Below are 60,948 nucleotides of genomic sequence, written 5' to 3'. Positions count from 1 at the left end.
GCTAGGAACCCAAGGGGACATAGGAGCACAGTTTCTCCTCTGGTTTCCTTTCTCGTTTCCTTTGCATGGAGTGAGAGTCTGCAGGCAGGCTCTATAGTGTGACAAGTTTTTGCTGACTTTGCCCTTCTCATTTGAGATATAGTATTTTAAATCTAAAGCTTATTTAGAAATTAGGGTTATATTAGAAATAGTTACATCATTTTCATTTAGCATAGTAATTTTTTCCAAAACCTGAGTTTTAATAGCTCATGAGTTTCATATATGGCTTGATTTTTGGCTGGGCTTCAGTTCAGTTCAGTTCAGTCACTCAGTCGTGTCTGACTCTTTGAGACCCCATGGACTACAGCATGCCAAGCTTCCTTGTCCCTCACTAACTCCCAGAGCTTACTCAAACTCATGTCTGTCGCGTCGGTGATGCCATCCAACCATCTCATCCTCTGTCATCTCCTTCTCCTCCTGCCTTCAATCTTTCCCAGCATCAGGGTCTTTTCAAATGAGTTAGTTCTTCGCATCAAGTGGCCAAAGTATTGGAGTTTCAGCTTCAGCATCAGTCCTTCCAATGAGTATTCAGGACTGATTTCCTTTAGGATGGACTGGTTGGATCTCCTTGGCTTAGGGTGTTTTTAATTCAGAAGTGTTTATTGAGCAGCTCTTATGTGCTAAAGTATTGTTTTGGTAGTGAACAAGTCAGAATAGACCTTTTATGCCAGTCAGGAAGGTAGATGATAGAGATAAGTAAATTTCGGCTTGTGATGGGTGCTGTGTGAACCACAAAACAGTAAGAAAGATAATATGGGGTCAGAGTGTGAACAATAGATGTGACCACCACCCTTGGCTTCAACTGATTGGTCCAGGGAAAGACACAGGATAGAAACTGGGCCAATAGGAATCCTTCCTTGGGTCAAGAGAGCGGTCCTGGCAGTCTCTCTGAGAGCAGCGTTTGCAAGATGCAAAATTCAAGCTTTGATGGTGGTTGTGTTTGTCACTATGTGAAGAAATAAGTGGTGAGAGAGAATAAAGACATCATGCAAATAAAAGTGGTGATAAGGTCTTGGAGGCATTTTAATTCCTGCATTCTGATGTTCTTGATTCTGCAACCCTCCAATTTCCCTGCCTTTTCAATTTGGGTATTCAGCCCTTACTTACATCCCATGAGGCCATAACTTATATTTTTGCTTGAGCTGTTTGATTGTTTCTATCATGATAACCTGGAGCCCTGGCTAATATTAAATGGAAACATAATAGAGAAGAGCTTCCCTGGTGGCTCAGGTGGTAAAGTGTCTGCCTGCAATGCGGGAGACCCGGGTTCAATCCCTGGGTTGGGAAGATCTCCTGGAGAGGGAAATGGCAACCCACTCCAGTATTCTTGCCTGGAGAATCCCATGAACGGAGGAGCCTGGTAGGCTACAGTCCATGGGGTCACAGAGTCGGACATGACTGAGTGACTTCACTTTCACTTTTAATAGAGAAAATAACTTAAAATAGCTATCCATACCCAGGCCCATTGAGCATCCACTCTTTCTACCACCATGTGCTAAAGATAACTTATCTTCATCTCTGTAAATGTTTCTACTTTTCCCCACACGATTATTCATGCAAATGGATCCCTAGTGTCAGAGAAAAGAGTGTTTTTTATTTGTTTTAAGAAATCTTTTTCAAAGACTTCAATTTAGTTTTCAGAGGAACAACGATTCTACTTCTTTTCCTGGTTACAAGTCACATGGTGAACATGTACATGATATAAACATGTTGACGACAAGCACACATACTCTTGCTAGACACTCTGCTGCTGTAGCATAGCCTCTTGGCCTCTGGGCTTCAGCATGCCATGGGCATCAGTGAGAATGCTTTATAGAGTAAAGTCAGCCAGGGAGAGGATGGTTAAAAGAGCTTCAGCTATATCTGACCCTGGCCTAGATTTCCCATTGCTGTGCTGTTCTTGTGATTTCTAGATTTGTGATGGTGATAACTCTGGGGACCCCGCCATCAGACTTCCTGCCTTCTTGACCTCTCCTGAGAGGCCTCTGGTCATTTCCTCATCTTTCTCATCTTCATTTCTGGTTTCATGTTCTCTGAGTGATGTTGGTGACCTGAGGGCAGAGCCTACTCTCTCTGGACCAGTCATCTACTAGGGCAGCTGCAGGAGGGGGCCCAGGGTAAGGATACCATCCCCTGTCTCCCCACATCTTCATCAAAATCCACTGGTCCTTGCATGACTTGTTTTTGACTTGGTGCAAAGAGAGGAAGAAACAGAGCCATATCTGATTTTAACGCTATGTGAAGGAAATGGGTGTGGACAGAAGATGTAGGTAGTAGGTTGATTCATAAACTGAATTAACCAGTAGAAGCGGGGGCTTAGAGCGTAAGAAATCCATTAGAGTACTGGGGTAAACAAAGAACTTTTTACAAGTACAAAATGGGGCCTGAAGACCTCTCCTGTAGAGCTTGAGAGGCATGGAAACCCCCCAGAATACCTGATTACATAGTATAAACTCAATTTCTTTTCAAAGTACATTCTTTTTCCCTGATATCATCCTTTTAACTCAGGCCTGGAGGCTTTAATCAGACAATAATCTGAATTGTGGTCCATCTTATCATTTACCCTCAAAATTATTGTGTCTTTTCTCTCTGGTTAACTAAAGAATAACAACCCATTGAGAATCAAACTGCAATCAGCAACAATGTAGTTAGGATCAAATTGCATTAATAGCTTTCTTTTTCTTTATTAGTTCTTCAGTGTCCACAAAATTGCCCCCACCAGCACATGCTGGCTTGAAGCACTCATATTTGGATCAGCATGCTGGGCATGTTTGCAGTTCGTGACCAGCCTGTGCTCAGTTCTTTAACATCACCTTTCAGTCCTGGCTGGAAGAGTGGGCCTTCTGGCCATGTCTAAACCAGATAGCCTTGATTTCCCAACCTGATTGGACGAATCATTTATAATCATCAATTATACACACTTGCCTAATGTTGAGAGAATCAGATTCTTTCTCTCAAACACTAACTGTGAAACTCTGAAATAGCTCAAGAAGTGGTGATCACTGGAATGGAAGGTCTTAGAGGTTCAGGGCCCTAGACAGCCATGACACTGCTCTCAGGAGCATCTGTGTGGGTGAGAGGGGAGCAGTGGAATTTTATAGGAAGAGGCATTATCTTCTCAGAATGAGGGAGGCAGTAAAGTCAAGAATCAATTAAGTGAGCAAGTACAGTATAAATTAAAAACATGCCCTTCTTAGGAGGCAAGCATGTGGATAAAGCTGTTGTTTCTAACAATAGAGGGTAAAAAATGACATTTGACTATTTTGAGGTTTAGGTACCACATTAAAATAAACTTTAAACAATGTCTTGTATGTAGACAGTAGATTCACAAAGTTAAGGAGTATTTAGCACAGAGATCATCTGGTACTTCACTCATGGCTCAGCTGATAAGGAGTCTGCCCGCCATGCAGGAGACCTGGGTTCGATCCCCGGATTGGGAAGATCCCTGGAGAAGGAAATGATAACCCACTCCAATATTCTTGCCTGGAAAATCCCATGGATAGAGGAGCCTGGCAGGCTACAGTTCATGGGGTAGCAAAGAGTCAGACATGACTGAGTGACTTTACTTCTCTCTTCTCATTTGGTGCTACAAAGGCCTACCACTTACAGTTAGACTCTGTAGTATGGCCTCATAAGCTTCTGTCACTGGGACCAAATCTCCCAGCCTCACCACTCATGCCCGCTTTGTGGGCAATCTGTACTCTGCTCACACTGGGACCTGCCATTTCTTGAATATGCTGTGTATTTTGTCCTAGGTCTTAGAAGTTGAATCTCAGCAGAAATGGTAACATGGGTAATGAGAAAATGTACTCTGAGTTGGTCTAAGTCAAAAGCTAAAAACTCAACCCTATAGTGGGCTTCACTGAAAGACAGAAGTGATTAGCTGAATAAGCAGATCCGAGTTTCAAGGAACGATTCTAGGCTAAAACCACAAGTGTGCCCCTGTGAACCTTAAGACACTTCTACTCAGAGAACGGCACAGACATCTCATTTTCTACATATTATCTGCCTAACACAGACACGACATGTCTTGAAAAATCCATAAGAACAATCATAAGTGCTGCTAACTAAATGCTTGCTTTGATGGGACAAAATTGAAATATCTATCATTCTCTTCTCTGTGGGTTCTCCCAGGTCATTTTTGTCAGTTGTCTGATCCTCTACACCAGCTTGACCTTCATTTCTTCTTGGGATGCTGATGTTAATTACTACTCTGAGCTTACTAGATAGTTCTAAATAGCCTCTTTCCAATAGCTCCTCCCACTCCTGTCCTGCTGTGAAATTGCCCAGCTCTGTAGCTCTTCAGTTTCCTCTTTTATTTAAGTAGATCTCCACAGACATTTGAAAAGGACACACAGTCCTTTTAGAGCTGTATATCCAGTTTCTAATTTACTACTTAAGAGCTGTACTCTCTGGGTGAATGTGACAAGCTGAGTTCTCAGCCCTTAACAAATCATTTCAGTATTGAAACAGCGCTCCCTACCCTAGGGATTAATAAGTGTGCTTCCTGTTTCTAAGTAATCATTTATTTGTAAATATCAATGTTTGTAGTGTTTTGGCCAGTGAATTTTTTTTTTGTTCCAGAAATATATTTAAAATATCTGTGTAGTGTAATATTGAGATGCATTTGAAAATGAACACATTTCTTTTTGACGAGAGATGAGGCTCAAAGAAAATGATTTACTCCAGAATTCACTGAAACCATAGTTAATTATGTACCTCCTTGTGACAATTCTATTGTTTATTTCTTTGTTATTTCATCTGTTCATTCATTCATTCAGTATCTACCTGTTGCCATCTGAGCATTAGACATATCTCTGGACCCATGGTTGTAATAGCAACAACAACAATAGCAATGATAGCAACATAATAAGAGAGTGTTCACTGAGTTCTTAATATGTGCCACACACTACACTAATTATTTTAGAAGCACTATAGCAATTTAACCAAAAAACCCCATATCACAGACAGGGAAGCACCATTGCCTGATTTGAGATGAAGTAATGGCACCCCACTCCAGTACTTTTGCCTGGAGAATCCCATGGACAGAGGAGCCTGGGAGGCTGCAGTCCATGGGGTCACTAGGAGTAGGACACGACTGAGCGACTTCACTTTCACTTTTCACTTTCATGCATTGGAGAAGGAAATGGCAACCCACTCCAGTGTTTTTGCCTGGAGAATCCCAGGGACGGGGAAGCCTGGTGGGCTGCCCTCTATGGGGTTGCACAGAGTTGGACACGACTGAAGTGACTTAGCAGCAGCAGCAGCAATGTACTCTTGCCTGGAAAATCCCATGGACAGAAGAGCCTGGTAGGCTGCAGTCCACAGGGTCGCGAAGAGTCGGACACGACTGAGCGACTTCACTTTCACTTTTCACTTTCATGCATTGGAGAAGGAAATGGCAACCCACTCCAGTGTTCTTGCCTGGGGAATCCCAGGGATGGGGGAGCCTGGTGGGCTGCTGTCTATGGGGTTGCAAAGAGTCGGACACGACTGAAGCGACTTAGCAGCAGCAGCAATGAGACTCAAGGTCACATGGTTAGGACATGGGAGAGCTGGTGCCTGCTCCAGAGCTCTTAGCTTCCACCAGCATACCCATCCGGAGAGGGCCAGCTCTTGGCCTGAAACCAGCCCGAGTCCAGCTGTTGGCCTGAAATAAGCCCGAGTCCCTTTCACACGGACCTGACTGGGTCTCAGCCATCAGGCTCAGCAGCAGGTTACTTCCTCTGGCACCTGTGAAGGTCCAGGGTGAGGGTGTACATCTGGGTCTTAGTTTCTTCTGTCTTGCTCCCTGCTGTGTATTTTGGGGTCATTAGACCCTCTATTCCAATGCTGATGCTGTACTCAAAAATATTTGCTGATTTGACTGCTTTTGTGAAAATTTGCAGATGAGGTTCATTCATTTTCTGAGCTCCACCTTTTTTCTTATCCTGCATATTTACCATCTGAAGGTGGGAACTATCAGGATCCTGAAAGAGCACTGGGCTGCTCACTGTCGGGATAATTTCCAGTGTCTATTAAAATTCTCACCTTCCTTAGTTCATTGAGTCTGGAGACAATGATGAAGTCAGTGTATCAGGGTGAAGGATCATCAACTAATATTGAATCTGTGGCTAATTTTCCATATTTTGAGCCAGATTTCATCATTCTTTTCTCTCCTCCTCAAAGTTAATGAAGCATTTCTCCTCTTTCATTTCTTCCTTAAAAACCTTTTATACTTAGAAAAAAAGATAATGAGTCATGAGTAAATGCTTATACCCAAAAGATGCTTAAAACTAGGCCTAGTTGGGAAAGGTATGTTGATTTGGTGAGGGAGCATCTCTGAGAAGACGGAATCTATTCCTAGTAAACCATGAATGAAATACCAAGTGATTCTTGATGGACTGTGTAATTTTATTTAGGAAAGCAGAGGAAAGCCTACATTTAAATTTGGAATCAAGAGAATCGAACATTTAGGGTGTCTTGCTGTGATAAAATACCAACCCTCCCAAACCACCTCCCCCAAAAAAAGAACACCCCACCATAGAATAGGTGGCTTGTAAACCCAACAAAAATTTATTTCTCACAGTTCCAGAGGCTGGGGAGGCCAAGGTGCTGACAGTCTGAGGCAAAGAGTATTGAGAAGATTGGCAAGGCAACTCCTAAAGAGAGAGACTTGAAGATCTCCACTTATTTAGTTTCTGTGGGGCTCAGCTATGCGTTATCCATCCCCTCTATTACTGTTGTTGCTGCTATTACCAGTTAGCCTTTATTAAGTAATTACTATGTTCCAAGCACGAGGCTAATCTCTTGATGTGCGTTTGATAGTCTCGAGAGCCGTATGATCCGGGCACTCTTATTATCTCCATTTTATATGTGAGGAAACTGAAGCTCTGAGGCGGCAGGTGAGTTACTTCAGAACACCAGGTAGTAAATGATGTGAAAACTTGGGGTGGGCTGAACGCTTCTCAAACGGGCCCATCGTATTACTCCACATCCTTAAAGTGTCCTTGTAAAATATTCACTTTGTCGGGTGCCTGTTCCTTACAGCTGGCAGATACCTTAGGAAGCAGGTTAACAGCTCAGATTGGAGGCAGCAGGATAACGTAGTCCTCTCCTTTCTATTATTATATAAAACTGCAGGCATTTTCGGAGAAGGCGATGGCACCCCACTCCAGTACTCTTGCCTGGAAAATCCCATGGACAGAGGAGCCTGGTAGGCTCCAGTCCATGGGGTCACGAAGAGTCAGACACGACTGAACGACTTCACTTTCACTTTTCACTTTCATGTACTGGAGAAGGAAATGGCAACCCACTCCAGTGTTCTTGCCTGGAGAATCCCAGGGACAGGGGAGCCTGGTGGGCTGCCATCTCTGGGGTTGCACAGAGTCAGACATGACTGAAGCGACTTAGCAGCAGCAGCAGGCATTTTGGGCTTCCCTGGTGGCTCACCTGGTAAAGAACCTGCCTACCGATGAAGGAGATACAAGAGATGTGGGCTTGATTCCTGGGTTGGGAAGATCTCCTGGAGAAGGAAATGGCAATCCACTCTGGTATTTTTGCTTGGCAAAATTTAAATAGAATCATAGCAAAATAAGGCATTTCTTGAAAATGTCCAAAGTTAAGCATGCATGAAAGTGTTTTGGTTTGAATATTCATTTCTTGAGTTGTATGACTGAAATGAGGCATCCATGCTTCATAAGCATCTGAGCTCTGGCCAGAGAAGCAGGAATGGGTGGGGCTGGTACAGAGTTAATACAAAGAGTGCACAAATACACAAGCATACCAAGCACTGTCTGAAAATTCAGTAAATCCTATACTCTGTGCACACACGGACCATGTGTTCTAAATATAGGCAGAGATATTTAATATCAACAAAAGAAAAATTCATTTAAAGTAGTTACTGAATTCATTCTAGCTTTTTGTCATATATTTTCTACATCAGCAGACACTCTGGGATTGTGTCTTTCCTTTTTGTAAAATTTAAGTAGATCCCTCATAATCAAAGGTTGAGAATCATTGTAAATTATGCCAAAAGAGTAAACGAATGTTTATGATAGGAAGGGGTAAGCAGCTGGCAGTCACACGTCCTATACACACGGCAGCAGCTCTTACTATTCAGAGCATTCTTTGTGGGTGATTCTGATATAGCCTCACACCCTCATTAGAGTGACCGAGAAGACACTACCAACCTTTTGGAGTTCGTCTGTGAAATATTGCCATTTTTCTGTTCAGAGAACGAGGAGCTCACATTCAGTGACCATCATGGTCTATTTCCTCGGGTTCAGAAAGAGCATTGAGGATCAGGAAGATGGTGTGACCGCATGTGTCTTGTTTACTTGGCTACTTGTCAGTGCTCTTGAGTTAGCAAACCTGGGCCTTACTCATTGCAGCCATCAAGTGGGTAAAACAAAACTCAGCTCTGTATATGGCATTAATAAACTAACATTGTTGAGCTTCTGTGGAGAGCGGGTGGCTGAGGAGTAAATGTTATGGCATAATTGAAATGATAAGTTTTTGAACTCCCAGAGCAAGAGAAATCCAGTCCCTCCTCCCTGCATTCAATTTTTGGATTATTAGTCTCATCCCATTTAAAAACAGCATAGACTGTGGCAAGATGGCGGGGGAAAAGTTCTCTGGAGCTTTAATCACAAATGACCTCCTCTTCAAATGGTCAGTGATAATAAACAAGAAGTAAGGATTTCCAAGGGGGCAGAGCATTAATAAGGTAAGATTTTAAAATTAATTTTTCAAGTTAATTAAAATGTCCAAAAGCACAATAAAAGTGCAGAAAATCTGGCAGGGGAATGGCAGCAGGCCTGATTAATGCAAGTCAACCGTCTTCTGAGGGTAATAGTAATAATGATGAGATTATGGATGTGGAAGAACCTGCTAAAGAGAAATGTGATGTATGTGGAATACAAACTGCATCCCAGTTACTATTTTATGGTGCACAATGGGTCTTATTAAGGAGAAATAGCTGCAAGAATTACCACTGAATTGCTCAATAAAAGTATTGTGTAATTAACATGCCATAGCAGCTGGAGCAATGCCTCCCATTGATATTCCATACTCTTCATTCATTTCCAGTTTGCTAAGGGGGTGAGTTGTAACTAAGACTGCCTATTTATCCAATCACTTAGCAAACACTTTGAGCAGGGTGCTATGCTGGGAGATACAAAGGGCATGATGATACATCAGACACTGCTTTTGCCCTCAGGGGGCTTCTGGTCAAACATGGGAGTTAAGATATGAATGCAACAAACTCTACTACAATGCAGATTGTCTCAAAATCTTCCACGAGAGGTCAAAAGAGAGGGAAAGTCTTGACCTTTCTAGGGTGGCAAGCTTGTCCTGGTGTGGCCAGGATTTATCCCCCTCACTTTTTTGGGGCGTGGATAGGCCTACCTTCGGGTAAACCCCTCAGTCCTGGGCAGACCAGGATGTTGGTCCCCCTCCCTCGCACCCGTCTCCCTTCTGAGCCTGCCTCTGTGTTGCCGCGTGCATGACACTGTGTCCTCTCTCTTAGACTGGGGGCTTCACGGAGAGAGGTGCTCTGTCTAGTTCAACTTTATTTCTCCTCATGTGGTGCCGGTAGGTGCCCCATAAGTATTTATTGAGCTTGAATCACTGCTCAAGGCTTAGATGCTGGATAAATAGTTTTGCTCCCAATTGCAGTCTCAGGAATGGACTAGGAACTGATTTTGGTACGTTTCTACCTAGGAATTTGTGCTGTGGGTCCCTCAATATACCACATCTCTGATGGCTCCCTGCTTTATTCCTGACAAGGAAAACTGGGAAATCCAAACTTTAAAATGACTGTGTGGGTCTTATAGTCTAGAATCACTACTTGTGGTAGATAAACTCTTATTATTTAAATAAAACAAAAAATGAATTTTTTCCTAAATGTTTATTGTAGACAACTGGAAAACACAAAGAAGAACTTGCAGTGACCCACAAATCCATTTTTGGAGAAAATTGCTGTTGTCTAATGTATCTCCTTTACAAAACAAGAATTAAATCATAATTTTTTAGCATGTTTTCTTATTATTTTCTAAGAAAAAAATGAACATCTTGTCGTATGTTGTAGTCCATTCAGCCTTCTGTAACAAAAATTCCATAGACTGGGTGGCTTAATTAACAAAAATGTATTCCTCATAGTTCTGAAGTTTGGGAAATCCAAGATCAAGGTGCCTGCAGACTTCGTGTCCAGTGAGGACCCACTTCCCAATCCAAAGATATTCATCTTCTCTTCGTGTCCTCATGTGGTAGAAGGGGCAAGGGAACTCTCTGGAGTCGATTTTACAAGGACACCAATCCCACCATGGGGCTCCACCTTCATGATCTAATCACCCAAAGGCCTAACTTCCAGGTACCAGCCTAATGGAGACGAGGTTTCAATATATGAATATTTTTGAAGGGACATTAACATTCAATATATAGGATCTTGTCAATAGCACTCTTCTATCACATAATTAAAAGCATATTTAAAAATTTCAATAAAAACAGAAGTGTCATAGGTTTACATTGGTATGTTTTTAGTATTCTGAACAGTTTAATCATAAAATGTATAAAGTAAACATATGCTGATTTTTAAAAAGTCAAAACTATTCCAAAAGGGAGAGAAGAAATCCCACTCCCCAGAGATAATCATTGTTAACATTTTGATGTCTATATTTTCAGACACTTATGTGCACACAAACACATTATCAGCAAGACCCAACATCTCTTTATATGCTTGCTTACTGGTCATTTGAATTGTTCATTTCCAAAGCATTTGTTCATTCAATTTGCATTTTTTTCTGTTTGGGTTTCAATTTTTCATATGAATTCATATGATTATTTTAGCATATTAGTGCTATTAAACATTTTTGTTTTTACAATCTTAGCAGTATCTCCCTCAGAGTTTAATTTCTTTCAGCCATTTTTTTTTTTTTTTTGCTCTTTAGAACTTTAAATTTTAATGGCATCTAATATACCAATATTATCTTTTTAGTTTCTGTCTTACATTTTGGCTTAATGTAAGAAAGGCCTTGGCCACCTCTAAGCTATTAAAAAAATCTATGGTTAAGTATAAATTCCCTTTTTATATTTTAATTTTTAATCCATCTGGAATTCATCTGGCATAAGGAATTATGCAGTAAGTATCCAAGTTTACTTTTTCCCCCCCAGAAGGCTAGCTAATTGTTCCAACATCTTTTTCCCTTTAATAAGAAATGCCAGCTCAAATGGTTAGATGTGGTGTTCTCATTGTTGTTACTCTCCAAAATATTCTACAATTGCAGTTTTGATTTTTTTCCCCTTTAACCAGTGAAATTTAGAACTGTCTCATCCCTCCTGAGTGGGCTTCATTTGTTGTTTTTATGCTGTTAGCTTATTTACAAGTGGTCTTCTGCTGTGGTTAGTGAATGGTCTGAACTAGTTGGAATTTATTAAAGGTTTCTCTCTAATGCAATATGGTTCAATTTTTGTCAATATTCTACTTTGTGAATGTTGACTTGATAAGAGGACAACAGATAGTAGGGACCTCCGTCCTCTCTCTCTCCCCATGTGTGTAATTTTCATCACTGTTAAGTGTGTGTTTGTATTTTTTCAAAAGAGTTTTGAGATTTGAACTTGGTTTATTGGGAAGGAGACTCTTTTGACTTTTAGATTAAGTAGCTGCCTAATTTACTAGGATGTTCCTCTCCCCCTAGTTTTACTGAGATGTAACTGACATATAGCACCACGTAAGTGTAAGGTGTCCAGCATAGTGACTTGACATCCATAAATACTATTACTATAAAATGATTATACCAAAATAAGTTTAGTTAACATCCATCACCTCTTACAGTTACAAAAACTTTGCTTTTCCTTATAATGAGTACTTTTAGGACTTACTGTCTTAGCAATTTTCAAATATACCACACAGCAGCATTAGCTATAGCTATTGTGATTATTTTGCTAGAGAGTTCTGAACAAGATTTTGGGCTCAAATTTTGAAAAAATAGTAACTTGCTATTTTGCTGCAGCTGACGAGGAGACCTGGGAGCCAGAAACACATGTCTGCTGTGGTAAGCCAGGTCTGGGTTGTACATTAGCAGCATTGCCCTTCCCTTTCCCCTCCCATTCTTTAAATCTATTTTCTTCCTTTCTTTGCTTCCATCCATTCATCACTAAAAAGCCATTATTAGGCCAGAATGAAGCAGACATCCCAAGGGCTTGTGTGCAGGGTGGGGACAGGGGCTGTGTGGGGTTAAGAGATTGGCCACAGATGAGGGATTAAGAACTATGTTGACAGTAATGGGAATCAAGTATCTTACTACTGGAAAAAGAGAGGACATAGATGGAATGGAGACAGCTAGAATTAGGGTTGCCAGATTTAGCTAATAAAAATTCAGGGTACCACTTGGGATGTATTTATACTAAAACTTTTTTGCTCCCCTTGGTTCACCTGAAATTCAAATTTAACTGGGCATCCTGTATTTTATCTGTCAACTCTAGAATAAGCACCAGAGTGTTAGATTGGAATTCAAGGAATCAGCATAAACTCGGGGCTTTTAATATACAGAGATAAATATAGATGTAAATGTGATGTGTGTGTGTGTATATATGTGTATGATGTATATTTAGCTCTGTTCACTCAAAGGGCTTTGGGACAATGACACCCTAGTAGCTATAAGCATCCAGATCTTGGTTCCAAATATTACTTTACCAGGGCTCTGGGGAAAAATGGCTTATTCCAGGGCTAGGGCATGGGAAGGACAAGGTGAGCCTGGAACACTTTGTACCAGGATGTAAGGAAGTGCTCAGTGAATGATGGAGGGCACAGATGCCGGCCAGAAGTAACTCCCACTGGCCATCCCTGGGATTGGCTGAGCATCAAAATAAATAATTGAACTGGATAGAAATCTTTAAGTCCACACTGGCATAAATAAATTAATGAGTAAACAAATTGGGAGAAGATAAAACTCTTTCTTCCAGGAGAAAGAATGATGGTAAGAGAAAAATCAAAACCATAATTTGGCAGTTTGCATTGTTGTAATATGTTGTACATGTGAGAAATGTCAATGACAGTTAAACTGAGTGTGTGATAGTGCACCGAGGAAGATTTTACATACTTTCAAAGTCACTCCCTGAAAAAATACCTATTAATTACAAAGGGTAAAACATAGGTACCTGGCAGGTATCACCTTAACCAAGTCGTTATAGCTAACACCACTGGTAAGAACAGGAATGGATATTATGTGGCACCCAGTTGGATGCAATAAAAAGAACACGTTGTCTGTGACATTCCAGGAGAAGTGCAAAACCTGGCTCTACTCATGAGGAAATACTGGACAAAAACTGAGAGACATTCTACTGGCCAATAATCTTTAAAAAATGTCAAGATCATGAAAGTTAATAAAACATGGGGATTGTTCCAGATCAAAAGAAACTAGAGATTCAGCGGAACATGTGGTCTTGGATTTTATTCTTTGCTCTAAAGAACATTATTAACTTCACTTCACTTCACTTCAGTCGCTCAGTCGTGTCCGACTCTTTGCGACCCCATGAATCTCAGCACGCCAGGCCTCCCTGTCCATCACCAACTCCTGGAGTTCACTCAAACTCACGTCCATCGAGTCAGTGATGCCATCCAGCCATCTCATCCTCTTTCATCCCCTTTTCCTCCTGCCCCCAATCCCTCCCAGCATCAGAGTCTTTTCCAATGAGTCAACTCTTCACATGAGGTGGCCAAAGTACTGGAGTTTCAGCTTTAGCATCATTCCTTCCAAAGAAATCCCAGGGCTGATCGCCTTCAGAATGGACTGGTTGGATCTCCTTGCAGTCCAAGGGACTCTCAAGAGGCTTCTCCAACACACAGTTCAAAAGCATCAATTCTTCGGTGCTCAGCTTTCTTCACAGTCCAACTCTCACATCCATACCTGACCACAGGAAAAACCATAGCCTTGACTAGACGGACCTTTGTTGGCAAAGTAATGTCTCTGCTTTTGAATATGCTATCTAGGTTGGCCATAACTTTTCTTCCAAGGAGTAAGCGTCTTTTAATTTCATGGCTGCAGTCACCATCTGCAGTGATTTTGGAGCCCCCCCAAAATAAAATCTGACACTGTTTCCACTGTTTCCCTATCTATTTCCCGTGAAGTGATGGGACCAGAGAACATTATTAGAACCATTCTAAAGCATCAATGGGATGTCACTACAGGGCTGTCTCATGAGGCACAGAAGTAAGGGGCAAAATACCCCAATTTCTCTCTTCTGCCCTTTAGTCTCCCATTGCCTCCCATTGGCCAAATCCTGCCAATGCAGAGGCCTGGAAAATGCTTCTTACAGTTGTCAGCCACTTTGTGGTAAAGACCAGAGCAGGAGAAGTAAAGACCTGAAAGCAGCAGTCAGGACTGGCTCAGGGTCTTTTATTTCCTCCCAAAGAAGTTCTCTCTCTCTCTGTATGCGTATGTATGTGTGCTGTGCTAAGTTGCTTCAGTCGTGTCCATCTCTTTGTGACCCCATGGATTGTAGCCCTCCAGGCTCCACTGTCCATGGGATTCTCCAGATAAGAATACTAGAGTGAGTTGCCATGCCCTCCTCCAGGAGATCTTCCTCACCCAGGGATTGAACTCGCGTCTCTTACGTCTCCTGCATTGGAAGGTGGGTTCTTTACCACTAGTGCCACCTGGGAAGTCCATGTATGTGTATATGTGTGTGTGTGTGTTTAAATTATTTTTCATTAATAAAAATTTTTTTGCTAAGTTACTAAAACTTTTGCTAGGCTCAGTTCAGTTCAGTTCAGTCGCTTAGTTGTGTCCGACTCTTTGTTTGACTCCATGGACTGCGTGCAGCACACCAGGCCTCCCTGTCCATCACCAACTCCCGGAGTTTACCCAAACTCTTGTCCATTGAGTCGGTGATGCCATCCAACCATTTCATCCTCTGTTGTCCCCGTCTTCTCCTGCCTTCAATCTTTCCCAGCATCAGGGTCTTTTCCAATGAGTCAGCTCTTCACATCAGGTGGCCAAAGTATTGGAGTTTCAGCTTCAGCATCAGTCCTTCCAATGAACACCCAAGACTGATCTCCTTTAGGATGGACTGGTTGGACCTCCTTGCAGTCCAAGGGACTCTCAAGAGTCTTCTCCAAAACCACAGTTCAAAAGCATCAATTCTTTGGTGCTCAGCTTTCTTTATAGTCCAACTTTCACATCCGTACATGACTACTAGAAAAACTACAGCCTTGACTAGATGGACCTTTGTTGGCAAAGTATGTCTCTGCTTTTTAATATGCTGTCTAGGTTGGTCATAACTTTCCTTCCAAGGAGTAAGTGTCTTTTAATTTCATGGTGGCAGTCACCATCTGCAGTGATTTTGGAGCCCCCCAAAATAAAGTCTGTCACTGTTTCCCCATCTATTTCCCATGAAGTGATGGGGTCGGATGCCACAATCTTAGTTTTCTGAATGTTGAGCTTTAAGCCAACTTTTTCACTCTCCTCCTTCACTTTCATCAAGAGGGTCTTTAGTTCTTCGCTTTCTGCCGTAACGGTGGTGTCATCTGCATATCTGAGGTTATTGATATTTCTCCCTGCAATCTTGATTCCAGCTTGTGCTTCCTCCAGCCCAGCGTTTCTCATGATGTACTCTCCATATAAGTTAAATAAGCAGGGTGACAATGTACAGTCTTGATGTACTCCTTTTCCTATTTGGAACCAGTTTGTTGTTCCATGTCCAGTTCTAACTGTTGCTTCTTGACCTGCATAAAGATTTCTTAGGAGGCAGGTCAGGGGATCTGGTATTCCCATCTCTTTCAGAATTTTCCAGTTTATTGTGATCCACACAGTCAAAGGCTTTGGCATCGTCAGTAAAGCAGAAATAGATGTTTTTCTGGAACTCTCTTGCTTTTTCCATGATCCAGCGGATGTTGGCAATTTGATCTCTGGTTCCTCTGCCTTTTCTAAAACCAGCCTGAACATCATTAAGTTCACGGTTCATGTATTGCTGAAGCCTGGCTTGGAGAATTTTGAGCATTATTTTACTAGCGTGTGAGATGAGTGCAATTGTGTGGTAGTTTGAGCATTCTTTGGCATTGCCTTTCTTTGGGATTGGAATGAAAACTGACTTTTCCAGTCCTGTGGCCACTGCTGAGTTTTCCAAATTTGTTGGCATATTGAGTGCAGCACTTTCACAGCATCATCTTTTAGAATTTGAAATAGCTCAGTTGGAATTCCATCACCTCCACTAGCTTTGTTCGTAGTGATGCTTTCTAAGTCCCACTTGACTTCACATTCCAGGATGTCTGGCTCTGGGTGAGTGCTAGGTTATGAAGTTACTAAACTTTTCTTGCTGTTGCCAAACTAAATAGCTACAATACACAGACCCATCACATGTACATATACATACAGTGTGAGTGAAATCTGCTTTTTTGTATTATATTTCATAATTTACTTAAGAATCCTACTGACTCTGATACATTTATCTAGTTTGCGATAGTCATTTTTTTGGATTCTCAAACAGTCCGAAAATCTTTCCGTTTTACTTAATTCCCTCACATCACTAGTAGGACTGTTTTTGCTCTCTTCATGAGTCTTGTGGTCAATACTGTGAATCCTCCTGCTCTTGGGATGTCCTAGGTCCCCACAGTCTCAGAAGGAATTCAGCATTTGCTGTCCCATTGTGTCTGGATTCTAAGGCAACCTGTTCAGTGCCCTCCATGCCAAGTGCCTTCAGTCTTACAACTGCACAGGTTTAATACCACAGCGCCATCTGCTTTATGGGAAGAACCGCTCTGCCTTGCTTCTAACCCAGGAGTTCTGCCCTGCTAAAGCGGCCCACACTCTGGGACATCCAATTCTGTAGCAGTTGTCGGGTTTACCCTGGTGTTTGCCTCCATTCTTGTTCATTCCCAGTTCTCAGCCTTATTAGATTTCTAGAACAGTTCTGTAAATACATGTCACATATGCTGACACTACTTTTTTCTTTCCACTCAGGGAAGTTTATCTAAGTTTAATAAACCAAATTGATCAATTCATTATGGTGATCAATTAGTTAAAATTAATTTATGTTCATTTTTGGATGAATATGTCCTCAGAACGCTTCTTAAAACTCTGCTGGAAGGCTCTGCCAGTGGCCTGTGAAGAGACAACATATTTTCCATCTGGACTTTGCGGAAAAGTCCAAACTCTAGATCAAGCTTCAGCAGGCAATGGTCGGTTACAAGGCAGTACACCCAAGGTGTTCCTCCAGGAGTGAGACATTGACTGATTTCACTTTTGCGGGGTTTTTTGTTTTTTGCCTTCAGAGGACATCTTACCAGGGAGCATTGAAGAGTAATAATAAAGCTGATAAGACATATAGAGAAAAAAGTCAAGCTGCTGTAGATAAAGAAAGAGTGGGATTTAGAGTTCCACTGGAGGCCATCTTAGACTGTGTTCTTTGGAAATGGATTCTGAGATGGAGAGTTATATAGAGATTTACCATTATGAGAACATTAGGAAGACTTACAATGATTTCTTGAAGAATAGTAACATGTTAGATCTGATAGATGTTTATAAAAAAAAAGGTAGTGTTTTGACTTCTAACTATGAAAATTATGCCAATGTATCTTTTGGTCAACTACGGGATTTTCTGTCTGGCAGACAGGATGCAGTAGATGATGAAACTGATTTTTCTGAACCAACATCACCAATGAGTAAATGCAAGCAGGATAATGAATAGGTATGGTTACTAGCAAAGAAAATTCTCTAAGCATATTCTTGAGGAGTGCTTCTGAGTGATGGTTCTGCAAAGACGTGAAGACAGTAGGAACAGGCAGTGGGAGAGGCTGACCCTCCAAGGCATTTGCAACTGAGGCTTTAGATGATTTTCCAAAGGCGTCTGGAGAGAAATTAGGAAGAGGTGGAGCTCTTTTGAATCATCCCAAATCGAAGCAGGCGCTAAGGCTTTACATTCCTACATCAGCTAGTCATTGACTATGGGCTGTTTGCAGCAGGGAGAAGGGAACCTTGGACAATGTGGATGTTGTGTCATGAACTTGGTGTGGTGATTTTTCTTGCCACAGACACTCTGCTAGATCATCCGGCCCATGTGGCACTGCTGATTGTACCTGCATAATAACAATTTTAAAGGCATGAGTTACAATAATTTGTCTTTTACTTTGGAAGGAATGTTCCAACATGCCCCAATCTGCTTGAACTCTAAAAACTCTTCACTGATATACTAGGTTCCCAGATCTTCTTAGGGCATAACTTCTGTCCTTGGAGCTCATGTCTCTTACTGAGATGCTCCAAAGTGTTTGCCACTTTCTACAGATCCAGTTACATACAGACAGATACAGATACATACTGACAGAATGTGGTCCAGTGGAGAAGGGAATGGCAAACCACTTCAGTATTCTTGCCTTGAGAACCCCATGAACAGTATGAAAAGGCAAAATGATAGGATACTGAAAGAGGAACTCCCCAGGTCAGTAGAGGCCCACTATGCTTCTGGAGATCAGTGGAGAAATAACTCCAGAAAGAATGAAGGGATGGAGCCAAAGCAAAAACAATACCCAGCTGTGGATGTGACTGGTGATAGAAGCAAGGTCCGATGCTGTAAAGAGCAATATTGCATGGAACTTGGAATATTAGGTCTATGAATCAAGGCAAATTGGAAGTGGTCAAACAAGAGATGGCAAGAGTCAATGTCGACATTCTAGGAATCAGCGAACTGAAATGGACTGGAATGGGTGAATTTAACTCAGATGACCATTGTATCTACTACTGCGGGCAGGAATCCCTCAGAAGAAATGGAGTGGCCATCATGGTCAACAAAAGAGTCTGAAATGCAGTACTTGGATGCAATCTCAAAAATGATGAATGATCTCTGTTCATTTCCAAGGCAAACCATTCAATATCACAGTAATCCAAGTCTATGCCCCAACCAGTAACACTGAAGAAGCTGAAGTTGAACGGTTCTATGAAGACCTACAAGACCTTTTAGAACTAACACCCAAAAAAGATGTCCTTTTCATTATAGGGGACTAGAATGCAAAAGTAGGAAGTCAAGAAACACCTGGAGTAACAGGCAAATTTGGCCTTGGAATATGGAATGAAGCAGGGCAAAGACTATTAGAGTTTTGCCAAGAAAATACACTGGTCATAGCAAGCACCCTCTTCCAACAACACAAGAGAAGACTCTACACATGGACATCACCAGATGGTCAACACTGAAATCAGATTGATTATATTCTTTGCAGCCAAAGAGGGAGAAGCTCTATACAGTTGACAAAAACAAGACCAGGAGCTGACTGTGGCTCAGATCATGAACTCCTTATAGCCAAATTCAGACTGAAATTGGAGAAAGTAGGGAAAACCACTAGACCATTCAGGTATGACCTAAATCAAATCCCTTATGATTATACAGTGGAAGTGAGAAATAGATTTAAGGGCCTAGATCTGATAGATAGAGTGCCTGATGAACTATGGACTGAGGTTCGTGACATTGTACAGGAGACAGGGATCAAGACCATCCCCGTGGAAAAGAAATGCAATAAAGCAAAATGGCTGTCTGGGGAGGCCTAACAAATAGCTGTGAAAAGAAGAGAAGTGAAAAGCAAAGGAGAAAAGGAAAGATATAAACATCTGAATGCAGAGTTCCAAAGAATAGCAAGAAGAGATAAGAAAGCCTTCTTCAGAGATCAATGCAAAGAAATAGAGGAAAACAACAGAATGGGAAAGACTAGAGATCTCTTCAAGAAAATCAGAGATACCAAGGGGACATTTCATGCAAAGATGGGCACGATAAAGGACAGAAATGGTATGGACCTAACAGAAGCAGAAGATATTAAGAAGAGGTGGCAAGAATACACAGAAGAACTGTACATAAAAGATCTTCACGACCCAGATAGTCACGATGGTGTGATCACTGACCTAGAGCCAGGCATCCTGGAATGTGAAGTCAAGTGGGCCTTAGAAAGCATCACTATGAACAAAGCTAGTGGAGGTGATGGAATTCCAGTTGAGCTATTACAAATCCTGAAAGATGATGCTGTGAAAGTGCTGCACTCAATATGTCAGCAAATTTGGAAAACTCAGCAGTGGCCACAGGACTGGAAAAGGTCAGTTGTCATTCCAATCCCAAAGAAAGGCAATGCCAAAGAATGCTCAAACTACCACACAATTGCACTCATCTCACATGCTAGTAAAGTAATGCTCAAAATTCTCCAAGCCAGGCTTCAGCAATACATGAACCGTGAACTTCCTGATGTTCAAGCTGGTTTTAGAAAAGGCAGAGGAACCAGAGATCAAATTGCCAACATCCGCTGGATCATGGAAAAAGCAAGAGAGTTCCAGAAAAACATCTATTTCTGCTTTATAGACTACGCCAAAGCCTTTGACTGTGTGGATCACAAGAAACTGTGGAAAATTCTGAAAGAGATGGGAATACCAGACCACCTGATCTGCCTCTTGAGAAATCTGTATGCAGGTCAGGAAGCAACAGTTAGAACTGGACATGGAACAACAGACTGGTTCCAAATAAGAAAAGGAGTTCGTCAAGGCTGTATATTATCACCCTGCTTATTTAGCTTATATGCAGAGTACATCATGAGAAACACTGGACTGGAAGAAACACAAGCTGGAATCAAGATTGCCGGGAGAAATATCAATAACCTCAGATATGCAGATGACACCACCCTTATGGCAGAAAGTGAAGAAGAACTAGAAAGCCTCTTGATGAAAGTGAAAGTGGAGAGTGAAAAAGTTGGCTTAAAGCTCAACATTCAGAAAACAAAGATCATGGCATCCAGTCCCATCACTTCATGGGAAATAGATGGGGAAACAGTGTCAGACTTTATTTTTCTGGGCTCCAAAATCACTGCAGATGGTGACTGCAGCCATGAAATTAAAAGACGCTTACTCCTTGGAAGAAAAGTTATGACCAACCTAGATAGCATATTCAAAAGCAGAGACATTACTTCGCCAACAAAGGTCCGTCTAGTCAAGGCTATGGTTTTTCCTGTGGTCATGTATGGATGTGAGAGTTGAACTGTGAAGAAGGCTGAGCACTGAAGAATTGATGCTTTTGAACTGTGTGTTGGAGAAGCCTCTTGAGAGTCCCCTTGGACTGCAAGGAGATCCAACCAGTCCATTCTGAAGGAGATCAGCCCTGGGATTTCTTTGGAAGGAATGATGCTAAAGCTGAAACTCCAGTACTTTGGCCACCTCATGCGAAGAGTTGACTCATTGGAAAAGACTCTGATGCTGGCAGGGATTGGGGGCAGGAAGAGAAGGGGACAACAGAGGATGAGATGGCTGGATGGCATCACTAACTCGATGGACATGAGTCTGGGTGAACTCCGGGAGTTGGTGATGGACAGGGAGGCCTGGCGTGCTGTGATTCATGGGGTCACAAAGAGTCGGACACGACTGAGCGACTGAACTGAACTGAACTTAACAGATCCAGTTCATGAACATGTTGGTAATAGTGTGATGTCCTGAGAAACCTCCAGAATGTCCAAGTCCCTTTGGACTATATAATGATGAATGTCCTGGGGAGTTAAGAGTTAACAAGGCCTGGGGGATGGCACCTGTATATTGCCACCCATACAAGTATGAATTGCTTCTGATCCTTCTTTTTGATAGGGATGGATAAGAAGAGCTATCCAGCTTCCTAGTTATGGCTGTGCTGAAGTGAAGTGAAGTGAAAGTTGCTCAGTCGTGTCCGACTCTTTGCGACCCCACGGACTATACAGTTCATGGAATTCTCCAGGCCATAATACGGGAGTGGGTTGCCATTTCCTTCTTGAGGGTATCTTCCCAACCCAGGGATCGAACCTGGGTCTCTTGCATAGCCGGCGGATTGCCGAAGGTTGTGTTCAAGATACCACATCAGCCACAGTGGCTGCAATCGAGACTTTTGCTTAGTTAAGTCTGCGGTAATCTGTGTGCTGGAGCAGCTCCATACTGGCCTATGAGAGCCAACTGTTACATTTTCAGGAGCCTTGTGAGTTGGTTGTCGAGCCTATGGTGGGAATATTATACCATGGGAATTGGCAGAGGCAACAAAGCAAGCCTCCTGCAACCTCTTGGGCTGTGGACCACTTACCAGCACACCACTGGTGATAGTCAACTGTCATCCACCATGATCAGTACAGTTTCTGTAGGGTTCTGTAAGGGTTTACAGTGGTAGGTAAATCAAATGTGGACATCATGGCTATCACCTTTCCTGCATTCTTTAGAATTTTGATGATGGCACAAAATCCTTTTTGCCATCCCCCTTGGGATATGATTTTGTTTTTTATTTACTATCCTGGGTGGCGGGGGGGTGGGTGGGCAGTGGGGGTGTTTCAGAGGCTTCCACTTGACTTTCCCCACTTCAAGGGCCCTTATTCCAAAGATCAAAAACTTGATGTAAGAGTTCTGTCATTTATCAGGTGTGCCCATTCCAGTTACATATTTGGATAAGGGAAAGAATCAATGGATATGTCAGACCCAATGGACTCGTATTGGGCTGGACCTGGGTCATGTCTGGACTCCATATTCTTCAGTTATAATGGAGGGCAGAATGGTGCTTTGGGTCTCTGGGAATCAAAGTCAACTCAGACCCTGGAACTAGCAACCCTTGTAAGTTCTCATTCTCCCACTGGATAGTTAAGTAAGTAAATGGCTGTAGGTCACTTTGGGGGAAACACTGGGAGAGTTATTATTGAATACACTTGCTGTGGAATCCCAGTGTTGTTTTTTGTGTGGGGATCTGAGTTCTCCTTCAGTTGTTCTGGAAACAAGAACTGGCTCAGGTCCAGAAACCTGGCAAGCAATCATGACTTTTTTACTTGGGCAGCTGCCTGCAGACTCTTGATCATCCATTCTTGATTTCTTTTAGTTGGGTAATTTGTGCAATGCCTCACTGGCTGCTCATCAATCTTGCCCCCAGGAACATCGTGTTCTATTTACCATCTCCATAGCTCTCCCGGTGCCCCTGGCTGCTACTCTGACCTTGATTTCATTGTGATAATTGTGCTCACCTTGCTTCAGATGAAGAGATGCTGCCCCTAGACCTCTATTATTTCAAGATTCTGGGGCTTTCAGTGGGCTCAGTTCTGTTGTTGTGTTTCCTCCTCTCAGCCTTGGCCACAGAGCGGAGCCACCACTAAGCTTCTCACCATGCCAGTGCTCTCTCCGGAGTGCGTTCCTTCTCTGTTTGGAATAAGGGTGTCCTCGGGGCCCTCCGGGTGGTAGTAGGCTTTTACCTAGTAAATACCTTCTAGCATCCACTTCTCTGAGCCTTGAGATCGCGTTCTAGACTATCTGCCCTAGCAAGTTTTTTTTCCCTTCGATATTTATCTGGCTGCATGGCGTCTTAGTTGCAGCATGTGGGATCTTCGTTGTGCCCTGTGAGTTTTTTCTTTGCAGTGCACTGACTCAGTTGCAGTGCCGGGATTCCAGAGTGTGCAGGCTCCAGCAGTTGTAGCACGTGGGCTTAGTTGCTAAGTGGCATGTGGTGTCCTAGTTCTCCAACCAGGGATCGAACCTGTGATCCCCGAATTTGCCAGGCAGATTTCTAACCACTAAAACACCAGGGAAGTCCCTGTCAGAGCAGCTTTGATACGTCTAATTCACTGGACTAGTCACAAGGATCATCATATTTTTTCAGCTTTTAAAAGCCATCCCCGCAGCTGGGTATCTGCCTAGATTTGCATATAATGGGAAAGCATTCCATGCTGATTTTACTTGTATCCTTTACCCAAACTACGGTCCAAGCCCCCACCCCCTAGCATCCATTCCGTCATGGGCCCTCCCCATTCTTATCAGCACATCTTGGCCAGGTCTTGCAGCTCCTTTGGCGGATGGTTCACACTGTCCATTAACTGATCCAGCACGTCCAAGTCAGGAGGTGCTAAGATTTAACCCTATGTGTCTTGTCTTAGGAGGGGCAGTGGGAGCAATATGGTCTTTTAAGACACGGCATCAGTCAGAGTCCAATCAGGAGGCAGCAATCTCACAAGAAAGTTGAAGAGAAAAATTTTAATCTAAAGAATTATTAATTAGTAAAAGATAGCTAACTACAAAAAAGCATAAAAGAGGCCTCCAAGGATATAGAAACAGCACTTGCGGAAAGCAGCTGCTATGGCTAGGACTGGGGAAAAGGGGCTGACAGAGGATGAGATGGTTGGATGGCATCACCGATTCAATGGATGTGAGTTTGAGCAAACTCCAGGAGATAATGAAGGACAGGGAAGCCTGGCGTGCTGTGCAGTCCATGGGGTCGCAAAGAATTGGACACGGCTAAGTGCCTGAACAACAACAACGACAACAAATAAGGAAGGAACTAAGGACTGAAGGAGAAGAGGCTTTCCCTCTGTCCCACAAGGCTGAGATCCAGACCTTCTCGGAGAGGGCATGACTGCCATGGGAACACGCAGCATGCTGGCAGTGGAGAAGCTTGCTAGAAGGCACAGCTGGTGCTGGTCCGCAGGAAGCAGCCCCCTAGGTGGGGAAGATGACTGCTGGAGGGCGCAGGGATAAGGCTGGAGGTGGTCCCCGAGGGCTGGTGAGGCACCACTGGGCCGCCTGTATCCTGATGTATTGGCAGTCAGGCCAAAGGCAAATGGCACCATGAAACTAGCATGAGGAGCCCCTTCCTACGGTTGTGACCTTGTAGTGGCACTCCAGTGGCCTCTGTTGACAGAGAAACGGCTTCACTTGAGAAGGAACACATGCTTACAAGGTCTGGCCCCAGGGTCACAAGGATGAGTGCTCTTTGAAAGACCAGCTTCAAAGTTGGCTGGCATCTGGGAACTTGGGTTTGGGGAAGCTCTCATCATTCCCAGCTTTAAGTGTTAGTCACTCTGATTCTTTGCGACCCCCATGGACTGTAGCCCATCAGGCTCCTCGGTCCATGGAATTCTCCAGGTAAGAATACTGGAGTGGGTAGCCATTCCCTTCTCCAGGGGATCTTTCTGACCCAGGGATCGAACCCAAGTCTCTTGCATTGCAGGCAGATTCTTTACCACCTGAGCCACCAGAAAAGCTCTTAGCTTTAAGAAGAGTGGTTCATGGTGCCTACATTGTATAAACAATGTACTTGCCTTCCTTCTGGGAATCTGAAATGTTGATGTGTGTCAGGCAGACGCTGCCTACATGATCAGCCACCAGTAAAAACTCTGGGTCCTGAGACTCTGATGAGGTTCCTGGGTTAGTAACGTTTTACGTATGTTGTCACACTTGTTGCTGGGAGATTTAGGTGCGTTCTTTGTGACGTCTCTGGGAAAGGATCCTTGGGAGCTTGTACCTGGCTTCCCGTGGACTTCATGTTCCTTTTCCCCTTGCTGGTTTTGCTTTATATCCTTGTGCTGTAATGAAGCATAACTATGAGTATGACAATATGCTGACCCTTTGAGTCCTCCTGGAGAATCATCAAACTGGGTGGTGGCTTTGGGTAGCTCTTCAAGCAAGCTGGGGGGCATTATCTCTAACAAAGGGGAGGGGGCCTCTACTATAGGCAAAGAGGGTTCAGGAGAATCTGGGAGCTAAAAATTCTCATATGCATCACTCAGATACACCCACTCCAAGTCTCAAGGTCCAGCACTTCACCTATTAGGGCCCTGATCTCAGCAAAGGAAACTTTCCAGAAGGAAAATTTTACTCTCTCTAAAGCTCTGCTACACTCTGTTCCTGTCTACTGCCTGTAAGAGATCAACATTTCTTTAAATGTTGCCTAGAAGGCCCTTGTGTTCCCACAGGTTTGCTTGAATTGTTGAATAATCATCCTGAAAGAAAGTGAAATTGTTAGTCACTCAGTCGTGTCTGACTCTTTGTGACCCCATGGACTGTAGTCTACCAGGCTTCTCTGTCTACAGATTCTCCAGGCAAGAATACTGGAGTGGGTTGCTATTTCTTTCTCCAGGGGATCTTCCCAACCCAGGGATTGATCCCTGGTCTCCCCCATTGCAGGCAGACTCTTTACTTACTGAGCCACCAGGGAAGACCTACTTTCTTCAATAAATCAAGGGCCCGCAGCAATGGCTACTCAATTCTTTGTATCTAACACATCTCTCATACTTCTCGAGAGCCAGAGAGATTGCACCAGTGAATACACTGTATAAGGACAATCAAAACGGAGTCGATATTCTCAGAGAGCTCTTTACAGTGGAGCTGGGAGACCGCTGAGGAGCTCTGGCTTATGCACATCTCAGCCCGAATGGAATATGAACTTTGACCATTTCTTAACATGAATCCACCTGCAATGCAGGAGACATGGTTTCAATCCCTGGGCTGGAAAGATCCCCTGGAGAAGGAATGGCAACCCACTGGGGTATTCTTCCCTGGGAAATTGCGTGGGGTCTCAAAAGAGTCAGACATGACTGAGCGACTAACACTACCAAACACTGTCTTAACATAGGTATCAAGAACATCTGTCCAATGTTCCAGAAATGTAAGCTCCTTAAAGACCCTTATCCTAAAATAGCTTGTTCAGTCTACCCCTTAAGGACAGATATTTCCTTTCTTGTGTTAGCAAGGGTGGCAATCATACATCAACGTGAATCAGTCATAATTATATGTATACAATTATGAGGGGTTGTAATTCTTAAACAACCTTGTGGCTCTTACCTTTATATATCCTTGACTCTTTTTCTTCCCTGGAACACTCGTAATCTGTGTCTCAAATCTGTGTCTCCTGAATTTAAATTCTTTTTTTTAAATGTTTTATTTATTTTTCATTGGAGGATAATTGCTTTACCATATTGTATTGGTTTCTGCCAGAGATCAACATGAATCAGTCACAGGTGTATATATGTTCCCTCCCTCTTGAACCTCCCTCCCACCTCCCACCCCATCCCATCCCTCTAAGTTGTCACAGAACATCGGATTTGAGCTTCTGGTGTCATACAGCAAATTCCCACTGGCTATCTCTTTTGTACATGGTAACATATATTTTCAATGCTACTCTCTCAACTAAATTGCAGTTCTTAAGATCCCAAATAAAATTATTTGTTCTTTGCAGCCGTAATATTGACTGTGAGCTGACAGCATCCACTGTGTGCGTGCGCTGAGTCACTTCGTGTCCAGCACTTTGCGACCTCATGGACTGTAGCCCGCCATGCAGCCCTGTCCATGGGATTCTCCAGGCAAGAATAGTGGAGTGGGTTGCCATGCCCTCCTCCAGGGGATATTCTCCACCCCGGGGAACCCACATCTTTTATGCCTCCTGGATTGGCAGGTGGGTTCTTTACCACTGAGCGACCTGGGAAACCCTTCCACTGCCGCTAGTGAGAGTTAATTGCGCCACTGCAGGAAACTGGGGCCTGTTTCTTCTCCCCCAACCGCTGGGTGGGGTTCTCATTCTCATCCCTTGGGTTAATCCAGTTGTTCTGTCTTCAACATCCCTATTATTACTATGATGACCACAGTTTAATTATACACGTATAATACTTTTTTGAGCTTATCCTGTGACTGCACATAAAGGAGCTCCTTTATTTCTGATGCCATCCTGGTGGCAGAGTTGCTATTATCTCTGTTCTCAAATGAGGAAATGAAGCTTCCGGGGTGTGACTAGCCTAGGTCAGATTTTGCTGAGTGACAGAGTCAGGGAGTAAATCCAGATTTTTCTGACTCCAAGTCCCCTCTTTCTTTTCTACCACATTGTTCTGCTTCTCCAACGAATTGGGCATTTTAGGTCCTATAGTAGGTGAGGAATTTGCTTGGTTTGCATTTTGTTATTCAGATTCTTATGACCACCTTAGTATTGATATGACTTGTGGCCATCCCTGTAGATACTTTTGACCTAAAAGAATCAAGTGTATATAAGAGTGGTGCTTGTCAACACTTAACACACCAACAAGTCCCTTGGGGATCTTAAATGTTAAAATGCGTATTCTGTTTCGGGGGTCTGTATTTCTGACAAACTGATACTCCTAGTTCTCTGCCACACAGAACAACTAGGCTCTTAGTAGTCCTTGAGGGATTAAAGTAAGTAAAATGTAGGAATATGGATGTATCTTCATCTTCAATTTTTCAATCTGGAAAAATGGAAAACATTTCTCCATGTCAGTTCAACCCACAAATACTCCTGCTTTAAAAAAGTAACACAAATAAAGCTGCAAAACTGATTAGAATTTAGCCAGCCGTAAGATAAAAATAATGATTTCTAACAGCACTGTTTTGGGATTTGATTGGTGAAGCTCGTAGATAAGTCATATAGATATCTGTCCTATAACAAATTGTCTTTCCAGTTTTGCAAGGACAAGTCAGAAGACAGATTTTGACCAATCCATGGAGACTGGAGTCAGTGATCTTGGGGGATTATAGCTATAGTGGGTGATGTTTACAAGCTTCAAATTATTAATAGTAGTCTACTTGGGAACTATCTGGGAGTCTGTGAAAACCTTGAAAATGTCTCAAAAGGACTTGCTGAACTCCTGTCCCCCTACACATCCAACCATTTTCCAGTTGTGTTGCTAAGCTCTGCCATCGGTCAGCCAAGAGCTGGTCTGCTCTCCAGTCCTGCCCTTCCTCCTGGCAGGTGCCTGGCTGCATGGCCGACGTTTGGCTCCTGCTTGTCCTTGGGCTCTCTTTGGGTTGCAGGATCAGGACAGGGGGCTGGGGATAGGAGCAGGGCACGGCCACCTAGAGATCATTCTCAGGGTCAAAAACTAGACCAAAGACCACAAAAATCTAAGGTGCTATGTGATGATTTGGGGGTTGGCTTCTTAATGCTGGGACATTTGGTGGCCTTAGCTCAAATTCCACAAAGCTTCCCTTTGACTTTTTGCAGGAGAAAAAAAAAAAGGTAAGAAAAGAAAAGTGTTAGTTGCTTAGCCACATCCGACTCTTTGGGACCCCATGGACTATAGCCTGGGGTCCTCTATATCCTCTGTCCATGGCATTTTCCAGGCAAGAATACTGGAGTGGGTTGCCATTCCCTTCTCCAGGGGATTTTCCTGACCCAGGAATTGAACCAATGTCTCTTATGTCTCCTGCATTGGATTCTTTGCCTCTTGAGCCACCAGGGAAAGCCCAAACCAAAAGGCAATTCAATTCAATCTCCCCTCCTCCCACTCTTTGTACCAAACCACACAGCCAGCCTCTTGTGGAGTCCTTTTCTTGGCTGCCTTGATACTCACGTGACAAAATATTTCCACTTGAAATTTTGAGAGTTTCACCTGCTCCCTTACTTTTCATTTAAATGGCACCACAGAGGTTTGGGCTAGAGGTATTTTTCCCCTAGTCAAAATGGCCTTTTCCCATCAAGAAGCAAAGCTCCAAGGCTGACAAGTCAATGTATTTATTTATTTGTCTACCCATCCATCCATTTATTTATTTATTTGCTGTATAAGGTAATAGCTTATGGTACTTACCCAGAGCCAGCTGTTTGCAGGATGCGGAGAGCAGGTGGTCTGGGAGGCCTCTGATGAATTGCAAAAGACACTCACCAGCTGCCGACACTGTGTGTAATGAGCAAACCTGCAAAAATCTTTATTTTCAATTGGATTGTACCTTTAAGTAAGCAAGGGAGACAGCCAGTATAACTACAGACCATGACCAACAACCCACATAAACAGTGTGCAAACACAAGTGATTAATGTACCAGTATTTCAAAACATCTAAAGCTAATGAGTCAGATTTACTAGGGTGCACAAAAGAGGGGGGGAGGTGGTGGGGGAGGAGGGAACAACTTAATGGGCCTTAATGGCCTTGAGCAGAAGCCCAAGAATTCTCCTGCCTTCCGTCCATGGTGCCATCATGCTGCTAAACAAACATCCTGCCAGCCCACGAAGGCCATTTTCCTTCTGGCCCCTGGGGAGATGGGGGGAGTTTCCAGTTTTAGGATAGAAGGAGGGGAGCTAGCCAGTGACCACTACACCCTCCAGTGATCTCTGATGATATGCGGGGATAATGGGTTACAAAGACAGACATTAATAAGGTAAGAAAAGAGGGGGGAGGTTTATTAATTTTTCAAGTAAGTTAGCAGGCCCCAGGGCATGGTAAAAGTGTAAAGAATCTGGTGAGCGATGAGGGTCTGGACTGATTAATGCAAGTCAGCTGTCCTCAGAGGGCCATAGCAATAATGATGAGATTATGGAAGAACCTACTGAAGACAAATGAGATGCGTGTGGAATAAAAGCGAAGTGTCCTAGTTCCTCTTTTGGAGTGCATGGTGGATTTTTATGAAGGCAGAACAGAGGTACGAATGACAGCCAGAGGAGGTGCCAGACCCGGCGATGGGCTTGCTCTGCTCCAGTGCTTCAAGCCTGGGGACTTCCAGAATCCTAGGCTTGCCTGGTAAAGGGCTGAGAAGGATGCACATCCCAGGAAAACTCTCTCTCCACAGGCAGGGGGAGCAGAGTTCAAGGCCGCTAGGCCGTCCCCGCAGCCTGTCACCTGGTCTGCATTTACTGCCCACACAGCCCCCTCCTTTCCTGCTACTGTTTCCTCCAGGCTGGGCCAGGGGCTGGGCTTCCTCTGTGGGTCAGATGTGCTAAGTCATTTCTGCTGTGTCCTTCTCTGTGCGACCCCGTGGACTTTAGACCGCCAGGCTCCTCTGTCCATGGAATTTTCCAGGCAAGAATACTGGAGTGGGTTGCCGTGCCCTCCTCCAGGGGATCTTCCTGTCCCAGGGATCGAACCACATTTCTAACATCTCCTGCATTGGCAGGCGGGTTCTTTATTACCCACCACCACTATCGCCACCAGTCTTAACCTGCTTCTGCTGCTGACCAATGAGTTTGGAGCTGGAGAAAAGGAAATCAGAACTGATTTCTTTTCCTTCTGGAAAGTGCTCCCTAGATAACCTGTTTGTCCGTTCTCTGCACTTGTTGTCTTGCTTGTGTACCTAAGACACCTTCCTGGGATGCCTCTTAGTCTGTGTCATTCAATGGACGTGAAGGGAGGGGAGGCAGCATCTCTGGTGAGCCCTTGCCTACACTCAAGTGCAGAAGATTGATGGTGGTCATCCTTGAATTTCCAAGTGCAGAGTTATTTGAGGGTCCTGCTCTAAAGGCAGTTCCAGGTCCCAGCCTCCAGAGAGTTTGGAGTAGGTTCCAGGAATCTGCCTTTCTAACAAGTACTTCACAAGTGGTTCTATGCTCGTGGTCCTCAGACAAGAGTTTGATAAACCCAATCAAAGGAAACAAGATTAACTAAATGTTGCCTCAGATAGGTTCTTCTGGATGTCAAAGTGCCAAAATGTACTGTGAATGATTCAATCCTTTCTGTTGGTTCACTAAGACTTGAGGGAAAAGGCAACCCCACCCCCAACACACACATCTTAAATCATTTTTACCCTTAGTGTGAGCCCAGTTTTCAGCTTTTGATGCTTTCTAATTGTGGTGCTGGAAAAGACTCTTGAGAGTCCGTTGGATAGCAAGGAGATCAGACCAGTCAATCCTAAGGGAAATCAACCCTGAATATTCACTGGAAGGACTAACACTGAAGCTGAAGCTCCAATACTTTAGCCACCTGGTACAAAGAGCCAACTCATTAGAAAAGACCCTGATGCTGGGAAATATTGAAGGCAAAAGGAGAAAGGGGTGACAGAAGATGAGATGGTTAGATAGCATCATCGACTCAATGGACATGAATTTGAGCAAACTCTGGGAGATAGTGAAGGACAGGGAAGTCTGACATGCTGCAGTCCATGGAGTCGAAAAGAGTCAGACACACCTTATTGACTGAACAACAACAATTTTTCAGGTTAGAGCAGGTTGATCAGAGTGGTGGTATTTAGTTCAAAAGGAGGAAACAGAGCAGCATAAAACAGCCTGGAAAAGCAAGGACTGTCAGTGGAGGTTAAGAGAAGGGGATGAACAGGTGGTGGGTGAAGCCAGTGGTTCTCAACATTTTATTTTCTAGCAAAGCATTTCTTTTCAAATGAAATCTAAATGGAAACCCTAGTAGAAAAAGTCAATTAGATGATAATTTATTAATAAACGTTTGCTTTGTTATAAGTTTATAACAATTATCTTTACAAAATCAGTAAATTATAAAAATGAAGTTATTTGAATGAAGTCAAAATTAACCATTGGAAGTTATGCATAACAGTTACAGCCTTAGATCAGCTTCTGGATCAATAGATTTACTGAGATAAATAGTTGCAAATTATGAGTTTCTTGACAGCTGGCTCTGCAGTTTTGGGAGACATCCTTAATCAGATTGATCTGGATCCTTGCATGAAGAGTAGCAGAAAATTTATATTTTAAAGTTGGATCACTGATGCTATTTAGTAAGTGCTCAAATCCTCTCATGGAAAAGTCACTCAAAAAAGCAATGATGACATTAAAACAAGCCCTATGATGGTTTACTGTGCACCAGCACAAATCCCCAAGCAGACACAGCCACCCTCACTCGGATTTAATTGGGCTCTTCACCCGTGTGCTTTAATTGTGTACTTTTGTACAATTTAAATGAATAGTCATGCACAGGCCTAATTTATAAAAATACCAGTGCAGCTCTAAAGTGTTCCTACTCAATGACACAGTTCCTTGAAATTCTAGGAGGATCTTTATTTCCAAATCTGCACAAAACACTTTACTTGGTTGGCACAAATTCACAGCATTAAATAACATTAAATCTTCTAAGTTTGAAAATGTACAATTTACATTGAATTTATGTGAAAATGTAACATAGTACATATTTATGTGTATTACATGTATGTAATGCATACATATTACATGCATGTACATTTAAGTGTAATGTGCATTTGATTTACATTAAAAATGTGTACATTTTGGGGGGTGGAGGCAGAGAATATGAGATGGGTGTCATACATTTGAAATTCGTATTTAAATAATAGGACTACCATAGATATGTGTAGAATATTTGGAGCCTCTCTGAGGAACAGGGGATTTGAAAGTCACACCCTGGGTCAAGACTTTGCTTAAGACAGACCCAGTGTTTGAGGGGGAGGTGAACAGGAGGGACTGGACATTGGGAAATGTCTCAGAGCATCTTTGACAGGCATTGGATTTTTCTTCCTTCCAAATAGCTGTGTAAGAAACTATAATTAGGGAAAAAAATTATTGTTGTTGTTGAGTTTCTAAACCGTGTCCAACTCTTTGCAACCCCGTGAACTGTAGCCTACCAGACTCCTCTGTCCATGGAATTTCCCAGGCAAGAATACTGGAGTGAGTTGCCATTCCCTTCTCCAGGGAATCTTCCTGACCCAGGGATTGAGCCCAGCTCTTCTGCATTGCAGGTGGCTTCTTTACCACTGAGCCACCAGGGTAGCCTCAGGGAAGGAAGTAAATTGCAAGAAGTAAATGAGGGAAGGAGGAGCTGTAAAGAGAAAAAAGAAGAGAAGGAAAGTGGGTGAGTTGTGATGATTTAGAGATGCCTGGATGAAGAAGCTTGTTTTAGCATGCATAAAGATGGAAAAAAAGGGGGACCCTGGAAACTTCTGGAAGAATGTGAGAAAAGCAAAAGGGAAGAATATGGGCTAGAGAGGAGGAACAGAAACCAGAGAGGGCTCTGGAAGGATGTAAATTTCAAGGACGCGTGGAAAGGCCTTTAAGGAAACAAGCCACGAAGTTTGTGCTGGCGCTGGAGCCTCCTTTCGTTTCTTAGCAAGGGCGATGGTGCTCAGAGGACGCTGTCCTGGAAATCCGTGGCTCCCAGCCGCCCTGCACTTCACGCAGATTTGAGCTCTGTCCTCTGGCAAGCCTTGTCCTCTTGGGAGCTCTGTCCTCTCGCGTGCATTGTTTCCCTCCGTGGCTCCCTGCGGTCTCTCATCCTTTCTTGGCTCTCTCCCACTTAGCCCACCACGGCCTGGCTGCCCAAGGAGAACAGGCTTTCATTTTCCCCAGGTTTACACTGTGCACACTGACAACCCCGCTTCCTGCCACCCGAGTGGCCCCTCTCCAGCTCCCAGCACCTCTTATCTCTATGGTAACAGAAGACATGGCGATCATCCGATCATCTGGAATTTGCTTCAGAGAGTTGGTCTGCACAGGCAGGCATTCCTGGAGTAGCTTGTCCTTTTACAATTAACCAACTGGCCTGGGGAGAAGAGCTGCCCCCAACAGAATGGCAGACAACGGCCTCCGGATGTGGGCACTTGGCATGTTGATGCTGAATGTCTCCATAAAAATATGATGTAATTAACAGACCTCGGCAGCTGGACAAATCAGCACCTCTCGTTGATTTTCTATGTCTCCTATTTACTTTCAGTTTTTGAACTGTCTGCCATGACAGGAAATCAAAGAATTCTAATGGTGTACTTGAGGGCCATGGTGCTGGGTCAGCATTTCCTTGAGAAATCCGGACACTATTCAGTTTATTATCACTCAAGCGTCCCCTTTTACTCCTAAATTAAGGCTGTCCTCCAAAAAGGCTAAGAAATAGCAGTTTATTTTGGGAATATTAAAAAAAGTCAGTGTACTATTTAACTCTGAGAGGAGTGTTTAAAAAAAAAAAGTAGACTCAAAGTAATATTAGATGGATCTGTTTACTCCTTCAGGCTTGTGATGAGGTTGGCAAAGACATTTGGGTAGAGAGGCAGAAGTGCTATAGTCGTTCTCCCCAAGTTTCATGCCTTTGCAAAAGTTACCTGGTGGAACCAAAAAGAGGAGCCTTCTTCCAAGTTTTTTCAGTGACTGAAATTAAGAAAAATAATTCTCCCCATATGTGCTTACTTAGGAACATTGTACGATACTGGATTGGTCCCTTCATTTTCTCACTGTGCTTCCTGCTCAGGCAGGTGAAGTCAGAATCTGGGATTAACTTCACTTTGGATTCCTTAAAACTCTGGAGAAAATAGGCAGAAAGCTGAGGCTGTGACAGAGAAATGGGTCTCCATCTGGAGTCTGCTAGCTCCACATTTCTTTTTACGAAATGCCTCAGGCTCCACTGGTAGTGTTTTCCTTCAGACTCACTTGCATTGGCAGAGTTCATGTCTTTGTTTTATACCCTAAAGATGAATTTTCTTGGTCTTTTTACTGACTCAAGTCATGTAACCCTTTCATAAATAATTAGGAAACTGGAGAAAAGCAGAAAATTGCTCATAATTCTCCCACTCAAGCACACTAGCTATTATTATTTTCGAGCAAATACTTTGGGTCATTTTGAAATGTCAGGTTTTGATATGATTCTCAGGATAATGTACAAACGACTTTGTGTTTTGTTCTTGCACTGAATGTATGTCAAAGCATTCCACCTATTATTGTGAGCTCCAGTAACTATCTTCTTAATTGCTGCCTGAGCAACTGGAGCATTTGAGCCCTTCACATTGATTTTCCATGTATCCTGTGGAAGTCGAGACACCATATTTATTTAATTATTTCTGTATTTCAGGACAATAGATTGAATCCATTTTTCACTGTAATAGATGCCACAGTAAACCTCTTTATACATGAGATTTTTCCATAAATAAAACAATGTCTTTAGGATAAATTCCCAGAAATTACTGGGTCAAAGTACATGAATATTTTATGACTCAATATTTCCTGTTGCCCTTCAAAACTATTACGTGAGTTTGTATTAATCACCTAAAATATTTGAGGAATCATGCTGTATCAGGGTCTTTTATCCACTAAATAGACAGTACCAAGAGTGCTTTATAAGTACAGGTTGATGATGCTAGCAAATATCTCGGAGATAAACGTTTTGGACTTGAAAGATGTTCCCCTAACCATGGTGTTTAACACACAGAAATGACTTCATTACATTTTTTTTTTTCTTCTACATGTGCCATAAAGTATGAATTCCTTGCCTGGCTATAATGTTCTATCTCATCAAGCCTCATAAAGTGAATTACTGTCACACCCCCTCAGCTTGGCAATGAATTTTGAAGATACTATGGATTTCTTTTCCATCTTACACAGAATTTGGAAGGGTATCCCCTTGCTGGGAATAATGTCTTTGGAAAATAAGAAAATGCCGAGTGGAAAGAAAGTACATTTTCTGGGAAAAGAATAAGAACCTAGAGAGATGGAGTGAGAATTGTACCACAGAGTCCCCACAGCAGATGTTTTGGGTGTTGAAACTCCCACCAGAACAGCTGCAGAAATGTAGAATCACATCTGGGTGTGTGACGCGGCTGCGTCATTACCTACTGACAGCACAACAGCCAGATGCTTCCAGTTCATTTTAAGGACCAAGCTTCAGGTCTGAACCTGCGAATGTCTCTACTTCCCAACTGACGACTTATCAATTGCCCGGGAAGCTCATGAAGACGGGGCCTCCTGGGCACCTTCGAGATGGATCTTCTTGGTCACAGCAGGCAGGGGCAAAGCACAGCTGCTGTGGGCCCAGACCCACAGCTCTAGTCTGCTGCGTGGCTCGAGAATAAAGCCATCAAAATCTTTTACACGATGGTGGCTGCGTGACTTGTCACGGGTGTATGAGGCTTCTGAGGCCTTTTTCTCTCTTATTTCCCCTGTAATTCATCCAGTCCTTTCTCTCTCTCTCTTTCTTTCTCCCTCTGCCCTCCTTTCCCAATCTCCCAAATATAAGTTTCTTTCCCGGGCAGTTGAATGTGTAACTGGATAATCAATATGGTAGCAAATGATTCTTAAGACTCTGGGATGAATACTATGGTTTTTGAGAGCACAGCTATTTTCTTGTGTCATTTCTCTCATCTTATACTGACTGTTACTATGAAAGTTGAGTGAAAGTGGCTTCAAGTGACAGGCCTCCTCTAGATCGAAGCCCTTAGCAGCCTTTCCCCTTCCCTGATTAGATACTAAGTGTATAGGGCAGCTCCCAGGCCCCAGCGGGGAAATCATTCAATTTATAGACTTCAGCCCCAGGAAAGACAGGTTATTCAGTGCATAAATCTTAGCCCTTAAGCTGTTCAAGGGACAGGATTCTCTCAGGAGTAGCCTGTCCACCCCACACCATGATAAGGGGAAACCGAAAAGACACAGTTGGTGAAACGTGGAGACTCATGTGTTGAACTTAACATTGACAAGCACCCTAAGAAACAAATAACCGTGAAAGATATGGAATTTCTAAAACAAAAGACCAAAAAAACAGTGGAAAGTATCTTCCATTCTTTGAAGACATTCACATCCATGAAAATGCTTCATCTCACTTAGCTTTCACATTTCTACAGTTATATTCTTGTAGAAATCTTGCACTTATTGTTAGAAACATTTTTATTATGCCAAAGAGGCAAAACCTTTCACATGGGGCTGGCCACTGATTGAGGCCAAGGAGCTTGTCCCCCAGGACTTGAGGCTTGGGTCCATCTCTGGGTACATTTGGTATCCTCTGCAGTACTCAACCATCTGGGGAGAGCCATAAAATATAACAGAACCATAAAAGTGGATAAGAGCCACCAAAGAGTTTTCTAGAAAAAGAAATAAGGAGAGAACAGTCAAAGAAAGTCATAGTTGGATCCTGGTCTTTAAAAGAAGTAATAATATTTGTTGTTATTCAGTCTCGAAATTGTGTCTGACCCTTTGCGACCCCAGGGACTGCAGCACGCCAGGCTTCCCTGTCCTTCACTCTTTCCCAGGAGTTTGCTCAGACTCATGTCCGTTGAGTCGGTGATGCCATCCAACCATCTCATCCTCTGTTGCCACCTTCTCCTCCTGTCCTCAATCTCTCCTGTGTTTACAATGTTTATAGTTATTAAGTCATCTAATCCGCATAAAAATCTTATGAGATGGGTCCTATTATTATTATCCAGTCTACACAGGAGGAAATGGAAGCTCATAGAGGTGAAATAACTTGCCCAGAATTTCATAGTGGAATCCAGCTTTGGGTTCCATGAGCTTAACACTGTGCTCTAGGGTCTCTTGTTTTACTGCCTTTCTTACTGTCCTGTTCTGGGCCAGGGCCTAGCAGGATGAGGCTAGCTCCAGAACACTGGTCTTCTGGTAGCAAGGGTCATCAAATGTGAGTGACTGACTATGTTGAGCAAAAGTAATCCTAGAGTGGAAGGAAAAGATAAGGTGGATGTTGTTCATATCCATCAGGATCTGTGGTGGGTATTATCTCCTACTGAAGTGCTTCATTCAGTAATAATAATCCAAGATAAAGGTGTATTTATTGAGGTGTACCAATGGCTCAAGGAGGGAAAGAGAAGAAGGCAATGTATATCCTGTCTTTAAGGCACTTATAATCTGGTGAGAAGATGAGCAGAGATATACTGAGGATTAAATAGTGTCCCAGATGATGTAAGCAGAGCCCTGAAGACTCATGTACCATGTGGGATGCTAAAGGTGTGAGTGCTTTGAAATTTCATGGGCAGAGTCAACCTTTCGGTCAGTGCAGTGTGGGAAAGTACGCGGAGCAGGGTAGGAGGGGGATCCAGACTGTGTTTGGAAAGATGCAAAGGACTCCAAACATAGAGGAAAAGAGAGCCATTGCTTTCCAGGTGATGCCAGTGGTTAAAAAAAGAAAGCCCATCTGCCAATGCAGGAGATACAGGAGACTAAGATTAGATACCTGGGTTGGGATGATCCCCTCGAGTAGGAAATAGAAACCCACTCCAGTACTACCTGGAAAATTCCACAGACAGAGGAGCCTGGTGGGCTATAGTCCATGGGGTCGTAAAGCGCAGGACACGACAGCATACATTCACGAGAACCATTGCAGGAATTTGGAATTCTGAGAAAAAGGGTGAAGATAAGAAAGGATGTTTTGCTTGGAGAGCAGCCCTTTTGAGTAGAATGTGAGGCAAATGAGGCTGAAAAGAAAACTGGAGTCAGATTACAGAAAATCTTGGTTACCTTAGTCCAGGAAAGTGGAAACGATGACACTGCTGATCCACTGGGGCACTGTTTTAGTAAGTGGGCTTCCAAACACCCAGCCAAGACTGTGTGGACCTGAAGGATTGGAGCCTGATTTTTAGGGCAACTTAGAAACCCTCTGTTTTGTTTTTTACAACCTAGAACTTTTACTAATGATATAGAATGTTGTCTTATATACTTATCATGGGCTGATAAAAGTCTCTTCAGCTACCTTTCAACTCAAAGGGAGCAACAAAAATGGATGCACCCAAGGATGCCATGTGATGACCATAACCATAGAAATACCTGTTCAAGAAGTTACCAGACAAGGTCTGCACTATAGATTTATTAAAATCAGAAGATGGAACATGAAAGAGGAAATTTGACAAGGTGTGATTCAAGGCACATGCTGAAAATTCAGTGGAGTGACCACTGTGGCATGAAGAGGCAGCCTATGACTAGAGCCTGAAATGTTGAAAAATGGCACCTGATCTATGGGGGAAGCCAACTTCCATGGTGGAAGACTTCTGTCCATGTAGCAGCTGCAACTCTTATGGCAGAAAGTGAAGAGGAACTAAAAAGCCTCTTGATGAAAGTAAAAGTGGAGAGTGAAAAAGTTGGCTTAAAGCTCAACATTCAGAAAACGAAGGTCATGGCATCTGGTCCCACAACTTCATGGGAAATAGATGGGGAAACAGTGGAAACTGTGTCAGACTTTATTTTTCTGGGCTCCAAAAATCACTGCAGATGGTGACTGCAGCCATGAAATTAAAAGACGCTTACTCCTTGAAACGAAAGTTATGACCAACCTAGATAGCATATTCAAAAGCAGAGACATTTCTTTGCCAACAAAGGTCCGTCTAGTCAAGGCTATGGTTTTTCCTGTGTTCATGTATGGATGTGAGAGTTGGAGTGTGAAGAAGGCTGAGTGCCGAAGAATTGATGCTTTTGAACTGTGGTGTTGGAGAAGACTCTTGAGGGTCCCTTGGACTGCAAGAAGATCCAACCATTCCATTCTGAAGGAGATCAGCCCTGGGATTTCTTTGGAAGGAATGATGCTGAAGCTGAAACTCCAGTACTTTGGCCACCTCATGCGAAGAGTTGACTCATTGGAAAAGACTCTGATGCTGGGAGGGATTGGGGGCAAGAAGAGAAGGGGACGACAGAGGATGAGATGGCTGGATGGCATCACTGACTCGATGGACGTGAGTCTCAGTGAACTCCGGGAATTGGTGATAGACAGGGAGGCCTGGCGTGCTTCGATTAATGGGGTCGCAAAGAGTCGGACACGACTGAGCGACTGATCTGATCTGATCTGAGTTCAGAGCTGGGGTGGGCCATATGGTTTATCTAGCCCAACTCCTTTCCCCTAATCATCTCAAGAAACCTCTTGATGCCCAGTCAGGCTATGTGATCTGCTTGAGATTGTTCTCATTTGATCTCTTGAGAGCTTCTTGGGGGCTTGTAGTCTATGATCTCCCTTAGAGGCGAATCTTCTCAAGACTAAGGCATGGATACCATTCTTCAGGGCGTCCTATCTTCACTGCCTCATGGTGTGAAGTATTGTCAGGTACAGTTACCCACTGGTTTGTGGTTACAGGGACCAAATACTATTGAAAAGGGTTGAGGTCCAGTTGAAGAAGTGAGACTTAGGTCCGGGATCTCTGTGTCTGCACATAGGGCTGTGTACAGCTGCCTGGCTCCAGGGAGCACCAACACCGGGGTCGGATGTGGATAGTGTTCCCTGCAGTTGGGAAATGCGGCGTTGGATCATAGCCATCTCGTGGGTTTTTTTTTTTTTTTGCAGACTCTCTGGAAGTCAGCACATTTCCCTAGTTCCAATGTTATTTTTCTCTTAGTCTAAGCTAGAATCTTTCCTACATAATCTAAAATACAATTTATTTCTGCTTGATTCCCCAAAGTTCATCTTTCATTTCTAGCAAAAGAACACCTGTGTTCTTTTTGTGAGCTGTCGGCCTGGGTCTCCTCGCTTGTTTTTGAGCTTCAATTGACATCTCCCTGATGGGAATAGCAGACCACCTAACCTGCCTCTTGAGAAACCTATATGCAGGTCAGGAAGCAACAGTTAGAACTGGACATGGAACAACAGACTGGTTCCAAATAGGAAAAAGAGTATGTCAAAGCTGTATATTGTCACCCAGCGTATTTAACTTGTAGGCAGAGTACATCATGAGAAATGCTGGGCTGGAAGAAGAACAAGCTGGAATCAAGATTGCCGGGAGAAATATCGATAACCTCAGATATGCAGATGATACCACACTTATGGCAGAAAGTGAAGAGGAACTAAAAAGCCTCTTGATGAAAGTGAAAGTGGGGAGTGAAAAAGTTGGCTTAAAGCTCAACATTCAGAAAACTAAGCTCATGGCATCTGGTCCCATCAATTCATGGGAAATAGATGGGGAAACAGCGGAAACTGTGTCAGACTTTATTTTTTGGGGCTCCAAAATCACTGCAGATGGTGATTGCAGCCATGAAATTAAAAGACGCTTACTCCTTGGAAGGAAAGTTATGTCCAACCTAGACAGCATATTCAAAAGCAGGGACATTACTTTGCCAACAAAGGTTCGTCTAGTCAAGGCTATGGTTTTTCCTGTGGTCATGTATGGATGTGAGAGTTGGAGTGTGAAGAAGGCTGAGCGCCGAAGAATTGATGCTTTTGAAGTGTGGTGTTGGAGAAGACTCTTGAGAGTCCCTTGGACTGCAAGGAGATCCAAACAGTCCATTCTGAAGGAGATCAGCCCTGGGTATTCTTTGGAAGGAATGATGCTAAAGCTGAAACTCCAGTACTTTGGCCACCTCATGCGAAGAGTTGACTCATTGGAAAAGACTCTGATGCTGGGAGGGATTGGGGGCAGGAAGAGAAGGGGACGACAGAGGATGAGATGGCTGGATGGCATCACTGACTCAATGGACATGAGTTTGGGTGAACTCTGGGAGTTGGTGATGGACAGGGAGGTCTGGCGTGCTGCAATTCATGGGGTCGCAGAGTTGGACACGACTGGGTGACTGAACTGAACTGATTATTTATTCAAACCTTCTTTCCTCCCTACCCATTCTCCCTTCTCTCTCTCTCTGTCTCTCTCCCATATACCTCCTCCTATATATTCATCTATATAGCATTATTTTTTTATATTTGCTAAAGTATGCAAACATAGTTTTTAAAAAATCAATGCCACACAAAAATCTTAAAATCAAAAATAGTATCGATCTAGGTCTGATACTCCTTACCTGCTATTCTCTCTATATCCATTGGCAACTATTTCTAGGTCTTTTCTTATGTACTCACATATTTCTAAAGTTTGCTAAAACTGTTAATTCTTGATTTTTCTAAATTAGACGTTACCTGTTTACTTCATGTTATGGTAGTAAATGGAGAAGGAAGTGGCAACTCACTCCAGTATTCTTGCCTGGAGAATACCCTGGACAGAGGCACCTGGTGTGCTACAGTCTGTGGCGTCCAAAGAATTGGACAGGACTTAGCGACTCAACCAGCATCACCACTGCCATGGCATGAAGCTTTTCTCCAAGACAGGGTGGGACCTGGGACCCAGGACCTTTGCTGCAATCTTGCACCTGGACAAACATCTCCTGGAGCAACAAAATACAAAGAAACTATAAGGGACTAAAAATAACTGCATGCATTGGGGCAAATTATGGACAACAAGATCCAAAGAGACCAAAAAACCCAACTGCTACTTCCAAAAAGCCAGAAGCAAAAGCTGGGTCCCGCACGTGCTCCCTGCACACAACATCACCAAGAGGGTGGGCAAGGCATCTAAGTCTCCTTTCTGGCCCAACCCCAGGACCCACTCCGTGTAAGAAATGAGCTCGCTCCCACTTGGGGAGAAAGTAAGGGGACTTGTTGCTTATTTTCACTCCACTCTGCTAAAGCAGGGGCCCTGGGAAAGCCTAGCCTGAATTTCTTTGGCCTTATCAATTTCTATTGATTGTGGAAGACCAAGAGCCTTGGTTATGGTAACAGACTCAGTGGCAGAAGTGATAGTTGGGTTTTTTGTATCTTACTTATAATTTTCCCCACCTGCTCATACATACAGTTATTTTTAGTCCCTTATAGTTTCTTTGTATTTTGTTGCTTGAGGAGACTTTTGTTCAGGTACAAGCATTTTAAGTGAAGGGTCCCAGGTTCCAACCTTTCTTATAACCTCCAACCTTCTTCCCTGGCCCTTGCCCCAATTAATGCCACATATTTGTTGCACACAAGTTTAGCCTCCAGTCAGCATTTACCTTATTGTGGCCATGTAAATATTGCTTACTACTGAGGCAAATAAGTGTTATACAGTATTGCTGCTAAGTCACTTCAGTCGTGTCCGACTCTGTGCGACCCCATAGACAGCAGCCCACCAGGCTCCCCCGTCCCTGGGATTCTCCAGGCAAGAACGCTGGAGTGGGTTGCCATTTCCTTCTCCAATGCATGAAAGTGAGAAGTGAAAGGGAAGTCGCTCAGTCGTGTCCGACTCTCAGCGACCCCATGGACTACAGCCTTCCAGGCTCCTCTGTCCATGGGATTTTCCAGGCAGGAGTACTGGAGTGGGATGCCATTGCCTTCTCTGGTTATACAGTATTACTTTTAGTTTATGGTACAACTTTTCCTCCAGACATTGATAATTACCTGGCATTGTTTTGGGAGATTTCAAAAATAGTAGTGAACAAAGAAAAGTTCCTGTTTACAAAGAATGTATGTTAGAGTGGAAGGTGGGAAACAGATAAATACAAATATTTAATATGTTGAATATTTTCTATTTCGGTTACTATGTATTTAACTCCTCAGACTCTCCTTTCACACTCTGATTCTTCTTTTATTGTAGTCTATCTTGTTTCATGAACACAGTATTTTCTCAAATGAAATGACCGTAGGGTTTTTTTCTTTTCTTATAGTTTTTCCTCTGTTCTGTCTACTGTGTCTTTGTCTCCTTCGCTCCTTAAAAATGTTTATTTGTTCAGTTCTCTTTTTTTCATTTTTGAGAACTTCTTCCAGTGTTTGGTAATCTTTGAATGTCCATTTATGGTTAAGAACTGATGCAGTAAGAAACCAACGGGAAATTCTGTGTGTGAAGGGAGCTGGTTCCTTCGTAAGTATTGTTGGTAGATGAGCTGGCCTGACATAGGACATTTCAAGTGGAATCTCTCTGGACCTTTTCTCTAGGGCTAGACAGTTTCTTTGGAGAATTATATTTTATCTTCCTGCCTGGGAGGTATATACCCAGACACTAATGTTCTGGGAACAAAGACAGGAAGGGTTGCTTGGAAAACAGGCTTTCATCTAAGTGCCTCCTTCTTGGCCTAGCACCTGGCTCCCCATCTGCTATGCCTGTTGTGACTGAGTCTGGAGATCCTCTGGTTCCAGTTCTCTAAAGAATACATTCCTGCCTTCCTGGCAGGGATGGATCCAGGCTAAATTTCCCCATTTGGTGGGGAAAGAGACGTATATATCCTGCATATGCAGACTTTCAGTCAGCACCTCAGCCCCTGCTGCCTAGGAAGGTGCAGTGTCCACATGCCCAGTTTTCCAGAGTTCTCTGCACATTGTCGGGTTCTAGCTTTTTCCACTGGCCGAGGAAGTGGCCATTTTCCTATTCCTTTTTATTCCCCCCAAATGTCGACGATTCTCATGTGCTGCATTTATCTCCCCAATTCTTTTTTTTGGTGTATGTGTTAGTTGCTCAGTCATGTCTGACTCTTTGCAGTACCATGGATTGTAGCCCTCCAGGCTCCTTTGTCCATAGAATTCTCCAGACAAGAATACTGGAGTGGGTTGCCATGCCCTTCTTCAGGGAATCTTCTCGACCCAGGAATTAAATCTGGGTATCCTGCATTGCAGTCAGATTCTTTACCAGCTGAGCCACCATCTTTTTAATTTTTTCACTGTCATTTTGTTCAGGTTTTGGAAGGAAGAAGAGATAAATGTGTGGACTCTACTTAGCATATTTGACCAAACTTTCCTTCTTTTTACCTAAACTTCAGAAATCACACAGATATCATAGGGGATTTTAGGCACAGGGAGTACAGTAGATTATAGTTCACATTTAGTTTACAGTAAACAAAAATTTTCTTTATGTCGTGGAGGGCCTCCCATAGGAAGCAGCCTGCCAGTGGCATCCGGCCTGGCAGATGGGTCTACTGGCCTCTAGGATCCTCCGCTGTACCTGGCTTGCACACGGCCAGGCAGAGACACTGCAGGTGATTGTCCCCTGTGAGCAGCTGAGAAACGTCAGGCAGAGGGGCCTGGGAGACACTGCTTGGATGACTCTTGTGTAATTAATTGAGGTCTGGAGCAGTAAAATTCCTATTTATCCATGATGCTCATACTCTAAGCTGTCCTGTCATGTTTATTAAAGGGAGAAATAAAGATTTAAACCTGGGTTTCATTTCATGGAAATCTTGTCAAACAGGAAAGGCATTTTATATATGCTTTTTCCTCTTATCTGTTTGATTCACCTTGAGACAAGACTATTACTCATGAAACAGATGTTACTTATAATATTGAAGAACAAAATAACCATTATAAAAATCGATGCCCCCCCCCCCAAAAAAAACCCTTACTAATAAACCCACTTTTTTCTTAATCAGGGGGAGCAAACTTTGCTTTGAGTGAGTGAATTTCAAAGATTCCTAAGAGATTTATTAGGAATTGATTTGTGACTGCAATGTATTTTTTTAATCTCTGCAATATTCATTAAATGTTGTTGTTATGTTACGAAAAATACAGTGGCATCAACAGAGAACTGCAAACAAGGCTTAGATGCACTTCTGTTTCTTTTTGGGCAAAGCTTGGTAAGCCTGTGGCTGCTCCCTGAGATATGAAGGTTCTTGTTACAGGTTGAGTGGTGTCCCCTCCAATTTCATACATCGAAAACCTAACCTTCAGTACCTCAGAATGTAACTGTGTTTAGAAATGGGGCCTAGAAAGAGGTGGTTGAGGTTAAATAAGGTCATATGGGTGGGCCCAAATGCAATCTTCCTGGAGTCCTTATAAGGAGAGGAAATTTGGATGCACAGAGACACCAGGGATGTGGGCACACAGGAAAAAGGCCTTGTGAGGACACAGAAATAAGGCAGCCATCTGCAAGCCAAGGAGAGATGCCTCAGGAGATACGAGACCTGCTGACATCCTGAGCTTGGCCTGCTGGCCTCCAGAACTGTGAGAAAATGAATTTCTATTGCTAAAGCCCCTCAGGCTATTTTGTTATGGCAACCCTAGCAAACTAGCACAGTTCCTAAACCTGTCTTCTACCATATTTGCTTTAAAATCTGGATATAACAAGAAGAGCATAGAAATGCTAGGAATTAGACACTCCTGACAACCAGCTTTTGATAACTAATAGCTGAAAAACCAGGTATTAGATCACAGTGGAGAAATGTACCACACATAGTACCACTTTGGGAGCATTACCTGTGAGCTGAGGGTCTAAGCTGCTGTGTTGGGCTGGGCTTTGGCTTCCACAGTGGAAACTTGGAGCCTCAGACCCTCGTTGGAGCCCCCTTAGGGTTGGTTCTCACGTGGATCGAGCCATGTCTCTGGACCTGCAGAGGAGAAGAAGAAGCCTGCAGCCTGTGGGCTTGATTGAAATGGGATAGAAAGAGTAGATGGAGGGTTTTTCCTGGTGGTGGGGGTGTCTGATGGAAACAGACTCAAGGTGCGTTCTCCTTCCCTTCACTCAGTCGGCAGGAAGAGAAGCATCTGGATGTTGGAATGTTACAATGGACAGCTTGAGAAGTGGCCTCTCACTGAAATCTTGAATTGGCAGGGCCTTCCTGGTGGTTCAGATGGCAAACAATCTGCCTGGACCCCCGGGTTTTGTCCCTGGGTCAGGAAGATCCCCTGGAGGAGGGAATGGCTACCCACTCCAGCATTCTTGCCTGGAGAATTCCATGGACCAAGGAACCTGTGGGCTACATACAGTCCATGGGATCACAAACAGCTGGTTGTGAGGGACACTTCTGCTTTTTTCCCACCAGGAGGACACCTGGGTGATCTTCTGTAATTCAGGCTGAGAAGGAAAAGAAGAAAACATGACATTCATCTCTCTAGATACTGTGCATGCTATGCGTGTTTAATCGCTTCAGTAGTGTCCGACTCTGTGTGACCCCATGGATTGTAGCCTGGCAGGCTCCTCTATCCATGGGGATTCTCCAGGCAAGAATACTGGAGTGGATTGCCATGCCCTCCTCCAGGGGATCTTCCTGCCTCTAGATATCAGAAGTGCTCATATTTGGTCAGTCACTGGGATGAGGAAAGAACCAGGCACTGGCCTGGTTTTCAGCCCCAAGTCTCATGGTTGCATGTTGTCACAATCCATCAGAAGCCAGCAAAGGAAGCCAAGACTTCATGCTCACGCTGTGCTCACCATCAGAGAGGTTGCTGTGTCCTTGTTACCCTAGTACTCATGTTGACCAAGATCCCAGATCCAGGCAGGGAACAACAAAGAAAAATATAATTTAGGGGAGGGGAAAGAGAGAATCAAAGAAGAAAGGAGGGAGGGAGGGAAGGAGAAATGGAGATTGAGAGACATGGAGACACAGAGAAACACACAAAGACAGAAAGGGAGACAGAGAACAAGTAGAGAGACCTAGACAATCACAGGGAAAGCAAGTCACCTTGTTAGACCTTAGATTCCAGGAGATTTTCATGGATCCCTGATTTGATCTGCTCTCTTGGCTGCCTCTGATCCCATTTAAACCCCATTGGAGTCTCCTGTTTTGAAGAAGCCCAGGGATGTTTGCATTTGTGATGTGTTTTCCAAAGGATACCCTGTGACTTCACTGAAGTGGAACGAGAGGAATGTGGGCAACAAGTTAATATTTTGAGATTTTATTTAAATGGGCAGTTATGTCTGAGATTCATTCATGTAAGGTGCACATCTCACTTAGGCAGGAGAATCGAATGAAGAGTGGAAATCTTGGGAAGGCCAGCAAGAACAGGGGAAAGGAATGTTCATTCTTCCTAAATGTGTCTTTATTGTAAGACTGCTGCTTTTTTTCCCGATGCTTGTTAAATACTGTATTTATGCTGTGTGTTTGTATACAGTGGGATTAAGGGACCAAACTGAATTACTGATGATGGTTGCTTGAAGGGGTGTTTGACTAGGAGATTTACACAGTGTTGTTAATAATCTTTTTTATTTATTTATAGAATGTTATCATTCCAAACGTACAGTGCTGCCATCCCTTAGGAAAGATGCTGTCTATTTGAGGACCACTGGCTCTGCATGTTGATTTGAAAAGAGATAAAAGAGCATCTGGCCACCATAGGACAGGCTGCACCATCCCCTCCCTCTTCATTATGCACTGAGCCGATGTGTTTTTTTCTTTTTTCCTATTTATACAGATAAAGAGAACGATTTGAGAAATATGTCATGCTGGCATTAAACACCACCAGTCTTGCTGGGTTGAAATGTACACGTTTCATTAACAACAATTAAATTGTATAATTAAGGTTTGATCCCCAGAGTCTGACTCCGAAGCTTTCTCAAATACCGATGGGTTTATCAAAGATATGTTAAAATAAATATACCCCTCCCATCACCCCCCTTTCAAGTTCCCAACCCCCACCCCAAAGTGCCACCAGTACCTGTGCCAGTGGTTGGGTCTGCATTGAGTGTGGTGTTCAAGTGCCCTCTAGTGTAGCTGTGACTGAGACTAATATGAAAATCGAAAAGAAGCTTTGAAGAGGCAGATGCCTGCTAGGAGAGACATCAGAGCATTCTGTGCATGATATGGGGCTCCCCAGGTGGCGCTAGTGGTAAAGAATCCACCTGCCAATTCAGGAGATGTTAAGAGACATGGGTTTGATCTCTGGGTTAGGAAGGTCCCCTGGAGGAAGGCATGACAACCCACTGCAGTATTCTTGCCTGGAGAATCCCACGAACAGAGGAGCCCAGTGGGCTACAGTCTAAGGGTTTGCAAAGAGTCAGACATAACTGAAATGACTTAGCACGCGTAGTGTGCATGGGGCTCCCATGTATGGGGTCCATGTGAAAGAAATAGGGTGCAGAAAGATGATTTGGAACGATCCTTCCTTAATAAGGCTGTCCACGTCATCTTGTTATGATACTGCTCTTTATCATTCTTTTTGTGGGACTTTCAGTTTGGGTTTAGGTGGTAATTTCCTGAGGCTTACAGGGTCTTGGCACACACATACAAGTAGACAGCCACTGTGTGTGTTGAGGGGGAAGAGCTGATGACGTTTAAGCCCTTGCACTCAAGGGTGCCCCTCGACCCTGTGACCACAGCACGTTCTTCTCCCAGCAGGTGGGGAGAGCTCTGACCTCTGTTTCATTGGCAAGTGCTGCTGCCGGTGACAGTGATGGATTTCTGAGGGCAGTTAACACAGCGACAAGGTTTATAAATGATAGATTATGACAACACTCCCTGCTATCAGGTTTTTCCCTTTGATGACCACCTGGCTATCAATATGGTCTCACCAGCCAAATTCTGTTTTTCTACCTGTGGTCAAGACTAAAGAAAAGCAAATAGCTGAAAATCCTAGAGCAGACTTGAATCTTAACCAGGAGAAGAATGGTTGGCCAGGTGCCCCACTGACACAAATCGGGTGTAGGGGAGGAGGGAAGAAGGTTCGAATGAGACACATCTGAATCAGTGACGCCCACCTGGTTAGACCCTAATGCGGGTAGATGGGTTTTTTCTCTCCTGGTTCTCTTTGGTAGGAGTATGTGAGCACAGAAATGATGTGAGGAACACGAAGTTCAAATGTTCAAACTTTATAAATGTGAACATTCTTTTAGAAAGTTGTGGCTGGAAGGGTTGGGCTGGGTGACTTCTCTGTCATTCTTGGATGGGTGGTATGTGGATCTCATGAAAATCAAGACAACAGACTCCAAATGGAGTCACTTATGCTAAGCCCCATGTCCCCAAGCTGAGACTTAACTACAGTTTCGGCTCTCCCAGAAGTGGAATCTAAAACCTGTCCATCAGGAATCGCCTGATCAGCACAGTTAGGCAATCTGCCTGATAGATCTGCTAGTCTGTAAAGAAAGTGACTTTGCAATAACCAGTCTGCTTTTTTTGCCCAGTATAACTTCCTTTTTCCTCTTCCCTCTGCTTATAAACATCTTTCATTTTGTTCAGGTCCTTAGAGTTCACTTTTGTCTGCTAGATTGCAGGCTGTCCGACTCCTGGATCGTTGAGTGAAGTCAATTAAGATCTTTAAAATTTACTCAGTTAACTTGTGATTTGTAACAGTGTGTATTTCCTTGCTGAAGTATCAAAATCAGGTAGATTTTCTTCCAGAATTGTATGATTGTGGAGGAGCAATTCCTAGGCAGCCTTGCAAATAATGCATGCTTTTTTATTATTACACTTTAGAATCCCTAGGGCTTCCCTGATGGTTCAGCTGGTAAGGAATCCGCCTGCAATGGGGGAGACCTGGGTTTGATCTCTGGGTTGGGAAGATCCCCTGGAGAAGGGAAAGGCTACCCACTCCAGTCTTCTGGCCTGGAGAATTCCATGGACTGTATAGTCCATGGGGTCACAGAGAGTCAGACATGACTGAGTGACTTTCACTCACTTCACTGTGACAGATATTATTGATTACTTATCCCATAGTAACCAACTCTTTCTTCCTTCCTGTTTTTAAGGTTCTTTGAATAATTTTTTTCTGGGGCAGGCACCAACAAGTATCCGTCACTTGATAGTGGAGTGATGTGGGAGTTGACTCATAAAGGTGGGCTCAGGGACAAAACAGTGGGAGAGATAAGGGTCTTTTCTAGACAGAGCCTCACCTGCTGCCCAAGATGTTATCTTTTTTGGTTGTCTATGGAGATGACGACTCCACCAATTGATAGATGCTTGAAATCACATTATTCAAATGCCATCCTTGAAGAATTTTAATCCCATTAAAAATGAATGATTGCAAATACTTTTAACTTTTTATCTTTGTGTAGGTTCATAATTATTTATCTATTCCGGATTGTATGTCAAGCGTTTCTTGGTATTGCTTAATGTGTCAGAAGAAAATATGAATGCCGTAAGGATTCAGAGCACACGAATAATCTAAGTTTGCTCTCTTATAATGAGGTTAAAGTTAGCTGGCTGACTGAGGTCACTGTCCATTTATTCTCTCTTTCAGTGCATATTTATGTTGTCCCTTCCATGTTCTGAGCATTGTGCTGGGCGGTATTGAGGAAAACAGAAGGGCAGTGGGTAAGGCGTGATGTCTGGTGGGTAAGGTAAGCTCTGTCCTCAAGAAGCTCACAGTCTAGAAGGGAAATAGACCTGTAGCAAAGAATCACACATGAGTGTGGCATGTTGACAACCTCAGGGAGGCACAAGATGCTGGGCAGGGCCTGGGCTCAGGAACCCTGAATCTCAGCCTAGCGCTGCGGCTGCCAGGGTGCTACGGGGAGACTCTCACCCTTGTGTGAGGGAGGAATTACAAGTAATTGGGAAAAACAATGCCTCAGTGATCCCAGAAACTCTTTACAACTTCAAGAGCTTCATTAAAGCAATGTTATTTATGTTTCTCTTATATACTGTTTCCAGCACTTATTAACAATCATTAATCTGCCTACAAAAATTAAGAAACAACTATAGCCATACCTGCTTTTTAGTTTACAGTGGGCTGGATTTCACATGCATTTTCTCATCAAGGATTGCGTGCTCAGGTGTGCCTGACTCTTTTGCGACCCCGTGGCCTGTAACCTGCCAGGCTCCTCTGTCCATAGGATTTTGTGTTTTTTTTGGCCAGGAATACTGGAGTGAGTTGCTATTTCCTTCTCCAGGGGATCTTTCCAACCCAGGGATTGAACCCATGTCTCTTGCATCTCCTGCATTAGCGGTGGATTCTTTTACCACTGACCACCTGGCATTTTCTCATAGAACTCAAATAAGCCTATGAGGTGGGTAGAATGAGCATAACTATTATCATCATTCTTCAGATGAGAGATCTGAGGCACTGAAAAGTTAAACGACTTGACTCAAATCATCGAGGTAATTAATTGGCAGATAGAAAGATGTGAAGCTAGGTATTTTGAACTGCTTGGACCATGAGTTTTCCCAGTCTATATTACTATGAGAGAAGCTTCTTAGTCCTTTGCACAGATGGGTTTTCTAGGTGTACTCTGCCGATAATAACCTCCTTTTGGGGACTCTGGTCCCTTGGACCCTGCAGCAGCTCCCTCTGCATATTTCTTGTATATTTCTGATTATTCTTTCCCTGCCCTTAAGGAGTTCTGTTCTTTTTCTACCTGTCAGGTAAATGCTGGTGCCCCCTGGGGTCTGTCTCTGACCTGTTTTCTCTCTTCATACTCTCCGGGCAATTACATTTATGGCATCACTATCACATGAAGTGACAATTCTTAAATCTACATCTTGTAACTCTGACCTCTCTCCCAAGCATCAGACGTAAATATACCAACTGCCTGCTGGATAGCTCCCCTGCTGTCAGCAGGTATTATCCATTCCCACTGAATTCTTCTTTCTTCCACTTGACGTCGGAAGCTTCACTCTTACTATGAACTCACTGGTGTCAGCACTGCTGACCCAGTCACCCAAGCTTAAAATCCATGAGCTTCTTTCTTTCCCCCTCCTAGTCACATCTAACTGGATCTCCACGTCTGATATGGTCCTCTAAATATAATTTTTGAAGTCTGTTCCCTCTTTCTCACTCACACTGCCGCTGCTGTGTGTATTGAATGGGTTCTCCAGTGTCTGTGGGCTTCTTGAGAGCATATTGAGGAAAAGGGTGAGTGATATATCTACTCATGCATTTCCTCCCCGTTTCACTTCCATAGAAATTTATTGAAAGAAATAAATCTCACTGCTACTGGGGAAAATTGGGTTGATCCTTTTGAGAAAATTAAAACTGACCTGGAAACCCTAGTCTTTTCTCATACTTTCTAGGTTAATTAACTATGTATTACATAGATTTCAAGTCTCAGCAGTTTCAAATTGGGCAGTTAGCTGTTATGTAGCTAGAGAGCAAAATTTAAATGATAGTGCTTAACCATTGTTCCCAAAGTAATCTCTTTCAACAGTCACCCACGATTCTGCTGAACAAATGCTTAAGGCTTTGATTCAGAAGATATTTTGGCCCCTCACAAGTCACCAAGTTCTCAGATATTTCCAAAAACAAATGTGCAAATTCTAAACTGTGGCTTGGTCTCAGCCAAGATATTAGTGCATCTATAGTAATTCTTTTTCTTCTTTGTGAACTTAAGTGAAAGTACTTGTAATTTATAAAATTAGCTCTTATTTGAAAGACTGTTTATAAATATATTCAGTATCATGTTTGAGGGAGGGGCTTCCCCAGTGGCTCAGCGGTAAAGAATGCACCTGCCATGCAGGAGATGCAAGTTCCATCCCTGGATCAGGAAGATCCTCTGGAGCAGGTCATGGATAACCCACTCCAGTAGTCTTGCCTTGAGAATCCCATGGGCAGAGGCGCCTGGTGGGTTACAGTCTGTAAGGGCTGCAAAGAGTCGGGCACAACTGAAGCAACTTGGCATGCTTGTGGGCTGGCTTTTTTCTTTTAATGAATAAAGATAAACAGGGTTGGAACTGTCTTGAAAATAAGCAAGCAAAGAAATCCCTGTGGAAGAATGGATTTCCTTTAACTCGCCAATTCTGTTGATGCATTTAAAATGTGATTCATTTCCCCAAATTTCTGAAGTACAGACATATTTCATAAACATACATTATGTGTCGAGTAGAGTTTATCTGTGATGCTTTATAGACATGAGGACTTTATTCATGCTAAAGGATGGTCTGATGGTAAGGATTTCTGCTGCCATCTTGGTAGGCCTAGAACGTTGATGCTTGGTTTATCCGGAGTTTATAAGGAAAACAGTGTGGTGGATTGCAGATGATTTCAAATTCTTTGCCCTCCATCCCACTGAAAGACGGAAACTATTCTCCTTTTGAATTCAGGATGGCCGTATGACCTGCTCTGACTAACAGGATGTGGCTGAAATGACTGCATTTCTGAGGCTGGGGCCCAAGAGTTCTGTGGCTTTCACTTTCTCTGCTTGGCATACAGCCTCTTGGAAGTCAGGATCCATGTGAGAAGTGTGATGACCCCTAGACTTGGGACTAGCACACTGCAAGGAAGCCCCAGCCACCCATGTGGTCACCAGGAGGCCCTGAGGTGCCAGGCGTGTGTCTGTAACATCCTGGAGCTTCCAGCTCAGTTGGACTCTTTGTCTCTGAGCGGCCTGGAGCAGAAGGACTAGTTCTTTTATCCTCATCTGAATTCCTGACCCAGACAATTGTGATCAAATAAAAATAGCTATTTTTGTGCCCCTGTGTTTTGGGATAGTTTGTTAGACAGCAACAGATAATAAAAACAATTGGCTTGCGCCACCCACTGTCTTTCCCCAAGGAAAGTTTACTTAGGAAACCAAATCGCCTGACGGATGAGGGAATCAGGGCAGAGAAAATGTTCTCAGGGATATCCAGCCCCAGGATGTCCTCATTGGATCTGGGTTTCATGTCCCCTTGCCAGCCTGAGAAACCACTGCCCTCAACTGTCCTTGTGAGCACCATTTTCCTATTGTTATGAGATGCTCTTGTCAGCTCTCCTGATTACTTAAGTTTTACATCAAATTACAACAGGTGTATGTGTTAGGCAGGGAGTACAGGAGACACACAACAGGCCGTTCAACACAAATACGGTGAGGATATGTGTGGCAAGTGAGGGCTGCTCTTCATTGCGGTGTGCGGGCTTCTCGCGGCAGTGGCACATGTTGTTTCGCAGCGCTGTCTCTAGGGCACAGTGGGCTCAGTAGTTGCCGTGCGCCAGCTCAGTTGCCCCGCAACACGAGGGATCTTCCCAGATCAGGGGTCAAAACTGTGTCCCCTGCATTGGCAGGCGGATTCTTAACCACAGGATTACTGGGGAAGTCCCTTGTTCAATTGTTTTAAGAGCAAAAAGACTGCCTGACTCTTAAAAAGTTTAACATTTGCAGAAAGCAGGAGAATGTCATTTGGGGGAGATATTTTTCCTGGTCTCTTAGATCAGAGTAGGGATGTTTCTCCAAGTTCTCTTCTGAAGTCTTCATTATTGAGAAAGTAGTAGTTTCTCAACCTGTGTTGTGTGCCAGGAATAATTACATGTTCTCCCAATCACAAATTAAACGTGGCTTCTTCACAAGTGTCCTCTCTCACCTGAGTTTATCTTGAAAGAATTCCCTGAGGTCTTAGTAAGGGGTGCTTATTTAAGCTTTTGCAGTGTGATTATTGACAAACAGCTTGCTCTCTGGTGGTGTTTCATGTGAGACATGCCAAGATCTTGAAAATGAGGTTGAGGCTTAGGTTCTGTCACTGACCTGCTGAATTCTAAAGCCTGGCAGTAAAGAGTGGGTCCCCTCCTACCCTTGAGGAGCCAATAGTGTGGCCGGGGTGGAAGGACATGGTACAGTGTGGACCCACACATAAGGACACTGCCACTTGTTCAAGAGGTAAGTCTGTAAATTTCTGCTTTTGTGTTATTTATTTTGGTATTTCCGTATCAGAATTAGGCTAGCTCTGTAATAAGATTTGGAAAGCCTTTAAAAAAATTTATTTATTGCTTTTGACTGTGCTAGGTCTTCATCGCTGCTTGGACTCTTCTTGAGTTGTGGAGAGCGAGGGCTCCTCTCTAGTTGCAGTGTGTGGGTCTCCCATTGCAGTGGCCTCCCTTGGAAACAGGCTCCAGGGAGCGTGGGCTTCGTAGTCGTGATTCCCGGGCTCTAGAGCTCAGGCTCAGTGGTTGTGGCGCACGGGCCCAGTTGCTCGGTGGCATGTGGGATCTTCCTGGATCGGGGATCGAACTGTGTCTCCTGAATTGGCAGGCAAATTCTTCACCACTGAGCCACTAGGGAAGACCAACCTCTTTTTTATTATTATTTTAATGCCATGGATATTTTGTGCAAACTTAGGAATTATCTGTGTCTTGACTGCTGGTGGGAACACTCTCTGGGTCTGATACCCTTCTTGGAGATAATTCGTTGACAGTTATCTTCCCCTCTACCACATTTCTTCACTGATGGTTTATTTAGATTTTCTGCTTCTTCCCAAAGGAATTTTGATGCTTTGTATTTTCTTGAAAATCAGCCCTTTCATCAAGACTTCATAGTATTCTGTTGTCAGTGTCTTTCTATCTGTTACATCCTGTCTCACTCTTAATTTCATCTATCTTAACATCTTTTGTTTTTCTTTAATGGATTAACTGCAGGACTATCAATTTGACTTATTTTGCCCTCCCCCAAACAGCAAGCACTTTCTCTTTGTTTTTTTGGACAGGCAGTGGGCAGAGAACTGTTCTGATGGGTCCATCAAACCGTGTCTTGAGGCCCCCGTGTGTGAGAAGTGGGCACTTTAGGTACACTATGTTCAGCCCTGATCTTATCTGAAGCCAAAGCCTTTGACTGTGAGATGAGTCAACGTCTCCTTCAGTTTCCCAATCAGGTCTTTATCATTCCTAAGATCATATTTAGTTTCCACTGAGATGATGAGAGTGCCAGGTACTGGGGTCACATTTAGGATACCACTTTGCACAGTTATTTGCAGACGATGCAGAACTTACAAGGGAAAAGCAAATGAAGAATATACTCGCTTGCAGAAAGGATGGGATGTGAAATCTGTCATAAGTTTCTCATCCAGCTTCTTGTTCCATAAGCCCAGATTTACCATTTTCTCCAGCTACCAGACCATTAGCAGGACAGTTGTCATACAGACAATAGGGCTATATTTTCTAGAAAGTGCATTGGTGTATAACTGATCAGTAGGCAAGTTTTACCTACAGCTCCATCTTCCACCCCCACACACCTGATGGCCTGCATTAAAGCCACTTGCTGGGTGGCTTGGGGCTGTACTTGGGCACAGAGGCAAGAAGCAGTGGGTTCAGGGGTGTCAGAACCTCTTTCTACACTGTTCACCCTCAGCAGACTGTAAGCTGAAACCTAGCTAAAGACCACACAAACCTAGCAAAAGAACCCCATGTTTGCAGCTCAGTGGGAATTCTATTTTTAATTGTAGGATAATTACTTTTCAATATTCTGATGGTTTTTGCCATACACCAACATGAATCAGCCATAGGTATACACATGTCCCCTCCTTCCTGCACCCCCCTCCCACCTCCTTCCCCCTCCCATCCCTCTAGGTTGTCACAGATCCCCGGCTTTGAGTTCCCTGCATCATACAGCAAACTCCCTCAGTGGGGATTCTTTAAGGCCAGAACATCTCCTTAGCCTAAAAGGGCCAGACTTAGAACAATAGAATTTGAGAGAGATGGAATTGTGGAAGCTTATTTGGTCTATGGTGGTTTATCCAGTGTGATACAAAGTACTCCAAGTAATAAGGTGAGACTTGTATCTAGAGCAGTTTTCGTGAAATGGGCTGTGGATGTGTGTGCACCGAAGATGGTGCCACAGGCTCCATTTATGAAGCGCAACTGGAGTATCAGACCCACCAGGATGCATTTGTAAAAGAAGAATTCAGCAAAAGATAGCAGAAGGACTTAGAACTGTAGTCATAGGACAGGGATTTACATCCCACTTCTGTAATATCGGGCTTCCCTTGTGGTTCAGCTCTTAATCTGCCCACAGTGTGGGAGACCTGGGTTCGATCCCTGGGTTGGGAAGATCCCCAGGAGAAGGGAAAGGCTACCCACTCCAGTATTCTGGTCTGGAGGATTCCATGGGCTGTATAGTCCATGGGGTTGCAAAGAGTCGGGCATGACTGAGCAACTTTCACTTTTTTCTGTGATATCATGAATGAATCCTTAACTCTGGGTAAGTGTTTGTTAACCTCTCTGACCCTTAGTTTCAATTTTTTTTTAATGAAAATGATAACTACTACTCACTAAGATTGTTGCAAAGATATATATCAATAGTATTAAATGAAAAAATAATTAATTCAAGAGTTAAAGTGCCTTGCAAACTATAAAGTACCTTGAACATGAAAGTTGTTTATGTAATAAGCATTTATTAAGGAATTATTGTGCACATAAACTGTATTAAGGGTTTCAGCAATCTACCAAGTATATTTTAAAATATCTCATACCGTTTTAGTCCACCAGTTGAGAAGTTTATGTGAGAAAGCCTTCGCCTGAAATAACTATTATATATAGTATTTTTCCTTTATCCCATTGGCTGGATTTAACAGGTAGATCAGGATTTTAAGACATCAGGGAACATGAAGGTTTTCAAACAGTTGCTCTTTGCTTTTATTAATAAAGAGAACTGTGCTGAGAGTGTATGCTTCAATGAGAAATAATGAGAGAAAATTGTTCACAAGCTTACTTGGTTAAGTGCAATTAAGCTAGCCTGTAATTTTTGTATTAAACTGCTTGGTAGTTGGGAACCAGTATTTGGAGCGACTCATTAAATAAATTACCTAGATTAAGGAGTTTTCCCTGATTACAAACAAAGGGAGCAAGGATGTTGTTAAAACCCGTGGTCTCTTAAAGAATAATGCGAGGCTGGTGAACAGGTAGCCCTAGACTCTGGCTGCATGGCCCACGGAAACTATTGATCAGGCCTGATAGCGCCTCAGAAGAAGGAATTACTGGGAGGCTTGGAACCTGGGTGCCCCTGCCGCTTTAAATGTGTGTGACCTTTGGCCAGTGAGTCGGCTCCCTGAACCCAGTTTCCCTTTTTCTCTAAAGAGGAGTAATAACATCCATGTGGACTATTGCATGGGGATGTGGTAGTGATCTGACTCAAGACGCAAATTATAGGAAAAACTGATCCAGAGAGGCTTGGCAAGCTCTGCTCAAATGCCAGTGTAGATAGAATCACCTGATGATTCTGTTCAAATGCAGACTCATTCAGGAGAGTCTACAGTGTAGTCCTGATTCTGTGGTTCTGACAAACTCCCAAGTGATGCTGCTTCTGGCCTATTACAGATCATACTTTGAGTACTAAGAGCTTCAAGAATAAAGACAGTTTTAGACCATTATTGGAGAAGGAAATGGCCACCCAATCCAGTGTTCTTGCCTGGAAAATTCCATGGACAGAGGTGTCTGGTGGACTATAGTCCATGGGGTCCCAAAGAGTTGGATGTGACTGAGCAACTAATTAGACCATTATACTGCAAGTTCCAGGAATAAAGATTCACTTCAGTATAGGTGTGGGCCAGCTGCTCAACAACATTATGGAAGTACTGGTTACCTTCTGCTTTTTCCTGTGTTTTGTAATGTCAGCTTTCACTTTGAGGCTGGCTCTCCTTGTGGAACGCGCGTGTGGTATGTGTGTGCTAAATCACTTCAGTCGTGTCCAACTCTGTGCGACCCTATGGACTGTAGCCTGCCAGACTCCTCTGTCCTTGGACTTCCCCAGGCAAGAATACTGGAGTGGGTTGCCAAGCCTTCTTCCCGGGGATCTTCCCAATCCAGGGATCAAGCCTGCGTCTATGTTTCCTGCCTTAGCAGGCAGGTTCTTTACCACTAGCGCCACCTCCCTGTGGCACTCAGGCGACTGCCCGAAGCTCCTGGGGCTTTGCTTCAGACATCCTTGGTTGTGGCCAGCAGAAAACTAGCAGTGTTGTCAGCCGGAGTCTTAAGGCTCATTTCAGTTGTACAGATGAAATGAACTGACTGGCTTAACCCAGGTCATAGGCTTGTGACCCCGCCTACTTGTGGGGGTGGAAGTGAGGTGAAATTCCCAGGACCAAATGGAAATGAGGGCTATAGGAGGGAGAAAACAGATGCTGGGGCTGGGGGCAGCTAAAGAATGCCCTTTTTAAGAGTGTTTATCAAATCTATTTTAACAAATATGATCTATAATATGAATATCATAAACAGTATGCACACATCCCCATTTGATTTATGAATCTTCTTTGAGTCAAGAAATACCAATTTTTGTTAATATCAAATATATTTTGGAGACCACAACACTCTTTTAGAGATTCCCAAGACATTTTTATTTATTGATAAATTTAATGTGGTTTGGGTCAACAGGAGTCACTAACAAGGGTTGGAGTGAATAATCTCTTTATGAAGAGATCAGAAAATCCACAGCACAGGGAAACGCTTTTAAGGTGTTTTGAACTTTGGTTCTTAAATATAGTCATAAATTTAAATCTGCTATCTGGCTGGACTTGGAGAGGAACAAGGGAAATATGGAAAAAACTGTTGTAGCAAATGAAAATGCCGAGAGAGTTACTGAGGATGGGCTGCCCTCCCCAGGACAGAAGGAGTGGTTTGTTAATTGAGACAAAACAGAAATTAAGTTTTTTGAGAGTTATTCAGTTAGTGATGGTGAACTTCTTGCTAATCTTGCTGTTCCTATGCCCAAAGGTTTCCTAACATTGTTCTTTTACCACATGCTTGTCACCCAACCAGCAGACACTATTTGCCTTGGGTCTAGAATTTACCATGAGAAAGATGCCAGGCCTGAGATGAAGTTCTCATTAGGAAATTTCTCTCCATAGATAGACTTGCCCCAGTGCCATGATGGCAGTTATGTCACCATGCTGTCAAATAAACTCAAGATTAATTCTGAGAAACAAGAATCCTGACCAGATTCTTTCTCCCCAGTGCTCAGAGCACTGAAGTTTACTGCAGGCTTTGGGACTTTGTAGACACGAACTCAGCTGGGACCCAGGAGTTTACTGTGTAGGGCAATGTCTGTGCACATGCCAGGCTTGGCCACGGCTGGGTGTAGATGTGGCACAAACTGCATGAGGCTGCAGATCTGGGTGGTGGCCCCTGCAAAGCCTAGCTATCTTTTAGGTAGTATGTCATTCATAATTTAACCTTACCCAAAGAGGTTTATCAAAATGGAGGGTAATCTTGGGAACCCATAACTTGCAGTTGGTATCAGAAATGTGGGTATTCTTGCAGGCTTTACAGTCGGCTCAGAAGTGTGATTCCCTATGTTGGCTTAAAAAATGCACAATTTAAGAGTTGTAAATTAAGTCTTATTTGGGGGCAAAATGAGGACTGTAGCCCGGAATGCAGCACCTCAGAGAGCTCTGAGAAACTGCTCCAAAAGGCCAAGGGGGGAAGGTGAGCATATATGTGATTTTGTGGAAGGGGAATACATTCAATCAAAAATATATTTTTTTGCAGAAGCTTTCTGCTAGTCACAAGGAACAGTTATCACGATGAGGGATTTAGTGCTTTTTGAGATATGAGGAGATACAAGAATTGGGCTCATAAAATCTCCTGAAATTAACTATCTGAAGACCCGTTCTGCCAGTCTGTGCCCTCTACTCCCCAGCACAGAGTGCCTCATTTCTGCTTTCCACCCTGAAATCCTTTCAGAGGGTGTTGAAAATCAGCAGCTGCAGCAGCGTATGATTTAATCCTTGTAGCGGTAGATGGCAAG

General features: G+C 43.4%; 2 long non-coding RNA genes across 2 annotated transcripts; both read right to left on the bottom strand.

Annotated features, from left to right (window-relative positions):
- Window positions 1-24,005: 24,005 nt before the first annotated feature.
- LOC132343768 (uncharacterized) lies at window positions 24,006-29,509 on the bottom strand. Its single transcript, XR_009492712.1, has 3 exons — window positions 29,327-29,509; window positions 26,580-27,988; window positions 24,006-25,321 (listed from the first exon to the last, which is right to left on the bottom strand). It is a non-coding gene; the product is annotated as an uncharacterized lncRNA (long non-coding RNA).
- A 7,535-nt stretch (window positions 29,510-37,044) lies between these two features.
- LOC112444180 (uncharacterized) lies at window positions 37,045-47,390 on the bottom strand. Its single transcript, XR_003032420.2, has 3 exons — window positions 47,279-47,390; window positions 46,074-46,204; window positions 37,045-37,254 (listed from the first exon to the last, which is right to left on the bottom strand). It is a non-coding gene; the product is annotated as an uncharacterized lncRNA (long non-coding RNA).
- Between the last annotated feature and the right edge of the window lie 13,558 nt (window positions 47,391-60,948).

The sequence above is a fragment of the Bos taurus genome, chromosome 24 (assembly GCF_002263795.3).
Source record: "Bos taurus isolate L1 Dominette 01449 registration number 42190680 breed Hereford chromosome 24, ARS-UCD2.0, whole genome shotgun sequence".
Lineage (NCBI taxonomy): Eukaryota > Metazoa > Chordata > Mammalia > Artiodactyla > Bovidae > Bos > Bos taurus.
Note: the sequence above shows the minus strand (reverse complement) of the source record. Positions and strands in the feature narration are given on the sequence as shown.